Raw genomic sequence first — 72,089 nt, 5'->3', positions numbered from 1 at the left:
CTCGCTGCCCTTTATCTTTGCATTTTTACTAACGTTGCTGTAGCACCCATTTCGTTGATTGGACCCGACCTTTTTATCAAAGATGAAAAACTGTATGTATCACATCCACAGCATGGGGAGGGGATATATACCATGAGGGTGGGTATTACTGAGAGATACAAACGTAGTTACATATATTGTTTACAGGTAAAAGCAGAATTTTTGTGATGGGGTCAATTTTGGCATTGTTAGCTAGGGTGTTGAGATTCCTAAAACTAAATATTGTTAACAATTCAATCCGTGTCTGTGACTATATCTATCAGATAATCTTTTTTCATTTCTGTAGTTATACTTGTAGTTATACCTATCTTTTTTACATTATAGAATTGTAGCTTATTTCTACATGAATGTACTGGTTCATCAATATATAGGCGTGATTAAAAAAATCATGTGCAGGGCGGGACAAATAGCTATATATATATAGACAGTAGCAGGGCTTGTAGCAATGGATTGGCGGAATCAAGAGCATGTTTATATAAGGAATAACTGTCAGATTTTTCAATTTCATTTAGAAGATCAATCGATTGGCTTGCGTGATAATTTTGTGCATAAACACCTTCAAATTATCACGCAAGGCAATCGATTGATCACATCATGAAATCGAAAAATAAGACAGTTATTACTTAAATATATATATTGCTAACACATATTGTAATGCAGTGATGGTGCTCTCGGCCATGTGGTTTGGTACCCTGAAAATATGCAAAATGCATATCACATCAAACAATTAAATCAACATGAAAACAATTTACTTCCTGTTGAAGGTATCAGCCTGATAAACTCCAATTTTTCTAAATTCGATCGTCTCTGACTGGTTAATGTGGCCCAATTTAGCATGATTTAGAGATTACAAAGTTAATTTCAAATTTGCTAATATATTTATTTTTTAACCAGAAATCTTTGTTACTTTTAATATCCTGACATATATTACATAAAATTTAATAAAAAAAAATATTTAGAAAAAAACAAATATCTCAAGGTATATGGTATACCAGTAAATAAATATGGTAATTTTAAGTTATATTGTATTGAATTTTTTTTTTCATTTGTAAGCCTACTTCCACATTTAAAATATTAACCTGACAGTATTTTTTTTTAAAAATAATATTAACAAATTGTCTGTTTAATGTTATTGGTACACGAATTTTTTTGTTGTAGCACTAAACATGCTAAAACCAACATAACCTGATAACCCTTTCGCTAGGTTATCATAGAGCTGCTATGTTAAATTTCCTCTTTGTTATTCATGTTGTGCAAGCAGCATAATGGACTAGAATAATACATGGTATTACATGATTTTAACAAGGTTCTTTGTCCTTAAAATTTTTTTTTTTTTACAAAACCTTTTTGCCTTTTCATACATAAACAAAGAGGTAGCTTTGCAAGGTGTTTCTTTCTGATTTTACAAGGTCTCTTTGCATGTTTTGTACTGCTTACAATTTCAACGTACTTGTACATGTTGTACATTACTTGCTTTTCATTCCCTTCTCAATACTTTATCAATGCATAAAATAAGTGTGTCCTGATATACATGTACTAGAACTCCTATTGATGAGATGCTAAAAATACCCTGGAGCACATAAGTACACTAATGTAAAGTAATTAATTAAGTCTCGTAAAACAGGCCTTTATAGTTGTCAATGAGAGGCACATTAACTTGCTGGGAACCGCATGACACAGGCATTCCAAACCAATACACAAATCTGGCCGAGTACACTAGATGGAGTTCTGCAGGTCACTCACCATTAGATCAGGGGGACAAATTCTCCATAGAACTTGTTTTTATCTTGGACCCAGCTCATTCAATGACATGGGTCACTTGTAATTTCTCTGGAGTGTGAGTATATTAAGATAACATGCTCTTTGATGTACTTGAAGATATTTAATCTCACTGAAGGAAAAGGAAGGATGTTGCTTTATTTTTGGGCCTGCAGAATTCTGTGTTTAACAGAAGGCATTGGAAGGAGTTTGTGATTTGAAGTGACAGAAAGTTAACCAGACAGATAAAATTGTAAACTGTATATATTAGAATGAAGGGTGGTGTGGTAGTATAGATGTTCTTGGATGAGTCAGGAGTTGTGAATTTCTTATATTGGGGCGGATTGGTGGTAGGCACTTAATTAAAATGCACATCAGGGGATTAATTCAGTGATCTGTGTGACTCACCTGTATGTAAACATAGGGACAGGACAACACAGGTAATCACCATCTCAGGTGTAGTAATTAGCCCAGCGATTAAATGGTGCAAACTTTTATTTGAAAATGTAATAAAATGAGAGGGTTTTTACTTCCCTAATTCTTTTGACTTAAAACTCAGATATAAAATTGTTAAATGATTTGTCAAATGAATGGGGGAAACTTGTTAAGTTAAAAATTATAAATGCATCATAAATTGAAGTATTTGTTATGAATATAAGTTTGTGATGTGACAATTCTGATATGTCCAATTGACAAGATGGGTTTTTAATTTCGAATAATTTTAAATATGCAGATAGAAATTGAAGAATGTTTTTATCGTCCTTTGCAGTTTGTGACATTATAACACTTTTGATATGTCCTATTAGCAAGACGTATTTTTAAAGCTATACGATAAACCTTGAGAGAAAATTTTTTTGGCATTTGTTTTTATGATGTAAAGATTTGCTAAATCACGATTTCCTCACATTGTCTGCTATATATTATCAGGAATTATAATCACAACATGCAGATATTAGCCCAGGTCCTTTACTATGTTGTAGCTGAACACAGAGATTCATGGACATAACATTGGTATTTCCTTGTAAATATAGATTTCATCCAGGTATAAACAGTAAACTTGTTGACTACCTGGAATTTACCTGTTTATATACATGTATTGTGGATATTCATGGGTGTGTTCTTCGATAGACTGGTTTTATAGAATGTTTTCACCAAATGTATGTAAGACAGAGAATTTTAAGATATTGGATTGTGTGCATTAGTGTTTTGTAACTGAACCATGCAATTTTAAAATCTTTTGAATCTCAGTAATTCATATATATTTAGGATACAGTGTTAAAATGTGAATGACTCTCCGAGTTAGAGTCTTAGATGTGATGCAGTGATAACTGCTTTTATAGAAACCTAAATATGGCTTAAACACATTAAACAGCTGTTAGTTATGTTTTGTATTCTTGATTTAAAAACATTCAGTGACATATGTTTTTTTTTCAAATAGACCTGTTTTCAGATGTTTGGTTGACATTAGTATGTATAGTATGTAAGCCAATCATTTGTTAGGTGGGAGATATGTATTTAAAAAATACAAGAGCATATGGCAGGAAAGTTAGTGCAAAGAAAGGCATATTACAGTTGTATTAATGTAGTACCTCAAGTGGCCAAAAGTGTTTTAAGGAAATAGTTTGGGAAGCAATCGGTCTGATTGAATAGCCTTGTGATAATTCATATACTTTACATGTATAGTGGAATTTCACAAATTTCTAGCAACAAATTAAAAAAAAATTTCATCTGTGGTTAAGTTTCCTTGACCAATTTTATGAACATATGACTTTGTCCATCTTGACCTGTTGACAGCCCATTTCCTTTTAGATGTTTCAATCATTATTGCATACAACAGAGGATTCCTGTACGTTTGTTTTAATTTTGCAGTATATTAGCATGTTTTAAATTTGTGCTGAAAATAAAAAGCTAATGATTTAATTCTATGAAAAGGGAAATTAAATTCTTGTTTTGAATGCAGTATCATTCAGACTCAATGTGAGAACTAAGGGTTGTGTCTCATATTTCATGTTTTAATCTGTGTATAATCATTTCTAATACATGTATAATCTTGAAAAGGTTTAGATATGTGAAAAGTTATGCAATTTCCACAGTAGCACTTTATTAAAAAAAATATCAGCATTTATGAACTAGATAGTAGATATCACACATTTATCTATGATTAGGTATTACACATTCCACATTTTTCATCTTTAAGTCATCAATCTATTCGTTCACACTGACTCTGACCTACTTTTTCCATTCATTTCAGATATATGTAAGAAATATAACAAAACATGCTGAAAATATCCAGCAAATGACTGCGGGAGGATGAATTAAGTCATAATTTGAGATTTTAAAATTCCTCAAAAAGTGAACTCCTTCCATTTAAGTAAGGGATTTCTTTATGTTAAGTAAACACATGAATCAGGTTTCATTTACAGTCGGAAAGATTTGAAAAAAAGTAATTTAACAGATCACTCAACCATCAAAGTGTTTCTTCCTTATAATAATAAACTTGCACTTGCTTGTTGTATAAAAAGATGTCATGGATATTTATAAAAGAAGTTGCTGTATTAATACATGATATAAGGGATTTTTTAAATTAACATAAATGAGAAGTTTTAAATTTTACATAATATGATACTTGTAATATTGTTTAATTTAATGATGAATGTGATAATATTGTTTAATTTAATGATGAGTGCTTTTGTCATATGATATCAAAAGGCCAGTTTGAAAGGGACGATATTGTACATATGTTATATTTCCGTTAATCGTTTGAACTTCCTCTTTGTCTGTAGATGGCTGGAGACGTGAAGAGGAAGGACAATGCCTGAGGAGACCCCAGGACCACACTTCCTTCCTGCTCTAGCAGTCTCGGGGCTTGGGCTGCTTCTCTCTGTCTACTTTCTCATTCTGTGTGTGTGTGGTAAAAAGTAAGTAATGACTATTTGTTAGCAGTTTCTCTATTGAATAAACAAAAATGGAATTTACTGATTTTTAACATTTATTTAAAACTGTAAGTTAATTGGTATAGCACTGGTATGTAAGAAGTGCATATGTATGACTGTGCTAGCTGCATGCAATTGACAGACATTACTTGCAATATTAAGTTCATTATAAGTTGCATATTTTCATTCAGTAATCTGTTTTACCTAATTTGTGTTATAAGATTGATAGTACACATATGTATCATACATGTGATTACCATGTTATAACAATATGCATGAAATGTGTTATAAATGGACTTTGTACACATGTATTTATGACATATATGAAAATGTTGTGTTTGAAATAGGGGTTTTATTACATATAAAAATATTGTGTGTGTTATGTTAAAAATTATGATGCTAAGTACATTAGAGAAATATTTTATTGTGCAAAATTTTCATCAGAAAGGATTATAATATTTTGAAACTGAAATCATATTAATATGCACATTATTAATTGTAAAATACAGATATTAAAAATGAATTTTGGACCATCAAGATACATTATGCTATTAAGAAAGATGATTCAAATGCATAATTATGTCTTAGTAACTAAACTATTTACATATTAAATGACCAAATTTTTACAAAATTGTAAAACAAATTTAAATATTTATCATGCTTAAAATATGTATGTGGGTTTAAGTGTATGTAAAATCACCAGTTGATCATTTTGTAGAACATGACTGATCCAATATTATTAGTCATATTAAAATTCAGCATGCATGTATATTTCAGGTCATCATTGATCAAACTATATACGTCATTTGCCCTACTTTTAAAACATACAATCAGGTATAAAAGCATGTGCTTGAGTAATGTGTTCATGTATAGGTGTTCATGTATCAGGTATACATGCATGTACTTGAGTTAGGTGTTCATGTACATGTACATGTATTAGCATTTTACATGTACTAGCTAGTAGCTAGTACATATGTATATGAATTTATCATGCTCAAGAGTGTGATTATACATGTATCCCTTTTAATGAAATATATATATGATATTTCCTTTAATTGAAATTCATCCTCAAACTTACCAAATGCATTTTAATCTATTTTAGCAAAGAAAAGAAGGAAGAAAAGAAAGAAGAGACAGCACGGCTGAGGAATGGGACAGATTCACAGGTAGTGTCTATTTAGCTTTTAACACCCTTGTAAGTGGCAGACATATATGTTTTCTTCCTTCTTTTAATTGTGAATAAAAAAGCTTATTTTTATAAACTGATATGTCTGATAAAAGCTGAGGACATCAGTCTGATATATATATATATATATATATATATATATATATATATATATATATATATATATATATATATATATATATATATTTAATTAGAATGTTCATCCACTTCCTTTGTTTTTCCTTGTATGATACTCATTGTTTTGCCACAATTAAAAAAATGAGAAAGGTTTTTATCAGAATGCCTAGGATATGTAAACTTTTAAAGCATACTATATAGTTTGTATATTTTGCAGGTGAATAGCATTGCAATAAATGTTGATGACAGTGTTACAGTCTTACAAAGTCCAACAGCTAATGGACACAACAGGTAATCTATTGGTACATGTACTATTTCGAAGAAACTGTAAAATCACACACATTTTCTTGAGGTCAAAGTTTTGTGGTTTGAGGAAAAATATGAATTTTTGAGGATTTAATTTTGAGGATGAAAAATTGTTGAGTAGTTTTGTATGTTAGGCCAAAAAAAATTAATCAATAGTTTCTCAAGCACCGCTGCATCAGTTCAAAAACGGCCAAAAAAGGGAAATAACTCAATTTTTTATTTTTCCAAGTTGAAAATTCCCCTTTTCATAAATGCTAAGATAGACGTTTTTGTTAGACAAACAATACATTTCTTCTAAATTTTCAATATTCTATGAATTAACTTTTAAATAAATGTTTGGAATAACATTATTTAAAGTTAAATACATATTATAACTAATTCCAGAGAACAAAAATTAAGAATTAGAGGTATATTGATTTTATTGAACAAATGACTAAAAAAAGAAGTAAAACCTGCTACAAAAAAAAAGCCTGCCTGCTGCATTGGATTTTGAATTTTTTGGCCTAGCTGAGAAACAATTGATTAATTTTTTTTGGCCTTACATTTTACATTTTGTGGTGGACTTAAATGCATGGGTCTCTTCATACCTTGAAAACCATGAAAATTAAACCCCCCATGATAATTAGTGATTTCACAGTACTTGAGGGTTTGTCCAAGGGTATCCAGTGTTTAATCATGAGAAATTTCTTAAAATTATATTAAGTCTCAGACTGTTAGTTTGATGAATTTGGAATCATAGAATGTCGAATTCTATTACTAGTACAGGAATTATTATCCAATCCACTGGTGTAGAAATCTAAGTGCATGTCATTCAGTTGGAAATCCCATGCATCTCTGATTGTACATGGATAACATATATTCTTGGCCCTAAATAGATTAACAAATATTCTTGGCTCTATTAAAATAGACTTAACTTCCTCATCCAAATTGTTTGACAATTTAGCAACACCATCCAGTAGCCATCTTACCAATGTCAATTGTTTCCTCATAGGATTTTTTAAAAGAAAGTAATGAATGTCACAGGTTCAATAGATTTAATATCAGATCTTTTATGTGGTATGATGTAAAAGAAATGGGATTCTGTTTTACAAAAAAAAATCATATTAGTGCAAATTGACAATGAGCAGCATGCCTGCTATTTAAGATGTGTACTAAGTTTTATGGCAGAAATATACCAAGTATAACTGTATTTGTAAAATATGAGCATCATGTGAGGGGAAGGTTGGGGAGGGGGTTTAGAGGAATATACAAAAAAGTCTTAATTAATACATGTAAATCTTTCATAACAGTATATTTCCTTTATATATATGTGCTATATCTAAGAGAACTTTAAACCATTGCTTTAAAATATATTTATAGATATAGTGGAGGAAGTCCTAAAGGTGGCTCCTCCCCTCACCCACCAGGGACCAATCACAGAGAGCTGCCTCAACCTCCGACCTCCAGCAGGAACACCATTGGAGGAAGGGCCAATCCATTCCAAGGTGATATCAGAAACAAGAGAAACACAATAGGGGAGGCGGGGCTGACAGAGGACCAGGACGATTATGACCACCTGATGCGACAAGGATTCCAGAAAAACAACTTGAGGAGGTCTAATTATGATCATATACAGCTTGGAGAGGATGGTCAGTTCCATGTTCAGGCGAGGAAGACTGATGCTCCTGCAACAGAGGAAATGCCCGAAAATGACTACGCTGAAGTAGAGAGGGAGAATATTTATGAAGGTGTAAAAGACAAGCAGCCAGAAACAGAACCTAAGGTGCAGGCGCCAGCTTCTTCAATGGTAAAGAAACCGTATGATCCATATTCCAGTGTGAATGATGATGAGGATGATTCAGGTGATATAGAACCTGAGAAGAAACCATATGATCCATATTCAAAGTTGAAAGGTGACTCTAATTCTGGATCTTTTAAAAAGAAAAATGAGACTGAGGAAAATGTCAGTGCTAATTCACAAGTTAAAAAGAAAGAGTATGATCCATACTCTAGTGTGAAGGACGGGGACTCCAATTCAGGATCTTTTACTACAAAACCTTATGATCCATATGCCCGTGTGAAAGATGATAAGGATGAATCTAGTGGAGGGACTTTCAAGGACATTGATCCTTATTCTACTGTCAAAGAAGAAAGGACACCAAGGGGAAAGGGCAAAGACGACCCCTATACTAAGGTCAAGGACATGGCAAGAAATGACTTACCTGTGGATGAAATTGAAGACCCCTATAATAAGGTTGTGGATGACCCTTATAATAAAGTGAAAGGTGATGACCCTTACAATAAGGTGAAAGGTGATGACCCCTACAATAAGGTGAAAGGTGATGACCCTTATAACAAGATGAAGGAGGATGATCCTTACAACACTGTCAAAGGTGATGATCCGTACAACAAAGTGAAGGATGAAGAGCCAGAGGATCCGTATAACAGTGTTGATGAAGATGAAGGATCCCCTGAAGGGGCAGAAGGTCAGACTCACGACCGACCTACATCTTATCAGTATTCCACCGTCAACAAAGTGAACCAAGAACTGAAGGGAGGGGGCTTTAGTGTGGTGGGGGAGTACGCACAGGTTATAAAGAACAAGGACTCTGAAGTGAATGCTAACCGGCCCCTCCCCACCCCGGCAGCTAATGTTATCCAGAGGGAGACGGACCCTTATCAGTTGCCACCAGAACCACCCAGGCGGTACCAGGAGGATTACAGTGAAGAAGGGAGTCAGTCGGGGGTGTCTCATTCTACAAATGGTCACACTACTGTAACGTCAGGTGGGGCCATGGGGGGCAATGGAGCAACTGCTGGTACGGGGGCTCCAGCAGCAGCAACAAGCAACACAGGCAGCACAGCAACAGGTCAGTAAACTGCAAAATGAAGTAGGATTAATGTAGGGAAATTGAATGGAGTTTTGAAATAATTGAATTTTACACAGTTTGTCAATAATTTTTCCTATCTTTGAGATAAGTGTCAGTAAGACTCTATATGAAATGCAGAGGAACCACACTGTCTGTCTGTCCCATCTATCTGTCTGTCTGTCAGTGCTCAGACAATAGTGCTAAAATATTTATAAGTGATTATTCCAAGTGACTTACCTTATGTGTTTTTTTTTGTTCTAAACATGAATGTTTTAACCTTCCTATACAGACTTAAGTGAGGTCCTCTCTGACTATGTCAGTTTTCTAGATAGACATTTTAAGTCTCTGGTTTATAATCCTGTTACAGAACCTACAAAGCATAAGGAGCCCCCCTACCACAAACTGACTGCCCGGGAGTCCATGGCCAGCATCAATGCCAGGCGGGCCCTCAACACGTATGAAGAGGTTCCTGATAAGGAGAATATGTATGCTACGGTATGTGGGGGAAGAAATATGACATTATTTATTAATTTGAATATTAAAAGATGGTCTCTTTGAAAGAACAAGGATCATATATGGACCATTAGATTCAATAGTTTTTTCAGTATAAATGTTATTTAGATTTTGAATTTCTTGAGTTAGAGATCACTTGAAATGTATATATCAAGTTTTTCGTATGTCACATCTTTATATTTTGCTTCAGGGTTCTCCACAAGGGGTTTTACCATGGCGGCCCGCCATGGTTAAATTTATGTGCGCCATGGTTAAACGAGCTGCGCCATGGTTAAAATCGTTTAAATTTTATTGCATTTCAGTCCTGACACCTACTTTTTTAATGACTTAGTAGTTAATTGTGTTTAAATGACTTCCATGCACCTCGAGCCTAAGAAAGCGGACTGTGCTAAACAAATACAGTCGTTAATCAGTGACTATATGCTGTGATATATATAGATGATCAATATTTTGAGAGCTTATTATCCTGTACACATGTAAATAATTTTGGTGAACTTCAACATGTTCACTATATCTTTATTAGATATATAGGCCTAACGGGTTTATAAAAGATGACTATTTCGAGCATGATAATCGTCATGCATGCTGTGTCAGAAAAAAATACTCTGTAAAAATTAAATATTCCTCTGTAGATAATCAATTTCCCATACTCTGTTTTTTAAAGCTTTAACTTTATATCATTTTGATAAAATGTCCATAGGGCCTAACGTCTCAGTCGCCATCCTTGCATGCTTAGTTTTAATCGCGGTAGAGTCGTAGTTTTAGAGTTACTTCCCGTTGTTATGAAACTCGCGTGGCGCTATTTTTAGCACTGAGCACGTGGAGAAGTAAACAAAACTTGGTGAAAAATAGTAAAACGTTTAGAAAAAAGGAATACTGGTCCAAATGTTCCTTTGTGTGTTACCTTAAGAAAATACTACCCATTCATCAGTTTTATAATTATATTGAAACAAAACATTTCTGTTCATAAACAAATTCTTATAATTATTAATTTCTGAAAAATATTGCCTGGATGCCATAGTTACTGACAACTGTATCAACATTTTTTCTTTAAATTCCTTTAGATGGTTCCTACAGTTTGGGGCAAATTTTAGTACATTAGTGAGGTAAGATAATGGATAAATCCTTTTAAATTTAATTATTATTTTTTAACTTTAAAAAGTGTTAGTTATTCCACTGTTTTGTGTTGCAGTGGTTAAGCTTAAAAATTGTAAAACCAATCATTGTCTAATGAAGATTAGGAAGTCTAACAGGCAGTTGTGTTATTTTGCCTTCGCGCTTCCTCCATGTTTTTCAAAAATAATTAAAATCCCTGACTGTATTCTCAGGGTGGGATTGTTTCTTTAAAAAACAAGGTCTCTTTATCTTAGTGTAAACAATTACATACTGGGGTAAATTAAATGTTGATTGTTTTGAATTGACAGACTTTTTGCACAAAGTAAACCTTGCTCTTCAAAATACACATTTGTAGGAAATATTTATGATCTTTAATCAATTCATGTATTAACTGTTTAAAAATAATTAAAAGTTCCAGATCTCAAGGTCAAAAGACTTGGTACTCAAAGAAAGGTCTTGGAACAAGAAATTTTCATGCGAAATTTTGAAAGCCGTAACACTAACCATTCAAATGTTACAGTCAAATTAAAGTTTTTTTGGACAAATAGGCAGAAAGCTCAGACTAAAATTATATGTACCGAAATATTTCATTTGTGTGTGGGGGTATAAAAACAATAAAAGCATGCATGCCTCTTGGAGTTAGAGCAATGCAAAATATAATGTCTTGGCTGCATGTAAATAAGTAAACATCAAAATGTCGAAGAATAAAAATTGTGGAAAAGAATGTAGATGTACAATCCTTACATTAGTAAAATTTTTTTGCATGCAGTGTGTCATTAACAACGTGTGGTGAAGTGTGCATCCTTGCACATTCAATTTAGACTGTGATCTCACAATGCTTAACTTAATAATTTAAAAGATGTTTGCAGCATAAATATTTAATCTCCACTAGAGCTTTTTTTTTTTTTTAACTTGATGGTACTGGCAATAATCACAGAAAGAAAGATAACTCTAATTGTTGGCTCCGTTTCAGGTGGAGGGAGGATCTGGTGATGGCGTAGTGACTTCCAGGGGTGCAGCACAGAACAGCCTACGACCAATCAGACAGGAGCTGTATGAGGAAATTCCAAGTAAGAAGTCTGAATACAAATAACAATCGGTATTCTTAGCATAATTTCATATTCTACAATGTTCAGTCCCTGAAAAAAAATCACATATATCTTAGCTAATGATAAATAAAAATTAAACCCATGGACCTTTGCCTGTATATAATCTGCACGTCAAGCATTTAGTACAAGATGATTGATAATTTATTCACGAGGCATAGCCACTGGAGATATAAAAATCTTTAGTAATTTAAAATGCTCAAAAGTGATTTCAACTGATTCAAAATATTAAGTAAAGAAAAAGAAATATAAACTAGTAAGTTATTTGCACTTCATGTTTTATTTATGTTAACTGTAGATGGGGATCAGCTTCCAGCTCCCGCCCCTCCCTCCCTGGACACACTTCACCTGATGACGGAGGGGAAATCTAGACTGTCCGGTGACCCAGAAGGCAGTAACCGGTCATCTTATTCTGAGAGCCAGAAATCCCCAGGGGGTACCACCAGCCCTCGGTATTCCACAGGATCAACAGAGGCCGCGGCCGTGGGAATGATAAATCCAGCATTTGATGGTGACCCAGATTCCATGGGGATTTCACTGGACCCCAATTACACAACAGTGAGGGACTGCATTCCTGACAGACAAGTGGAGGGGGACCCTAATTACGAGAGCGTGGAGGAGGTCAAATCTAAAGTACAGGAAGTGGAGGAGGAGAAACAACGGCAGGCCATGAGGGAACGTAAGAAACGTCTACACGTGTACGAGGAGGTCGGGGAAGGGGAGACAAACCCTGTCAAGGAGCGAGTGCTGAGGGGACACATGTACGAGGACTTAGACGGGGTCAAGACACAGAAACAAGAGCTCAATAAGAATGAGGAGGATAGAAAAGATTCCGACGTGTGGAAGAGAAGATCTGACGTTTTCAGTGAAAAATTATAACTGCCATGCTCTGAATCTTAACTGCCTTCTTAATGTCAATGAAAATGTATTTTGTAAAAGTTTTGTTCAGTTGTGATATCTTTCGTAATGTCTTTTTACTGTTTTACAATTTTTATATTTTAGTTTTATAGTTAAATGTACAGTATATATTATTTCTGCATCATAATATATAACAGCTGGTATCCAACTCCATTAAATCACCAAGAATATTGTTTGATTGAATATCACTTGATATGTTCTTGATTTTTTTAAGCTTTCTGGAACTTATACCTTTTCTTGTTTTAATCTTGAAAATAATTGATTTTTTTCGTTTATACATGCAATATAGCATCATGCATTGCTAACAAAACCAGAAAAAAGCAATATCTTTAGAGTCAATTAAACTAATGTTAATTATGTATTAAAATTACAATACTTCGGAAATATGAAATGTTGCGCCTATGACTGTATGAAATTAAAAGTGCTGCACAAAGTCATGCACAGTCGAATTAGACTTGGTCATGTTCAAAGAAAAATTAAAAGTTCAATTGTAACATCTCAACAAATTGCAAAATTAGTTATATCATGATTTTACCACAAAATACCATTTTAATTTTTTTGATTTATGTCTTTGACTATGATTTTTCAAAAATAATTTATAAATTGAGCTCATGTTCATATGATTTTTTATTTTATATGTTAGAGACATACATTTTGTTATGCATAAAATACAAATAGACCAAAGATTTTTGTGTAACTCATTTTGAAAACACTTGCACACACATATACATGTATATCATTTTTATGTTTTCATTAATTTGTTAAAAGTTCTTGTTATTTTCATGTTTTGAGACAGAAATGAAAGTGAATGAGAGAAAAATCACGATTTTAGAAAAAAGCTTGTCAAATGTAAGATATCATATGATGGATAAATGTTCTTTATCTTGCTGAAATCCAAGTGCAAATGAACTGATTGAATTATTTTTAGACAGAAAGACTGTATTTATTCAATGCTACAAATAACTGACTGATTGAATAAGTATAGAGTCATACCTATGTATTCCAGTATTTGCACTTTCAAATTTGTTATTTCTTGACCAGTGATTTAGTTGCTAAGAAAAATCATACAAATAAGTAAGTAAGTATTATACGTAAATATAATTAGTAAATCTTAAGAAAATATGTTTCACATATCAGAAATTATATTTTATCCTGTTAATTATTTATTATTCAGACAGGTTTTAATTAAAGAAGTACATCATCTTACTGTTGGCATATATTATATACAATGTATATAATGTATTATCCAAATTCATGCATTTTGACTGATAAACTTGTATGCTTTGAACATCCTCTTCAATTATTTACCTTGTAATTTCCACGTAGACTGCAGGGGTCTACATGGAGTGATTAAGTTGTTTTTTTTTTTTTTTTTTTAAGATCAAACAATGTATTTTAGGTTTGGTAAAATTTTTATAAGTCCAGGGTATGTAAATTTGAAAGTATGTAATTTTTTCTCAAATTTACAACATGTAGTAAAAAATTAGCACCAGAAATGCCCTTCTGAAACATCAGCTTTTTAAATTTAATTAAAAGACTTATTTATTCAGAACTATTACCACATGATAGACTTATGTGTTGTGAAGTACAGTGTAAAAAACATTGAAATAAAATTCAAAATGAAATGTGTGTGTATATTTCCTTACTTAACTTCTTTATTTAGAGAAAATGCATAAATTATTTGAAAATCCTCCATTTAGAACGATCATTCTGCAAATTTATGATAGACAAGAGTGTCTATATGTGTAACTTTTTTTTAAATCCATGACTCATAATTTGTCAGATGGGTCTTGAGTAAGGGTGGCTCTGTTAATCTTTTAGTAAAATTGCAGTAATTTGAACGACTTCTGTTCACCTCTATCCTGGAGCATAGAAAAAATTTTAAAAATCATAGAGGTGTATAGAAGAAGCATTAACAGAGCCACCCTTACTCAAGACCCATCTGACAATCTAAGTGCATACTGACAATGAGCAAGATCTAGAGTGAGGCACTCTAGATCTTGCTCATTGTCAGTATGCACAAAATTGAGAAATGCATAACTTTTAAGACAGGAGTTGTGGAGTTATGGCAAGGCTCTAATGACCATATATTGTAAACAATCCTTTGAAAATCTTCTCTCCACCTGGGAATCTAGAAAACAAACAAAGTTCATGGTTATGATAAAATAAGGTATCTATGCAGAATTGTTAAAAACAAGGCCCTTGTGAGCTCTATTGAAATACTGGTGTAATTTATTTTAGTGGACAAAGGATTTTAACTCTTTGCAGATGAACAATAAGAGGAGTACTGAATATTTTAGCGTTTAAAATTTTAGTGGCTACTATCAAAACGCTAAAATAAGCCAAAATTAGCACCCCATTAATAGAAGCCGTTATAGGGTACATTAATTCTTGGAAAATTTTCTTTTATGCTTTTGAGTATTGAGCAGATAAACTTATATGATAAGTGCATATGGTTATGATGAGGAAGAGTGCATCTCTGAAACTATGACATTCATGGAACCTAAAACTGAGTTTCTGGAGAAAGGGGCGGGTTTAATTATGATCCAGAATTTACTCTGCTTTAAGGGAACTTATTCTCCTTTTTCTATTCTTTATGATGATGATAATGACTGATTGAAAACTAAAGGTACTGTGAAAATGATACTAAGTACTCCCCGCCTCCCATATGATTATATACTGTATATTGACAAAGTAATTGTTTTGCTCTGGGAGACTCGAAATGAGTGTCAAATCAAACAGTAAAAAATAGGATATGTGTACAATGGCAATTATGTTATAAAAAAAACTGTTTAGGTATGATTAAATTTCATTCAGTGCTATTAGAGGATTTGCAGACAGACAGGCAATCTGAATTTCTGATCACTATATACCCTGCCACTTTTCAAGCGAGGGGTATAAATACATTATATATACATTAAATATTATTTAAAGACAACGAAGGGACATTGTGGATGTTGAGTTTGCTTGTGTACTCTGCGAATATTGTGTTTTATACTATACTTCTATTGTTATGATGTCTTTGATGACAGTGATGGAGTGTAGATACATGCATGTAGCAATGACAAATACGGGAAAGTTTGTCAAGATTTCCTGATACCAGCACAATGTATATTTTGGTGATCACTTCCCTTGATTTGGGTTTCATTTTTTAAACAGATTTTATATCATTCTAAGGATCCTGTTCGTGGCTTTACATGTGTTATACTAAGTGATCTTTAAGATCATTGGATTTTTTTTTAGACAGAATAACTATTTACTTCTTAGATAACAAAACAATAAACAAATAAATTCCTGTTATTTAAAAATACGCCATTTAAATATTTGTTAAATTATTCCTTCTTGATCAAACTTAACGAGGTTCTTTCCTCAGCTTTTCAGCAGATTTTTGTCTTAATTGACCTCCATCTAAAAAAAATCTACATGTTTTGGTTCTCACAATAAATTTGGATTCTATAATGCTAATTAAGCTATTATAATATTCAATTAAAACTCCACAATAGCCTCCAAATCGGGCTGTTACTGGGCTGTTATATGTTAATTCATGAAAGGTAACTTTCATGAATTGTTTCATCATATTTGGCAAATATATCAAATATATCTTGAAAGTCCTTGAAGAAAAGATAACAATTTAAGCTTAGAATTAGCACTTTTATTTGGTCTCCAAAACCACAAAGATATTGTCAATCAGAAACTCAGGCATCTTTCTGGTGTCAACTTCAGAGTACTTGTGTATACAATCAGAATGTTTTTAACAAAATAATTTTGCAAATGACCAATGACAAGGTAAGTAAATTTACGAGTTCCATTTTAATTTAAAAAGCAGCTGTCAATGATATCAAAAAGGCCTGGACTTTAATTTATCAAGGGAAATGGTCGTGTATAAAGTTGAAAAGTCGTAAGTTTTTAAGCTGTTGATTTTGGTGAAATCTTGTGATTTCAAATTGTCCAAAAGTTCCTTGGAATTTTTAAGTATCCACATCTGATTTACACCACTTCTTGAATGTATTGTTGCACAGTACTCTTGAAGTTTCTCTTTCACTACTGTTAATATCTTAGTGAGGAGTAAAGAAAGAGGCTTGGTTGAATATTTACTAGAACCTGCTATGTATCTTTGTTTGTAAGGATTTTTATGAAGTTTTGGGTCCAAATATATATATATATATATATATGGTAGTTCAAATTCATTGGTTCTTTGAAATATTAAATATATTCAAAACTGACATATGATTTTGAAGAATTTCCTCCTTGGAAAGGGAAGTATGAGTATAAGTTGGATTACCACTTGCAGAATGAAAGCCAAGTTCTTCTAAAATACAATTTATATAATGAGCCTTACAAACAAAGACAATGTTGTTACCTGCATTGTTAGCAGGGACCAGTACGTACTGATCATGTAATCTGTCTAATTCTTTTTTCACTTCTGCTTTATTGAATACAGAAGGATAGATGGTTTTCATATTGCCCTTCAATCTTTTAATACGTGATTGTAACATGGATCTGATGCTGTAACATTTAACATTCTGACAAAGTGTCAACGTCTTCTTTTTCATATCTGGCTCACGTCTGGCGTAATCTTCAATAGAATCCATAATTATGGCACGCCAAATTCACAAAAATGAGCTAAACATAGTTTCACAGTTGATTAACTATTTTTATCGACTGTAAACTATAGTTTACAAACCGTGAAATATAGTTAACAATTCGTTAACTATAGTTTCAATCTGTAAAACTATATTTAACGGTTATAAACTATAGTTTACGAATGCTAATCTAAGTTTATCTGTCTGTAATAAAGCATTAACAACAGATTTTGCTGATAAACATATATTCACGTTTGTAAAATAAATTTAAAATCGTAAATATAGTTAAGAGTTGTTTATCATAGTTTCACAAATCGTGAAACTATATTTATCAGATCGTTAACTATAGTTAAGAGTTGTAAACCATAGTTTACAAATCGTGAACCTGTATTTATCAGATATTAAGTATAGTTTACGGTTGTGAAACATAGATTATCGCGTTAACTATGGTTTACAGATGTAAAATATAGATTAACTATAGTTTACAGTCCGTAAACTATAGTTTACAACCGATAAACCTAGTTTATCGACTGTGAAACTATGTTTAGCTCATTTTTGTGAATTTGACGTGCCATACATAATATTTATGAAATTCCGACGCCAGTTGAAGGATTGGGGTTCCCTAAATGATTTTATTGCTTTTTAAATTTTTAACAGCAGCAACATTTCTGATTGGAGAAAGGTCAAATAATTGACTATGCGAAGTTATTTGAAACTTTTTTGATGTCACAAATTTTAATGGCCCCGTGGGGATCCGGGTTAGAATAGGTACTCAGTACCCCTTGCTTGTCGTAAAAGGCGACTAAATGGGGCGGTCCTTCGGATGAGACCGTAAAAACCGAGGCCCTGTGTCACAGCAGGTGTGGCACGATAAAGATCCCTCCCTGCTCAATGGCCCTGAGTGCCGAGCATAGGCCTAAATTTGCAGCCCTTCACCGGCAATGGTGACGTCTCCATATCAGTGAAATATTCTGTAGAGGGACGTTAAACAGTATACGATCAATCAATCAAATTTTAATGTGACTATTTAAGATGAAAAAGACCGTGTTTAATCCAATACTGCATTTGGATAAAACATATTAAAGGAAAAAACTTTGAAAATTGATTTATATGTTAGAGTAATTAAACTGCAAAAAGGTCAACTTAATTGCTCCCTAGTGCTGAAAGAAGCGCACTGATCCCATATTTTAATTTGATTTTTTTAAATTAAACTATGTGTGTAGATTCTAAAAATATGCTTGACAACAAACTCTCAATACTTTTGATAACAGGAACCAACCTCCTTCACATTTTCTCCTGAAAATGCGCAAAAAATGCTATGTAAATTTAACCCACTTTCCCAAAAAGTAGATGTGAACATGTAATTTCACATTAGGCATTCTGAGCTTATACTAGTAGATTGCAATAATTTAATGAGATACATTTTTGTACACATCGCAGGACCGTAGCATCGATTTTTATTTTTAACCTTTTATTTTTTTAGCAGGGAATTCTGAACTTTTATAGAATGCAGTGGTTTAATTGATACTTGCTGGGCAATAGAAACAACGGATTACTTTGGGAATCAGATAATTGTGCTGCACAGATGACCAAATATAGCTCTAATTCCCCCGTACTGACGAGCATTCATTATTAATATTACAAATGTACGACAGTATTCTTAAAATATTTAATATATATAGCATTTATAATATAAAATGCTTTCATTATTTGTTACGGGTGATTTTTTTAAGGTGTGGCAGCTGAAAATTAATATATCTACCTATGGAATAATTAAAAGAATGTGAAAATTCTCCAGACATGAAGACAAAATATTTAACTTATAAAAGCATTTGTTAATTTTACGTAGATGCACTACGTCGTAATATTTAAAAAGAAGTTGTGCACAATCTGTGCAAAAAGCTACATTTAACAGAAGAAAGAACATATATTACTAGTATCTGTTGTATTTATCATCCACCCAAGAAATTGTCCCGACCTGGCACCTGACTTCAAACAGACCCTCACTAAGGGCCTTGGGTCACAAGAAGTCATCGATTTGAATAATTTTAAGTCTCGTGTTTCTCATTTCATAAAAATTATAATCAAATATTCAGAAAACTGACATGATGATTTCTGAATTACCCAAGGCTGTGTAATTTTTTTGTCCACAATGTTTCCCGAAAAAGATGATAACATGTTTAGAGATTGATAGAAAAAATATGAAAAAGTGTATCCTGGAGCGAGATGGAATAGATTAGATTCTGACGTGGACGGGGAGGTACAAAATTTGTTTTTTAAAAATATTAATTGAAGAAATGCTGTTGATAACAAGAAGTTTGGGCTGAAAAGTAGTATCTTACCACTACATCAATATGACGTCTTTTATAATAGGAAGACGTCAACAAAATTTGATAGATATTGTTGATGACTTCTTCTAGGGACCTGAACACATTGTTTACAATTTAAATTTCTAAGTTTATTCTCAAAATAATTTTCTTCTAAACTTACACTTGTAAATGTTCTTAGAACCCAATGAGATCAACAATTTTCTTATAACAATACGTGTTTGTAAACAGAATATGGTGTCTTTTATTCATATATTTGTTAACTGTTCACGTTTTACCGGGTGTGTTCAAAATGTTTACTCTGCACACATCACGAGATTGACAATACTGGAGAGTTGGTGTTGCGGTTTGGGAAACTCAAAATAAGTGTCAAATAAAAAAATAAAATAAGAGATGCACAATGGCATTATGTAAAAAAAATCTGTGAAAGTCTCATTAAATGTCATTCAGTGTTATAAGAGGAGTTGCGGATAAAAGATGGATATCCCAAAGTGTATCATACTGACAAACGGACGTACAGACGGACGGACATCCCGATCCTTGTATTACATCCCACTTTTCAAGTTGGAGTTATAAGAATCACAGAACCTTTGTTACATTTGTTACACAGTGCCATTGTGACCTCCTTTTTTTATATACCACCCCCCCGCCTTGAAAAGCGGGAGGGTATACATATATATTAATCGGGAAGTCCGTCCGTCTGTTTGTACGTCCGTCCATCTGTTCGTCTAGCTGTTACACTTTGGGGTACCCATCTCATTTGCAACTCCTCTTTTACCACTGAATGAAATTTAATGAGACTTTCACAAAATCTTTGCTATATATTGTCATTGTGCACCTCCTATTTTCTTTTTTGATCGGACACATATATTTTTGGTTTTCCAGAGCAAAACATTGACACTGCCATTTTTTCTATAATATTGAAGAGTACCCTTCTCTTATCCGCAACACCTCCTTTATCACTAAATAAAATTTAATGATATTTTCACAGGTTCTTTATTACGTAATGCCACTGTGCATCTTCCTTTTTTACCTTTTGATCCGACACTTATTTATTATCTCCAAGAGCAAAACAGGGACTTTGTCATTATAATCATTTGGGGAGCTGGGTTATCCTCTAGTGAGACTGTTCCTCACTGTACCTCTAGTTTTTTCATTGTCTTGATGAAATAATTCATTTTAAATAAAACTAGATGTACCGTGAGCAAAGAGCTCACTAATTGATACCCCCCCCCCCGGCTCCCATATGATTATAATGACCAAGTCCCTGTTTTTGCTCTTGGAGACCCAAAATAAGTGTCAGATCGAAAAGTAAAATAGATGGTCACAATGACATTATGTAATAAAGAATCTGTGAAAGAATCATTAAAGTAATCGGGTGTCTGTCCGTCTAGCTGTTTGTACGTCCGTCCGTCCGTCTGTTATACGCTTTGGGGTACCTACAGTATCTCTTATCCGCAACTCCTCTTTTGCCACTGAATGAAATTTAATGAGACTTTCACAGAATCTTTGTTATATATTGCCATTATGCACCTCCTATTTTACTTTTTGATCGGACACATATATTTTGGGTTTTCCAGAGCAAAACATTAACGCTGCCATTTTTTCTATTATATTGAAGGGTACCCATCTCTTATCCGCAACTCTTCCTATATTACTAATTAAAATTTAATGATTTTTTTTACAACCTCTTTATTACATAATGCACTTGTGCACTCCGTATTTTTTCTTTTAGATTCGACACTTATTTGGGGTCTCCAAGAGCAAAACCGGGACTTTGTCATTAAAATCATATGACAGCCGGGGGTATAATTTAATAAGCTCTTTACACACAATACCTCTAATTTGTTCTGGGAGGCCTAAAAAACTGTTAGAACAAAAAAAAGTACAAAATAAGAGGTTCACAATGGCATTATGCAATATAGAATCGGTGAAAGTATCTTTAAAATTTATTCAGTGGTCTAGGAGGAGTTGCGGTCAATTAAGAGATGAGTTCCCTTCAATATTATATAGTTATTGACAGAGTTAGAGGGTAACATGCGCTTTGGGGATAACGGCATTACCAAATGCCTTTGTAGATGAAAAAAACGCAGTTTATTATTATTGTTCATAAAATATAATAAAATGTAATTCAAATTAAATGTAAAATATATGTTTTCAGATTGAACAAAAATGTACCAAGGCACAGCCAGTTCATGAAAGATAAATTAATGGAGATACACAAAAATAGTTTTCATCTATGGACTGGACATTTAAAATAAAAAAAATCTCATAAAAATTATTTAAATTTATCCATTTAAACTATTGTTTACCAAAACCGTTCAAATGCCTATGTGTGTGAAAATTGTTTTTAAAAATATGTACGCAGTTTGATGATTATTTGCCTGCTCTTAGTGCGAGGAGGTGATATCGTATAATAGCTCTGGTCACAATACAACGTTCAAACTACGTTTCATATTAGAATGTAATTGCATGCTTAAAAAAGATATGCTTTGCTAGCTTAATCCTAATCGTTGTGATAGTAACATTTAAAATCTGTTTTTATAATCCTTACTTAAGTGATATTGCATTCTCAATTATTCCATATGTATATTTTTTACTCCGAGGGAAACATAATCTGTGGTAATCTGTTATTAAAAAGTTTTCTCTTCTCCTGGATCATTCAACGCAGTATCCAGTACAGTTATGTAGCGTACATCTCAAAACCATGGCATCTGCTTCCTATATTTAACGAAAGAAAATTGCGAAAACTTGAGGTTGTACGTATATAAAATAAAAAAAGAATTTCACGAAAAATTATTTACCAGTACATTTACATGCATACAACAGGTTATCATCATATGAAGTTTCAAACGGGATGTAGCTCCCAGAACACTAGTGTGGACTTAATTCCAGACCTTCTAATTCTTCTTTTTTGTTTTGTATCAATTCACTTTTTTGATATTTACAAGGGTCCCTCAATCAGGATTCAGGCACACAATTTATCATAAAAAAATTAAAAAGCTGTTATTATAACATCTTTTTTAGAGAAGAAAAAATTCTAATTAAGATATCCCTATCATGGAAAAAACTCATTTGTTTAACTACATGTATTGTCTTAGCAAAGAAACCACTTAAAACTAGAGGTCCTGTGAGCGTTGGACTCGCTAAATGATACCCACTTACCGCTCCCATATAATTATAATGGCACAGTCAATGTTTTTTGCTCTGGGAGACCCGAAATAGGTGTCAGATCAAAAAGCAAAATAGGAGGCTAACAATAGCATTTCGTAATAAAGAATCTGTAAAAGTGTCATGAAATTTTATTCAGTGGTATAGGAGGAGTTGCGGATAAAAGACGGGTACCCTTCATTATCATAGAAAAAATAGCAGTGTCCATGTTTTGCAATAACTATGGGAAACCCGAAATATGTGTTGGATCAAAAAGTGAAAAAGTAGTTTACAGTGGCACTATGTAACACAAATTTTGTGAAGTCTCATAAAATTTCATTCAGTGATATATGACTAGTTGTGGATAAGAGATGTGTACCGCTAAGATTATAACAGACGGACGCACAGACGGACGGACATCCCCAACACTATACAGTGTATACCCTCCCATTTTTCAAGCGGAGGAGGGTTATAATAAGCATGGTCATTTCTCTAAGCTTTCGGAAAAAAAACGGATCTGCTCAGTTTCAAAGGGTTTGTCGCTATTCATGATGATGTTATTCATTCAATAAAATTTTCCAGTCATACGTACATGACTGTTACATGAGTAATGATTTTTTTACAGTTGTAAAGTATTTTACATACATATATATACATATAAAAACTTAATTAGATTTACATTAGATACTTAAAAATTGATGTAGTCTGATTTACAAATTCAGAGTTTTTACGCAAATAAATACAGACGTAATATATTTTTTAGTATCTAAACCACCATTGGCCATGAATATTGCAATATGATAAAAGATGAGTAATATCAGGTTCCCAGACCTATGTCCGGGTTATGCGTTAAAATTAATAAAAACGATTTATAGTAGTGCAACACATTGCCTGTTTCATGATTATTAGTGAAAATCTAATTAGTTTTATACAATGTAATGCAATATGTTTTATATTTGACCAGCTAAACACCATCCTGGAGGTAGAATTCTGAGGGCTATGATAATGTTATTTCACGTTTGTAATAAACTCCCTCTTAAATTATGCCAAAAATTTGATTGAGAATGAGATTTAAGAGATATGAATGTTAGAGAATTGAGCTTTCATTTTTTTGGTTTGGTCTAATGTCTCCGGTATCTATGAAGCGGACACAATGAAATTCATAATTCATCTTTATACCCATATATACATTTTAAACGTGGTTGAATTTTGTTCAGCCGATCCAGGAAAAAATGAGTAAACAAGGTGTAAACATCGTTTGTAAAACTTTCACATTCGCTGTGGGCCCCGTGTACTAATATTCCAATCAAATTTAGTATAAAAACAAAGGTTTCAATTGGTTTGAAACAGCTGGTCATCTAAAATACGACCCAACGATAAGGCTATATGAATAACAAAATAATCTTAATGATCATAAAATCTGCTACATGCTGTCTTTAATCGAGGTTATTGACATCTCTTCAACATCAGCTTACCTATCAGTAGCCTGACAGTGAAAAAAATCGATTGTACGTATTAATAGCATGATCTTGAGTATCGAACACGTTGGGAGATGTTAACTACGCGTGCAGGTGTTAGCCGATATTGCTAAGTAATTAAAGGAAAGTTGACAATGGAAAAGCTGAACTCGCATTTGTTATAAAATTTAGTTGTAATCAGACTCTTATTGTCTATAGTCAGTAAAACATCCAATACGTGTAACAGATAATATATTGAAGCCTCTGTATTCTTTTCACTGGGAAATATTAAATCAACATATGAATGGAATTTACCACTGTTAATTGATAAAACGCTAAAGCAAGTGCTTTCTTTCACCCATGTAGAAATTTAGAATAAATAAAATATAAAAACAGATTGGCTAAAAAAGAAGTCTAAGCAGTACAAATCGCAATTTCGATATTTCGTTGGAAAATCTTGTCTCCAAAGACTAAATAATGCCAAATAAGACAATAAATATTGCCAAGGAGGCTCTCCAGAATCCTTTTAATATGATCTACAGAGTAATAGTGTGTAGAATGAAAATGAGTTTTATCAAATTAATTTAAATAATCCAATCATGAGATACCGAATATTTCCGATTTATTTTAAAGAAGACGTACATGTAGTTGTCAATGCTATCAAAATGCATAGTTTTTAATCTATATATTATGAGGAATGAGTGTATAAAGTGAAAAAATAGTATTTTTTGATGTAATTTACCTTTAAAAATATTTAAAAATATTGATTTTGACTTTTAAAAAGAATTTTAAAGAAAGTTTGTTTCTTTAAGATTTTTTTAAAAATCTTAATCTAAATGCTCTTAAATATTAATGTGCTTGTCCAAGTACGTGTAAAGTTCCTCTTTTACATAAGGTTAAAATTTATATAAGGAATGAAGATAAAGTCTTGGTAGTGCAATGTACCTTTGTAAAGATTATGTGAAGTTTAGGAATCTGTGGTTTAGGTAGAGTAGATCTAGATCGTGCAACCTTGCTAGACTGCAATAACTTAATGTTTTTAATGACATAGTCATTGTATCTACCATAAAATCTGTGAAATGTGACTTTAAACGAGACTAAAAATATCTTTTTTCATAACTTTTCTCTTTTTAGTAAGTGTTTGTAGGTAGAGCATGTAATTGCGTAATCAAATGAATTGGGACCGAGACGTAAAACTTCATATGCACGTGATATAGGTTTATTGCTATATAAAATCAAATCCTAGTTCCTCTAAAAAAAAATTAAAGCAAGAAATAATGACTTTTCTTCATCCCATAACTACGAAAGCCCAGAAGGCTCATTCGAGATTCGAGTTTCAAAGTACGAGATTCGAAATTCGAGATTCGAAATTCGAGTTTCGAGATTCAAGATCCAAACTAACCAATCAGAAGCGAGTTTCAAAGTACGAGATTCGAAATTCGAGATTCGAAATTCAAGATCCAAACTAGCCAATCAAAAGTGGGTTCAACATTTGATTACTCTCCTTTATTATGTTTTTACTATGAAGAAATCGTTTAAAATAATTATAACAAATGGGTCATTTAATTATATTACAATGCAAGAAAGTGTGTAATATATTTTAGAAGGAAATTTTAATAATTTTTGGATTTTTGATCAGAAGGATATACTTCAATCTATATTATAGCTTCTTAAATATTAAAAAGATTACTTATATCATGAGTATATATATATATATATATATATTTGTATTGTCTTCTAAACTTAATTTTTATGTATTTCCCCGCATAAGAAAACCAAATGTACTTGTGGACAGGGCACCCCCCCCCCCCACCTCGATATTCAACCCCAGGGCTTATTGGACTTTTTTTCACAACATATATCTAATACACTTATTCATCGTGTGTTCAAAAAAATCGTAAAAACCCAGAATAATCGCTCAACACAAAAAATACCCCACTATAAATTATAAGAGAGAAAATATGCCACAAGCACTCCAGTTTGTTTACGTTGTACGCCCGCTGCTATTTCTAGGTATAAAACCATGCATTTATTTTAACTTAAAATGTTGATTAAAATTAACTATCTCTACATATATTTCTGTCTTAGTCCATGCTATCGGATTGACTCTGCATCTCGTAATAATCCCACATTTTCTCCTTAAATGACACCTCTCTTGTATAGTGGGGTGGGGTAATGTATAGTGGGTTTTTTTTGGTTAAACGATTGGGTTTTACGCTCGTGATGTTTTCGTATTGTACACATTAATTAGTGTAATAAATATAATTTGTTAAAAAAAAATGTCCAGTAAGCCCTGGTATTGAATATCGAGGGGGGGGGGGGGGGGGGGGGGAGGGGGGTGGGGGTCCTGTCCACAAGTACCTGTGGTTTTTCTTATGCGCGGAAATACAAAAAAAAATAAGTGTAGAAGATAATACAAAAGTATATATACTCCTGATACATGTAATCTATTTAATATTTAAGAAGCTATAATATAAATTGAAGTATATCTTGCTGCAAAAATCCAATAATTATTAAATTTCCTTCTAATATATATAAAACACTCTTTTTTGCATTGTAATTTAATCAAATGACCCATTGGTTATAATTATTTTAAACGATTTCTTGATAGTAAAAACATAATAAAGGGGAGTAATCAAATGTTGAATCCGCTTTTGATTGGTCAGTTTGGATATTGAATCTCGAAACTCGTATTTCGAATCTCGTATGTTGAATCTCGAATCTCGAATGAGCCTTCTGGGCTTTCGTACATAACCCAACGCCATCGATTGCTGATTAAAAAAAAATTAAAATTAACAAATATGAAAAATAGGACTTTTAATGATTTGTAATAAATTAGGATAAAAAGAATGAATTACACGTAACTCTAATTTACTTAGTTTTATACATTTTTGAGGATTTGAAAAAAACTAAAAGCTCCCATGTTTAAATTTTGTCCAACATATGAAAACGTTTGTGACTGGCTTGATCTTTGTGAATTATGACTGAATAAACATTGTTCAGCATACTGTAATTAAGAGCGATTGTATAAAGTTCATCACTCCAAATCTGTTAAGAGGAAAAAGTAAAATATTATTCTTGATCATTCACATCTATGAGAGTCTTCTATCGAATCTTAAGAAAAAATAACAACAAATGATCGATCAAAAAAGTATCCATTAACAATACCATCTGAACTAAAAAGTGATCAATAAGTTAAATAGGAGGTGCACAATGACATGATGTAACTAGAGGTACTGTAAGCACTGATGTTAATAAATGATACCCCGCCTTCCATTTGATTAAAATGGCAAAGTCCATGTTTGGCCCTGGGAGACCCAAAAATAATTGTAGATCAAAAAGTATAATAGGAGGTGAACTATGGTATTATGTAGTAAAGAATTTGTGAAAGTATCATTAATTATTCAGCAGTATAGTAGGATTGCATATAAGAAATGGGCAAGATTCAATATTATAGAAAGAACGGCAATGTCCATGTTTTGTTACGTTAAAACCCCAAGATATGTGTCGAATCAAAAAGTAAAATGGTTGGTCACAATGGCACTATGTAACAAAGATTCTACGAAAGGACGTACAGACGGACGGATATCCCTAAAACTATATACCCTCCCAATTTCCATAATTAGCCTTAAATGTCACTTGCTTAAATACATCTGGAAAATAAGATGGATTTCTAGAGGAAGAATTATAACCATCTTCTTAATTTCGTTTATGATAATGACTAATGAGCCTTACATAGAAAGACGAGGACTATGGCATACCGGTATTGTTCAAGTAGTATAAAGAATTCTGTTATCATCTCTGATTTAGTGAGACGAAAGGGTAGATTAAAAATTTTGATAGCATATTATAATAAAATACAAATTTAAACACTTGAAAGGCATGGATCTATATCTTATCTTAATCAATTTTCGCGATATTATTTAAATGGCGTTAAGATAAACATTTACCGGACAATTACGATATCGCAGAGAAGACCCTTTCAAAGGAGTGTAGCATCGCTCATTCCTGTTAATGTCCTGCCAGAGGCATGGTTGGGAAAATAAACTTGCTTTGTCCTACGCGTCCTACTGACATTGAAATCACCATGGTTAAAATTATTTTTCCGTTTTATTAAGTCTATATTCAGAATGTGTCTTGGTCATGTTATTAAATGGCATGTACAAAAATTTTCTGATTCACACAAACAATATTTATTTGCATTTCTACGTTGAACGATATATACCCCTTTGATCCCCCTCCCGATTCAGACATGATTAGATATTTCATTAGAAATGCACTGTATTGGTAACATCAAAACTTTATGATAAACCCGATGACACCAACTTTTATCTCTACAACTTCTCCATTTAATAGCAAAATGCCCTTAACAATCATACATGCAGTTACATGTAATGTCTCTCAGTTGATTATATACACAAGAACATCCTCTACATACGGACAATTTATAACAATTTGTAAAACGATGCATGTTATTAACAAATAAGTTGATGAAACCAAGATATCAACTGTCTCATTTGACAATACAAATTGAAAATGCAATGGTCAATACAAAGAGCTTGTCAACTAATTTATTCCAACATTTAGTTGAATGTTGATTGCCCTTTTCATACAAATAATTATGTCATTCTTTTTACTCTTGGAATGTCTAAGGATTTTATCTGATTGACTGATCGTGACGAAGGATCACGCGGCGGGTTTGACCGGTTTACAGGGGATGCTGACTCCTATCTGGCACCTGAATCCACCCCTGCTGTTTTTAGAGGTCCGTGCTTACTCTATTCCCAGATTATTTCATTAATTCAATGGATGTCTGAGCTGGATAACTGTTCTCTTTGCATTTTATTGCGTATTTTTTTAAAAAAAAAAAAAGGGGAAAAAGACAAAGTTTTTCCATCTGGTTTGCCAGATCATTCTGATTTTTCATTTTTCGATATAACTATTTCTGACCCGTGGGGCATAGGGTTGGCTCACATTGATAAGTTGCACCTAGGCGTGTATATGTAGTAGATCTGCATTAGACATTCATTTTCAGGATAATGTTTCTTTGAAGATCATAGCAATTCCACATAAGTCAATTTATTCGTAAAAAAAATGCTAAAACGTCTTTTTTATTTCTCTATGTGAAATGCATTCGCGTTAGTGTCAGTTAAATATACATAAAAATGTATCAGTAAAAGAGTAAAAAATAGTATTTAAAAAAATAGTAAAAAAGAAAACCAATCAAAAACAAACACATAAAAAAAATATTGGCAAAGAATGATAATAAACAAGATTTTAGAATAAAAATAGCATATCGAAAGTTTAAGAAGAAAATACAGCACTGAAGCGTGAAATACGTCCGACTCCGAGGAAATATAAATACCATCTGAAAAGCTACCCGTCAGATTCAGTGAGTTCCGTCAATCAGCATGAAGAGATTGATAATCTTGTTCTCTGTCGTCTGCGCTGTGCAGATGGTAACAGCAATGTACATTGATAAGAAGGTATGCTTTTTGTTTTTTTTGTTTTTAAATTCTTAATATTTTTTTGAACAAATTATCAGTATGCAGCTTACAAAAAAATAAAATGAATTTTTTACAAAAGTAAGGGATATACTTAAATTAATTCTTTTTAATGTTTGTAACATATGAAAATAACGAATGGAGGATAACCTGTTACTATTCAATTAATACTTTTATAAGTTAATACATGTTTGGTATGTATTAAATGAATGACAGTATTCTTTGAAACAAAGTATTTTGCAGGAAGTTTAAGAATATTTGGTTTATTCGGTCGAAAAAAGATTAGTGCTTTGTTAATTCTTTTTATTCATATTTCAAGCAATCGTAAAAAGTTATCAAATATCTTTAGTTTTGCATGCATGCACATTTTCTTCACAAAGAAAATTGTTCATATCTGAAATTTAATGAGTATACCTAGATTCTGAAATGCGAAAATTTTAAAGTTTACATCAATATAACCCCTTTTTTCTTATGATGACGCAGTTTAATCAAATTCACAGAATTTAAATATTTTTCTTAATTAAATATAAATAGGTTCAGCATGTTCCCCTTGAAAGACCATTATAACGTGTACGTACACTATTATCATAAGTAATTATGAGCATTTTGGATCGTTCAGAGACAGTTCTCAAAGGTTCTCAAAGATGGGAAACCGAAGAGGCGTCCGTTCATTGAACTAGACTTGTACTCGTATTGTTCAATCTAAATATATATACAAGATTTTGGACAGGGAAAATAATAAGTATCCTAAGGCCTAAGACTATCTGCTTTATCAAGTTCACAAAGGTTAAGACAATTCAAGAGAGATACGATCACGGGTAGGATAAAAATTACCTTTTTAAAAATTCCTTCGTGGCTTGCCAGGTGTAACATTAAAAGAAATTAATATACCCCGTGTCTTTTCTAAAATTAATATACCCCATGTCTTTTCTAATGGTTGTGTGTAACTCATTAGCAAAAGGCGTTTACATTAACATGTAAAAGAAGATGCTGAGATGATTGAAAACCTAAATGAAAGCTGTAAAAGCCTACAGATGCATAAAAGTTCAGAAAAAGAAAAGTTTTCTTCGAGTCAGTTTGAACATTATTCTTTGATCTCTCTAAGGTGACAAAGATAAAATAAGGTGAGGCGTTCAACCTCTTTATAACACACAAACACCGATTAAAAATACATGACTAGTTGTCTCTATGATTTTTTTTTACTTTGGTAAACATTGCAAGATAAAAGAATATTACATGTAAAATTGCATTTTTTTAAAAAGTTGATAAAAAATTTTCTTCATTAGTGAAGTAGCTTTATTAACAAGTTTTTTTTTATATTTCTTTTTAATTTAAAAAAATCAATTAGTCCCGTCTTTGCTTACTATTTGTCTTTTCAGAAATAAATTTTCACAAAAAAGAGAGAAAACATTTATAATAGAATTTTTCTTGTTCAAATTGTCTTGTTTCAATAAACAACCTTTAACCATACCAGCTCGATTATTTTTCTGACATCGCAGCTGGCAGTTTGATAATCATCTGAAAAATTTAATGATTTCATGGTCATTTGAGCAACAAGGATGTATGTATACTTATTATAAAACAGAGAGAGAGAGAGAGAGAGAGAGAGAGAGAGAGAGAGAGAGAGAGGTTTCAAGTGTTCCTAACAGTTTTCTAAATATATCCCCTGAACTATTGATACCTATACCTGTTCATTAGAGCATGAAATTGGTAAATATTAATATGCTCCATTGATTTGATGATAATGGTTTTTCACTCAATCCATTCAACATACTTTTATAAACAACCATTCACAATTATCATATTAATAATGAAGCCAGAAATTTTCTGGGGGAAAGATAAGCATTTCAAATATACATTGTAATGAATAACGTATAAAAGCAACTTACATAAGTGGGCCTTAACCCATGATCCAAAGTACAAAAAAAAGTATTTTGGAAACAGTTTCACTTCTTATTTGTCCAGTTATACCGCTAATCGTTTGACTGCTAGATGCACATGAGCAGGGGTATCCAATAAATGTGCAAGAAGGTTTTAGAATTTTCAGTTTCTCTGTGTGGCCAAAATGAGGGTCGAATAACATCCTGATACCCAAATCTTCTAAAGAATGTTTTGATATTATTAAATCATCATAGATCTGTTACAGTGTCTTCTTCCTTTCAAAATTTCAAATTCATCCTGCAGATGTGCAATTAGGGTTCGGAATTTGATTTTCACTTCGATGCCAAAAATCCTTAGTAAAATAAATATGTATTTTTTACTTTTATATATATATATATATATATATATATATATATATATATATATATATATATATATATATATATATATATATATATATATATATATATATATATATATATATATATATATATATATATATATATATATATATATATATATATATTAGTAAAATAAATATATATTTTTTATTTTACGATTTAGTATTTTATATATATATATATATATATATATATATATATATATATATATATATATATATATATATATATATATATATATATATATACTCCTATAGATAAAGTGTATTGTTCTATTGTAATACCCGTATCGGTGAACCGTATGTCCAATGTATGACTTAACGTAAAGATATATATAAAGCTTCAAGGTAACTAGTGACCATTCGGAGGCAAGCACTTTTGTACAGATATATTACAGATTCTAGTGTACGTCTTTTCAATGTTTCAATGATCTGTAACAAGGTCATTATTTCTTTTACAGAATGCAGAGGAAAAGTCAATGAATAAAAGAGAGAAAATTTTGGAGCTGGTATTTTAGAGATATATTTATAACATATTTCATTTTTTTTTATTTTTACCTACCGTATTCTTGTCTAACAGTTTAAAAACTACATGTACATAAACAGTGGGGTATTTATTGATAAAATTGTTTTTTTGTTTTGTTTCAAAAGACATTCTAGAGTAAAAAAAGATGGATCTGAGTAAGAGTACAAAACGATTATTTTGTTCCCAGGGTCTCATGTTGTATTATTTCAAAAATTAAGAATATAATCATCAAATTTAAAATAGAAAAGTTAAAGAATGTTCGTATATATTACTAAAGCTATCTTTATATTGTAGCTAAGGCTTCTTAAGAGGAACTTTCCTTCAGACGACAGCAAGAAAGCCACAGAAGAAGGAATTTCATTCAAACTAGCAACACAAGAGGTGAAAATTATATTTTAAGACATCTATTATCGTTTTAGCCATGATAATTATTACAATATATTTCTTCATACAAAAAGGTGATTTAGAAGAAAGCAGGTACCAAGAAATAAAAAAAAAACAACCTGGAACGCACGAAATGTTCAACATGATATGAACATGTCTTTATTTCATACATTATTTAACTTAAGTCGAAAGCAACATGCATTTTCTCATACCAAAAGATCAAACTGGTTGTCCAAGGATGTTAGGCCGAAGGCAAATAGTTAGGGTAGAGCTAGATCGAGGGATCAGAGTAACGCATTCTTCCAGAGAACACAGTCAAGTATTGTTTTTGTCATACCTTTAAAAATGTGTCTATGTATATTCTTACATTTCCAATGCTTTACTTAGCATTCATAAAAAAATCAATGTTTGACCGCGGAGTGAGAGATTGAACCTGAGATTTTGGACCGCTTACGTCATACAATGGGCGGGATCAGTTTCATGTCAACTGCAATCATTTGGGGTCGACAGACGTAATAAATTGAGCTTAACCTCAGTACTGGCAAAGGGAATTTACATCACGGTAACATAACACAAGATACAGGACGTAATAAAAATAAGAGGGATAACAAAACATTTATTGACTGTTTTTGGGGGCAAAATGCATTTTGTCGACCCTCGAACCAAGCTGTTTTCCTTAGGACTAACGGATTTTGGAAGCAGTTAAGTCCTTGGGTCTAAAAAGCGCATGTTGGCCTAAAACCCAGTCAAATAAATAAATGTATCTTCTGATACTTTGTATACAACTCCCCCACTTGAAAAACAGGAGGGTATATAGTGATCTGGATATTCGCTCGTCCGTCTGTCACGCTTTGGGGTACTTATTAGCAACTCCCTTATACCTCTGCATGGAATTTATAATGAGACTTTCAAAGAATCACTGCTATAGAGTGCTATTGTGCACCCCCTTTTTAAATTTTTAATTGGACACATATTTCTGATTTTCCATAGCAAAACATTGACACTGCCATTCTTTCTAAAATATTGAAGGGTACCTATCTCTTATCCGAATTTCTTCTATAACACACTAAATAAAATTTAAAGAAACTTTCATTTTGATCTGACACTTCTTTCGGGTCTCCCAGAGCAAAACATTGACTTTGCCGTATAATCATATGGGAGGCGGGGCCTATCATTTAGTGACCCCTGTGTTCACTGTACCTCTAGTTTCTTTTCTTTTTTTTTGACATATTTTATGCTGGTTTCCCTGTTTTTGATCGATGTAAATTTCGTACACCTGCATGGATTTAACTCGGTCAATTCCGTCGAATACAGGAATGCAAACAAGAATGAAACCACCTTTACAGTTTAAAATGTGAATCGTAACATAGCAGTCCTATATCTCATCCAACAGTCCAACATCAATTCTTTAAAGCTCAGTAAAATATTGGAAATGTTAGAATTTTTAAAGTATTGATAATATGGAAAATAATTGTTTATCATGGTGCAACAATTATATTTATACATAGCTAGGTATATTTTTGTCTCATCCTATTTCAATAATATTTAATAGAAGACGTTTTATGATCGTGCTTACAGGAAGCGAAAACAGAATTGAACAGACGAGGAAACTCCGCAAGATTAATGGATGGCAGGGAAATTAAACCTGCTGATATGGCACCGGCGGTAAGAAAAAGACATGCTACCTTTATGAATGGAAATCTCCAACTTGAATATTAAAGTATATCATAATTAGATAAATGAATATAATATAAATAATGAAAAAAAATCTCTTCATTGATTATTTACTTATTTAAAGCTAAAAACCAATAAATATCAAAAGCAAACATTGCCTTCATTTGCTTTGAATATGCAGATCTCATTTGGGTCATGAAATTTTATTTTACAAAAGTGTGTCAATAGAACTTGAAAAAGATTTTTTTGTTTTAACATCCGTGTAGCATTCCGTGGAGAAGAAGGCGCTGTCTACAGAGGCACAGGAGTTCTTAGACTCTCACAACGCCAAGCGGCGGATCGTCAGTCCCACAGCAACAAACATGAAAGAAATGGTGAGAGAAAAGACCTGCAATACGTCATTGTCTTTAAACTACTGTATTTGATTTGATTTTAACATATCTACCGATCCGGGCGCAAAAAACATCCTTTAACCGTTATCATGCTAGACAATATTAGTGGTACATGATAGAATAATTTTGTAATTCAAATAAAGTAACGGAATACTGGCATCGGCTTTATATTTGACGATGACTCCAAGTTAGTTCAAATGCAACATGAAAACAATAAAGTAAAACACTGCTATATTTAGGGAAATCATAAAATTATTACCTATAATTCTATATCACTGAGCATGAATACAGATATTTGTTTGAAAATGACCATTTTGATTTTGAGTTGACATTGAGATGCTGACCACGCCTACAACGTACAATTCTCTCTCATTTTGACCGGTAGAAGAAAGTGGAGGTGTCCCGATAATTCTTAACGATAATCTCTGACTTTACCCTGAAAATGTTATTTTATGTATGAATGTATATGATGATGAAACCTCGAAATGAACAACTTTTATGTCTAAAAATATTAAAGCGATGTACAAGTGTAGTGAATAATACTTTGACAGCTTTGGAGCACAGACCTTGAAAACCTTGCCAGAAGTTACGCCCAAAAATGCATCTTTGCTCACAACCAACAAAGATCCGATGGAATGCCATATTATGTTGGCGAAAATCTGTATGTTAACTCAGGTACATATAATGAATGTAGACAAGTAAAGGGACTGTTAGAATGAGCGAGTACTGTCTCAGAAAGGTCTTCAACTGTAAGCCCCAAAAGAACAAAACCTGTGAGTTGATGCAAATTCCTGATTCATAAGAAAGAGTTACATTTTATGATCTTGTAGTAGCATTAAATGTACTGTCACATTCTCCAAAATTGTTGACATCGAAAAGAAAAATAAAGTGTTTAGATATATACATATAAAATTTTCCAAATCTGTGACACATGTTACGGCTTAAAGATGCCTATAACTTTTGAAACAAATAAACGCAAGTAAAAGTACTTTAATTACCAAGAGAATTTGATAGACATTTCCACAAAAGGATACATTTCTGTAAATTTTCAGGGAATATATCACCCGATACTGCAGTGACAAGCTGGGACAACGAGAAGAACGACTACTCATTCGCCAACAACTACTGTGATCCCAACAGCGATTGGGGGTGTGGCCACTATACCCAGGTATAAAAAACAAACACCACTTTTTGTCGATGTTGACACTAAACAAAAAAATTTAAGGTGTTATTTCTTGAGAATTTTTCCTCTCTCTATAAGAAGCGATATAAAGTACGTTAAATATATATTACTGATGAATGTTTCACTCATGAACAACAACTCCAGGGATAAAATAAGTGGATTATTAAGCAGCGTTTAAGTACCGGTATTGATAAACGAACATGGGCTTTACAAGAATATGAGGCGATAGTAAATGTATATTTTCTTTTATCATCACAAAACTTTAACTTTTTAATTCTTGGATTTTAGGTTGTCTGGGCAAATTCTGAATACGTTGGATGTGCTAAACAATATTGCAACTCTGTTACGAATTTTGGAAGAGGATATTTGGTTGTATGCAACTATGGCCCTGGGTATGAATTAAATCTTTCAAATCCTATTTACGGATAAATGATGTTGTGTTTTATGATTTGCAATGAATTCAATAAATTGATAATTGAAACATAAGGGCATTTAAAGATAAAACTATTTTTGTTCGATCCTTACAGAGGCAATGTAAATGGAGGGAGACCCTATTCCAGTGGAACAACGTGTAGTAGTTGTCCGTCTGGATACAAATGTTCCAACAAACTGTGCAGCAAATCTGGTAGGAAAACAAATAGATAAGGACCCGTATTTTGAATACATTAATTAATACATATTGACCACGTGCGGTTTGTCTATAATCAAGTAGTACTTGGGTATACACATTTTTATTATTTTTATATGCATGAATAAATTAATTACTGAATGAATATTCCAGTTCAAATTTATACAGTACACACGCTTTTTAAAAGACTTTAACAAGCTGCTATTTTTAGGTGGATCAGGTGGCACAGGGACCAACCCCTGTTCAACAAATCCATGCAAAAATGGCGGCACTTGCAGTTCCAGTTCCGGGACCGCAGTTTGTCAATGTACGAGTGGATGGACCGGAAGCACGTGTGAGACACAAGGTAATAGTCAGCTTTCATTGCATTACAGATACTATTTATAAAGTACTTTTTAATATTCTATCAAGCAATTTTTTTTAATTTATCACATGTACTACTTTCCCCCCTCTTAAATATAAAATTTAATTAATCTGTATACTCTTCATTTTATTTTTTTTTTTTAAAGTTCTTTACTTTCTTGAAATATTTTGATACACTTCATTTGTTATGATGGATAATTGAATTAAAGAAGAAATTCCGCCAAAAATAAATCAATAAATCGAAATATAGTGCATTTTTGCCATATGATTCCTTTTGCAATAAGATTTTAATGGAGATGAAGCGCACTTTAATAATTCTCTTTATATATTAAATTCTTTCCAGTCGTACTGTAGATAAATAAAACCAAACCATAGGAGTATACTAGTAATTAGAAGATGAAGATTGATGGAATAATGAATATATCTATAAATTTCAATTTAGTTCTACAAAACAGTTTACAAAGACATAGTCTCCATACAGAAAAAACGAACACTTTGGTGAATGACCTTGATCTTCATTGACTGTATTATGCTAAACATATTTAATATTTTATCTTTATCCTCCCTAAAACTTATGCACTATACAACCATTTTTTTAGTATATTAGTCTGCTCAAATGATTTTTTTTCAATCTTTAATAGAGATCAAGTTAAAGATACAACGTGCTTATTAAATTAATTTTGATTTAATGAGAGGGTGGCTGATAAATTGATCTTGTATCATTACAGAGTCCTCTAACTGTTCCCCTAACCCGTGTCAGAATGGTGGTACCTGCTCAGACATTGGTTCTACGTATAGTTGTCAGTGTACATCGTCTTGGTCGGGTTCTACATGCCAGACACCGGCTACACAAAGTAAAAAAGGAGTACTAGTAAAAATTGTATCTACTAACTGTAAACATTATAATAAAAAATAATATACATGTACAATTTTGTAATGAAGTTAGTTTCGCAAAATCGTTTTCCCTTTTTTCCTTTGAGTTGAACAGTGAATTTAAAATGATGTAATACCATATTTATATCATTCTATTTTCAGCTAACAGCGATATGTGTGGTTTTGAAACCTCAATGTGTCTCACTAACTACAACGATAACGATGTCGATTTTAAAAGGGTGTGTTTTCAATATTTCATATTTTCGATTCATTCAAGAATAACTAAGAAATCATGTTTGAAATGAAGTATGACAAATTATTCTTAAAAGGTTTTGTGCGTTTTGTAGTATAACTCTTTTAATATGAATGGCGTGATGGTACGAGCACCAGAAGGGAATGTATTTGCTGCAGCTTTTGCCGGGTACACAGCTAACACACAGTATGCTTACCTGTTTTCAAATTACCTTCCAGGTGAGTGTTCAATATGCTAATGAGCGTTTCCTGTTGTAGTTGTTAAAGACAACAAAACAATAGAAAAAGCAACATAACATGCAAACAGATGATACACACTAACAGTTGTGTAAATACTGTAAATCACTTTAATCGCCATAACTTTATTTTAGCTTAAATACACAAGTCTGCCAGCTCGTGAAAAAAAATATTCTAGTGAATATTTTTGATGCTAAGAATTATGTATAATAATTACAACCGCTCGCGAAAATTCCGTCTCATTCATTCATAGCAGACAGCTGTCTCTAAAAACGAACGTGTTGCGATAACATAGTGAGGAACAGTATTATGTGATGTTATAGCATTTTCCTCCAGTATAGACCCTTTTCTTCTGCCATATTTTGCCTAGGAGTTATTACCCATAGCCGTCATATGTTTTGTTTTGACATATTTTATTGGGTCAAATGGATTGGAAATAAGATTATTTCATGTGTTATGCAAAAAATACATTAAAATATAATAATTATAATATTTTCAAGTTCAATTTGTTACAAATCATTTAAAATCTACATGTTTCAGTAATAAATCTATGGACAGCAGCAAAAATATTAATATTTTTACAGGCAAATCTCTGTCAATATACGTAAATTAGTTCAGTTGTAACCAATTCTTCAAGCATTAAAAAGATTGTTTCTAGCATAATTTTACAAGCAAAAAAATAATGATAAACATATTTTCCACAGGAACAATATATATTGCGTTTATATAGATCATAATAAAGTAAAATTGTGTCTTAGTTTAGTATGAAGTATGTTTGTGTAGGTAAATTCAAGCTAATTAGAGATGGCTTCTGAAATTTACAAATTCATTGTTTCACTCTGGCACAAATGACTTTTTGAAATATACATCTTGGAATAATGAACTGTTCTTTATTGCATTGTATTTTGATACATTTTCATGCTTGTTTGGTACAATATTATTTAAATATTCAACAGGTGTATTTTGAACATAATTTTTGCATAGCCAATTTTAAAGTTCTCTTTCTAAATAAAGTGTTTCAGTAGATGCAAAGATAGGAAGTCCGGTGACAATTCTAGCCGCAGCTAGTTGTACTTTTTCCAGCTTTTCAGAATCTTGTTCAGAGCACCCATCCCATACAACAGAAGCGTATTCGAGCATTGGTCTAATAAATGTAGTGTACAATTTTGAAAGCCGTCATATTGTGCAAACAACAATTTAAAGTTCAATTTGTTATATTATTAATTTTTGACTTAACCACAACCGTAGACCTGAATCTACAAGCATTCGCTATAACATAAAGCGAACTTAGCAAGGTCTTAGCTAAGTCAAACTTGTGTTCAAAATATTTCTTATGAATCACGCTATATATATGTTTTTCCAATATATTGCTACAAAATGGTGTTTTAATTAAATATATATGCCTAAGTTAACGATTAGATTTTGTTTTGAATAATTTAATTTGTTATAAAATACACCGCATATTTGATTAAGTAAAAATACTGAGTGGTCACAAAACGGTGATCTGTGGTTCATTGTAAATGTAACTTTGTTTATCCCCCGACAGTTTTCAGTTACCGTTTATTGTTCTTTTGTTTTGACAAATGTTCACTTGCTTTGTTATTCTCGTAGACAGGACAAGAAACGGTAGATTAAAAAAACTCTAAAAAAGTTTGAAATATAAAATGTCAGCAAGCAAAGACTGCAGTAATTATAATTATTCACAATTTCATCAAGAGTGGATTTGTTTCAGGGGATCTCTCTCTCTCTCTCTCTCTCTCTCTCTCTCTCTCTCTCTCTCTCTCTCTCTCTCTCTCTCACCCACCTTAAGAATTTTAAATGTTCTCAAAATAGTATTTCATAGGAATAATTATTTTCTTTAATGCATAATATGAATAGAGGAATGCATTAACACCGAAAATCAGCATAAAATAGTTTTGAATAGATGTATAAGAAAGTTAAGATATACTTAAGCCACCTCTTCCGACCGCCTAAGTTTTGCTAAGATTGTCAAATCTTAGCACGCTTCTAGTTACGGTCTTAAGTTTTAAACTTAAGTCCTAAAGCACGGTATAAACTGATTTATGTTACGTATGAAGTAAACGTAACACTAAAATATACGTTTGTTATAGCCTATATTAATTCATAATTTTAAGACTGTAAATATTTCCCCTATATATTTCTTGCATGCGTAATTAAAATTGGTTGCTCAAAGAGGTAAATTCACTAATTAGCTTCTGAAATTTCCACAGCTTTCCTTGACTGTTGAAATATACATAGGACAGAAATTCGGCCGAATGTCAACTGGTGTAGTAACTAGCCAATTAAAAGTTCTCTCACGGAACAGAGGTGGGGCATAAGTCGTCTCATCGTTGTCAACAACAATCTAAAGTTCCTGATATTATTAATTTCTTAACCAATGAGAATCTACAAGTATTCGCTATTACGTAGCGCCGAGAATGCCACGCCCTACTGAAAGTCCAAACTAAGGTGAAAATCGTCCTAAAACGTTTTGAAAATTGAAATTTAGAAGTTTGAAGTGAATTTTGAAATATCAAAAGTCGTAAAACTGTACTGAACTTCAGATTGTTAAGCGTAAACTTTCTAAACAAACGGTAGATTAAAAACTCAAAAGTTTGAAATATAAAATTGGTTTTTGGAAATTTGAATTTTAAATGTTTAAGGGTCCCTGAAACACTTAACAATTCAAGTTTTTAAAAATGATTTAGAGTTTTAGAATGTTAACATATAAGTTCAAATATCTAACTTTTAAAAACTCAAACTGATTTGGTATATTGAAAATTAATATTTTAGTTCAAAAATCTAAATTTTCAAATTTTCAAACAGGTTTTAAAATTTTTTTCAGTGGATATTTTAGATTTAACTTAATAAATGTTCAAAATCCAAATTTCCAAGAACGATTTTTGTATACACGGACCCTTTGCCCTACAAGATGGCGGCTAAAGGGAATAACTACTAGTCAAAATATGTCATAGGCAAAGGGTATATTTTTGTTTCGTTGATGAAACGTAAATTTGCCGTTTCAATTTGATGAAATTGAAGTAGATATGTCACCCCCCCCTCTTTTCAGATAAAGCCATCAAAGTGACATTCCAGTATAGGACAGTGGGAGCTGCCAGGATTTCCTTTGTGTACAAACAGGACGGGAAGGATTATACAAGGCCTTTTTCATATTATAACAGCAATGGTTCCTGGCAAACCTGGAGCGTGAGCATACCCGCCGGGAAAAACACATACGTAAGGATAATTTCGAAATGCATTGAAATCAATATCTGCACTTTATTTGGGTTGGTAGGTTTTTGTCAACCGTTTGTCGGTGTGTCTGGTGGAGATACACCCACAAGATTGTCACACGGTTGTGACCGTTGAACTTGGCAACAGGGGATGCTTATTCCTCCTAGGAACCTGATCCTACCTCTGAAAGTTCCAGGGGTCGGTGTTTTGTGCTCTCTTTATATTTTCTTTATGTTCAAAGATTTTTATTAAATCGATCATTGTTCGTTATATTTACCTTCACATCAAAAACACGTAACAGCATTGCTATCACCAGAATATTATTTCACTTCACTTTGTCAAGTGTACGGAACAATTCATTGATGAAGGAACAATGTAGTTCGACTTCAAAATTATTGATTTCCTTCAGTTATGAACCCATTTCTTTTTCAGTTTTACTTCCAAGCTGATCTGAGCTCATACTCCTTGGTTGGCATTGACGATGTCAAGATAGAATACTGAAGGTGAGAAGGATTTCGAATATGATATCCATCAGGTTTATCCTTCATTCTTTTTTAAATCTATGTTTAAATCCCTGTTTTAATATTTGCAAAAAGACAAATTCAATGCTTTGGATTCTTGAAATTAACATTTTTTCTCAAATAATTTTTAATAATACTTTTTTTCTGGTGAATTCCTCATTTGCGCAAGTGATGAACAATGCATAAAGACAGTCGGTGCTATAATTGCAATTTTTGTGATCACATCATAAATGAGAAAAAAAAAATTATGTTAATTTTTTCGTAAGTATATTGACTAGATTATATATATTGGATATATCAAGCATTAAGTCTAAGAAAACTCATATATTCTAATATTATACCAATTTTTTACTTCTACAGGCGACATTGTGACAAGAGATCCTTTACATAGAAGACGGATATAAAGAAATTCAATAACTTCATTCATATGTATATGACTTTCTTTAGAAATTGAAATTGTCTGTAAAATAATATTCATCCAGATTTTTAATGTTAATAAAATATGCTTGCTCATTGCTCTGTATTTGTACTATTGTTATTTCATCGTCTAATTTTTTTATCTATAAAGGAGGGGACATTTACATATTTTAAAAATGTTCGGGAAAAACAGAAAAATCCATAAACAATTCAGTGTGGAAATCATGGCCTAAACATTCATCATCATTTTACTTAATAATGGGTTATATTTGCTGACGATGTCATTGTATCAAAATTCCCTTATTATCTGCATTAGCGTTATGTCTCTCAGTTGATTTTATACTAAAGAGCATGTTCTAATATGAACAAATTTCTAAAACGAGAAAAGCTTTTAAATAATTGGTGAAAAAGAATATCTTCAATCTCGTTTAAAGTCATCATTTTGCAATTTCTATGGTCGATAAAAAGAGCTTTCAGGAAATACCCCGGTACAATCTATCATTAGGGTAAATACAGACTGACCATTTTCAGGACACGGCAAGCGAAGCCGATTGGCAGGGGATGTTAACTACCCCATAGCACCTAATCCCAAGTCTAATGTAAGAGTGGTCCCTGTTTGCTCGGTTCCTGATTTGTTTTGTTTGAATGAACTTTTGAGCTTGAATACTGAATATTCTGATACTGACTTGTAAGAATTTAGTTTTAATTTTGATTTTCATTTAGAGGATTATTAATCAGAAATAATATATAAACAAAAAAAAATATGTAAATGTAACTCGTTGTCTGTTTAATGGTACTTAACACACAAAAAATGGATGCATGGATTGATATAATTATATTTCTTGAATGACTTTGATTTGAAATGACATAAATAATAAATCCCTAAAATATAAAGATATCGCAGGTTTTCCTTGGTGCTTAGATATGAGACTTTTTTGCCTTCTGTATAATTCAATATAAATTTAGTATAATTTTTTAACCTAATGACAAAATCTTACACAATTTTCCCATTATACTTGGTAAACATTATTCAGGTTACCAATTTAAATGTAAATCTATGAGAAATATTGCTGATTTCTGAAAAAAGTTTGTGTTATTTATTCTTAAGAAAAAGCCTATGCTCAATGTCCTTTACAACAGCCTGCAAAAAGATAAGCTAATATTGTATTTGTTTCTTTTCTATTATTCATGTAAATGTTGAAGTAGCTGGTATAGAAACAAAAGACACAGATCAATCAAAAAGAATCCTTAGAAATCCTGATCACATGTTGCTTTGCCGAGTTTCTCTTTTATCCTACAAAACGAGTGTTTTTGTACGTTTAAAGCATTTAACTGGTGAGTAAAGATCTTTTATCCTAATTTGTAGACGCAAATTAGTAATTTATCACAGTCCTACTTGATTATGAAAAGAAAACAGTTATTTCATTCTTGTTAAAGACAGATGGGGATTTTCTATGTGGATATTGTGAGAGAAAAATGAGCAAAAATTTCATTATGTTACTTAATATGTCTCTTTTTGAAATGAAAAAAAAAATAATAACAATAAGGCATTTTACGAATATATCTCGCTAAATAATAGAGTAAATTGTACCACAATCTGTATCAGATTGCTAAAATCGAATTGCAGAAATATTTTTTAAATCCTTATAATTTTGTTTTTCTGCTCTTTATACCGGATCTATATTTTACGACGTCAAGCGTGACGTCGCAATATTTTATGACGCCGTTCTTAAAATTGTTACATATTCAATATAAAAGCAATTATCTACAATTAAATTACCAGAAAACGAACCCGAAGACATATTAACTTTTTCACGTAGATTTATTTTAAAATAACAAAGGAGAAACAAATTCCTGTGCATCATTTATAAGTTATTATTTTTTTTCTAATCTATACCTTGCTTAAAAACAAGCCAAAAATGACGTTTTTCCTACACAATGCAGTAAGATAACGTCGATGTTCCTACAATAGAAGGGTTGGAATTAAATGAGACAAAAACAGTGCAGAGGAATTTCATAAAATTTTCAGAAAATGGAAATCAAAGGTAAAGGAATCATATAACCAATTTTCATGGTATGTTTTCGGACACTTTTAAAAGGCCTGCAAACCCGCGATCTACGTTACGTGAATAAATAGTTCATATATGTTAGGTTCGGCTTGTTATTGAAAAGCTATGTAAAAAAAATGTTTCTTGTTTAATTGTTTAAGTTGATTTGTCTGAAATTATGTAATCCATAAAAGATTAAGATTCTTAATTGTTTTGAACAAAGATTGAAAAGGCAAACATATCGTTTTGTAGTGGAAAGCTCATATTATTATTGTATTTGTCAATGTAAGATGACATATATAGCTAAATATATACATGTTTTCCCCAAGGTTTTTTTTTTTTACTAAATTAATACATGTACTAGTACATGTACTTCTTCAAGAAGTTTCCTTACAAATCATCAAGGGTATATCTAGCATCGATAACTGTGACAAATTTCAACGGATGGTACGTCTTCTTCATAATTCACTGGAAATCACTTATTTTGCTGGTAAAAATTTATTTGGATTATAAATTTTACAAAGAAAGCGAAAAAAGTAGTGATAAATATTTTTTTAATCATAAAAGAACAAAAAGACCCTAGATACTGAGTAATGTACCACCAAATCCATATTTTTGTTCTGTCAGCATTTGAATTGAATCTTTTCCTGTGTGACATGTGCCTTTCACAGGATGATTTGTAACTTCCACCATTACAGATGGTGTCCGCCTGTATAATCAATGTCTTGTTGGGGGTGACCAGTGAGGCATTGCTCGATATAGATTTCATTTTTGCTTCTCAATAAAAAAAAGGAAAGGTTTCCTGTACTTGATTGTTTATATTGCAATGAAGATTAACATTACAAATATTTATAATTGGTAATAAACATGCTGAAATAATGTGATTTTTCCTTGTAGATGTTTATTCATAGGAAAAATTCAATAATCTTTAGCTCTACTGGTCAGAGACCAGAAGAGCTTATGCGATAGTAATGCGTCCGTCGTCCGTCCGTCTGTCTGTCTGTCTGTAAACATTCTTTCAAAATGCTACTCCTCCTACAGTTTTGGTCCGATTTCAATATAGCTTGGCACACAAGTAGACTATACTAAGATACTTAATTATGTGCATCGATTTTTATTTTGATGAGCGGCAATGATAATTTTATCTATATTTGATATTTATTTCTGTTTTAAAGTTTTAAGTCCCAACTGCTACTTTTCTCTTCCTTTGTTATATTAAGTATAAACCAGTAGAGCTACAGTCTCGACAGAGACTTCTGGTTTTCTATGAATCAGATATTCAATATCAGATATAGAGTTTCAAATATACAGTCAAAGTAGCAAAAATGAACAAAAATAATCCTTAATTTATGCGATGTATGAAAGGACAGTCAACCCCCCACCCCCCCCCTAACCCTGGAATCGATTACAAAAGTTTCATTACTATCAGATTTTCCCGTTAATACTAATTTAGAATGAATTTTTGTCCATCAGAAATTGTCAAAAAGTGAGCAAGTGCTCTTCTTTAAATTACACATATGAAGTCATATCTTTGATTGTGTTTGTAAACAACATTCAAAGTGGTTTAAAAAAAAAACATCATAAAAATTAAATTTTTGAAATGAAGGATATGGAGATAACGAACAGTATTCAATATCGAAGTCCTTAAAACAATGCAAAATAGGAGCAGAGCAAACACAGACCTCCGAAACATCAGAGGTGGGATCAGGTGGAGGAGTGAGCATCCCCTGCCGAATATAATTGATGCGAAAAGATGTTGAAATTGCTTGAATGTAAATTTTTCTGTTTTGATTAGGAATAGCCGTGTGTGAATGAAATATTTTCTGTGTAAAAAAACAATGCTGTTAGTCTCCGTAGGATTGCTGATATGCTTTGTTGGAGCTTGGTCCAAGGAAGGACCCAAGGTAAGTTATTCTTTCAATCATCATATAATATTATAACTTCCAGTACTAGTAACTTTTATATTAATTTTTGGAACTTCCATGCACAATATAAAAAAGATATTTTTCGTAAAATATCAATGTTACAAGTTTTACCTTCGCATAACTTCTACTACAATACCATGTATATTATTCATGGAAAAAAGTGGTTAAACTGTATATAGTCAAAGTATACTTTGCATTCCGTAAACTCTGTGCACAAAATTATCTGCTTACCGCAAAATCTGTACATAAAATCATCTTCTTGGGATTTGCTTTTTTACAATGAAGCCAAAAAAAAAAAACATCCATAGCAATATACAAACATAAAGGAAAACAAAACGTAAATGAGAATTTTATACTTATTTTGTTATATTTAAAACACCAACATTCCATATGACTCTCACTTTTATTTCTCCAGCAATTCATTATTTCTGTAAAATTCTAACTATAACTATAGGGTCCTGTTAGAAGAATACTGAGAAAGAGAGAAGTCAACGAAAATGAAGAATTTCTAAACGCTCATAATGAAATGAGAAGGATCGTAAGTCCCTCGGCTACTAACATGAGAGAAATGGTAAGACGTTCATAGAAACTATGTAATCATTAAAAATAAATGAGACGGTACAAAAATAATTAAATTTCATTCGACTAATGTAAGTCAGCTAAAGCATTTATGAAGATATTCAATTTTCCATTAATTTAGAGTGAAACTACGCGTTCATCCAAATGCTAGAATACCGATAATCATTGTTTCTGATTGCTTTAACAGGTTTGCATAGTACATAAAAAGTTTTAGGTCTATTTTATTTTCCCCGAATACATATATATTATGAGCTGAAATATAAAGTTTCTCGTATTTTAACTTTTTAAAACAGAAATGGAGTGAAGAACTTGCCACCGTTGCCTATAACTATGCCAGCCAGTGTGTCTTTAGACATAACTCGGAAAGATCAAGACAATCGGCAACGTTTAATTATGTCGGAGAAAATATATACATTGGCACATATGGTTGTATTATTTAAATTATTTTGAATATTAATAAAAGTTAGAAGTTTGTAGAATTATAGTTGAAAAAAAATTGAAAGGCAAAATTTGAGTATATTCAGTTTCCCTTGTCATTAAACGTTACGTATATGAGTGTCAACCGACCACACAGTGACTAATATGTTCTGTCAACTTTTCGTTTTAATACTTCAATTAAGAAATAAGGTATCATTTTTAAACATCTATCGGGATATAAATACGGGTCGGTCACGAGATTAAATTCCATAAAGCCCGAAGGGCTTTTATGATGAATTTAATCTCGTACCGACCCGTATTTATAGCCCGATAGATGTTTTAAAATGATACCTTATTACATATATTTACATTTGTGACTAATTCATACTTTATATTTGCATAATTGTGACTTTTAACATGTGAAATGCATTATTTTTCAAACCCAACGGCATGTATGTAATTCACTGAACGCGCGTCAACCCTTTATGACGTCACTGAGAAATTACGTCAAACGGTTATCCAAACGCACATCTATGACCTCTCGACCCCATACCTGTATTTATACAGTTATAGATACGCATTCCTTTCAGTAGTGTTATATAAAGGAAAACATTTGCAAATGTAAATATAAGGGTATAGACACTAATGTAAACATTAATTAACCGTATAATATTCTCAACAATTCAATTGTGCTTTTTTCTTTTGTTCATCATAATAGTCTACCAGCACCTTACATGAGATGTGATACATCTTATATTGTAGATTCAGCATCATTCTCTGTTACCCTATGGGATAACGAAAAACATGTTTACAATTTTTCATCAAACACTTGTACAGGGGTTTGTGGGCATTATACGCAGGTAGATTCAGTTTAAGTCTTTAATTCCCTCTTTTTTCCCCTCCTTCCTATCACTTTTATGCTCTAGACGTAAATTTACCTCACTAGATTTGGTTCTAAGAATATGGAAATTGTAAGCTATAGTGATGGATTAGACCTGCTTCTTAAAACTACATGTATGCTTGTTAAATACATTTCCTTCTGATATCAATTTATATGCAACCTTTCAAATAAGATCTTTGTATATAATATAAGTTTTCATAATATTTCTTCGTTAAGGTAGGCCCATACTTTTACGGATCCGGTTTTAATTTTACACATCAATATAAAATTCTGATTATCACTTGTCTTTTGAAATAAGATCTTTTGGGGTGATTGAAAATAATTTAGCAAGTATATATTTGTTTATTATAGTGTTATTGTGCATTCAAAGCATTTAATATACATTATTTATGGAAATTAACGCTTTGCACTCTGTCCATAAGATCTATATGTCACTTGGTACATACACAGACACAAAATTCTTAATTGCTTTTATGGACCCAGACCTTTTTAATTTTCTTCTTAGCAAACTAACCTGAGATCTATTTTTTATTGATTTTAAGCCTATATCATCCATTTAATTTTTATTTTTAAAAAATTTTGCAATGAATGATTGAAAAAATTGATTTTCCAAAAATGTCTTTAAAAGACTATTTTGTCAAAATTCTCTGGTCAACCATAATAAAGTATGTGTTTCTGTTAATTTTAGATATAATTCTTAATAGTTTTAAAGAAAAAATGGCATCTAAACAATTTGGATTTTGAGAATTATAAAAAATAAAGATATTTTGAGATTTTTTCTGAAAGACATGGATAGATTCAACATATGTTTGTTAAGTGTTTTGCAGTAAAAATTTCAAATATTCTCTTGGCAAATGAATATTTTTGATCTTCATAAGTTTTAACATAAATTTGATGTGATTTGGTGCATAACTAAATATAATATGATATCACAAATCTTTATGTCCAATTTTGGCTGTTGAGTTTTTAGAGGCATGTGCTCTGAGACATGTTGTATGAAAATTAACCTGCAAAGATGTATCTTTTATTGGTGTTTTAGTTACTTTAAGACTTATTTAAGGTATTTAAATGAAAAAATTATCAGTTTGACAGAAAATTCTAAAAGTACGGGCCAACCTTAAGGTGTTGAAACGTATATGAAGTATAAAGCAAGATCAAATTGACAAATGGAGAGTTATCAGGGGAAGCAATTTGAATTTTTATGCGAATATAATAGATATTTCACAGGTAGTGTGGTCTGAATCCGAATATGTAGGCTGTGCAAAAGTACTCTGTGGAAATTATTACCTCATAGTTTGTAACTACGGACCAGGGTAAGATGTACATACATACCGTATAAGCAGAATTTTTAGCAAGGATTAAAGAAGTCGGTTCACTTTATGCATAAAATGGCCCTGTAGATATACCAATAAATTGATCAACACTTGCTTTTCTATTTTAAGCATTAAAATAAAATAGAGACTTGGTGCTTTCATATCCTATTAAAAATTTTCTTCTAAAAGTCCAGGTATAGGAAAACGGGCTTTATGAAATTGCAATGTTCTTGAATTTTTAGGTAAACAGGTATAATTGAGTACTTTCAGTGAAGAAAAATAATATGAGCGCACTCTCCGATCTAAAAATTTAAACATGTCCATTAATCCTCAGAAACAGTTCTATCATTTACTAGTTGCATATTTTAGATCAGAGGTTGCGCTCCATATCAAATATCAAAAAATAGCTTTAAAAATTGGCCATTTTTGTAGACTTTTTCAGAATATGAGAAAATTGACGCATTTCGTGACGCCATATCGCATTGACTAGCCAAAAAATGACGTCATTTTTGATAGATACGCAGTCACCAAAGATCTAAGTGATATTTAATGCATTGTTCACAAAAACTATGCAGTTTCAGTTTTTCAGAAATTCACAGGGCCAAATAAGGCAAAAGTGAACCTTGTTCTTTTGGCATTTTAAGCGAGGGTGCTGAGATCGCTAAAATTAGAAATCGCTAAAAATTAACTGCGTTTTATTTGTAATAATTTCTTTAGCTAAAAATAAAATACCAGTTTTTTTTAATACAAATCGCTAAATTTGCGTCTCGCTAAATTTTTTTTACTTATACGGTTTTACATTACACAAATATGTATTACTTATCTTCTTAATAGGTAAAGGTAAGAAACCTTTTCTCTTTTGTTAACAGTGGGAATGTTAACAGTTTGCGTCCCTTCACAGACGGGGCAACCTGTTCCCAGTGTCCTCCTAAATATACTTGCAACAAAGGACTATGCAGCATTTCAAGTAGGTACTGGTATATGAAAAAGATAACAGGCATTTTTTTCTAATTTCAAAAAATAAGAAGGTACTGTAGATTCCTAAATATACGCCCCGAGGAATCAATTAGCGTCATTTCACGAAATAAAATTTCTCATTTTATCCCTTTTATTTCCTCCATACAAAGTCTTTTGATCAACCATTTCATCACGAATTGATGTTCCTACCATGTGATTCTCTTAAGATAAGAAATCTACAATTTGAACAAAATGTTGTTTGTTTCTTTCCTTTGTTTTGTATTTGTTTTGTATACTCAAAAGTCGTCATAATGACTTTGTTAGTAAATTCAACCTATCATTGGGTTATTTTGTTAACATTCTATTGTGCTATTAAAATGGAGACAAGAGTCGCAATGGTTTTTCAAATCCGCTTAAAAGAGGTCCTCAAAATGTGCACTTTGAAATATTTTAACTCCAAAACACTTCTTTCTAAAGGTTTTTCCGACGAAAGTTATGAAATATCCAATAGCTCAGATACCTCTATAAAAATAAATTTATCAACTTCATAAATCAATCTTTCAAAGAATTTCTTTCTAGCCTTTCCTTCCTCTGCACTATAATGAAACCAAGCGATACATAACCACTTTTTTGGTTCTATAGACAGTTAGACAATGCACTAAAATTATTATACCCCCGCTTGAAAAGCGGAAGGGTATATAGTAATTGGGATGTCCGTGCGTTTCTCTGTCTGTTACGCGTTTGGGTACCCATCTCCTAACTGTAACTCCTCTTTTACCACATGATGAAATTTGATGAGACTTTTAGAGAATCTTTATTACATCATCCCATTGTGCACCTCCTATTTTACTTTTTACTTCTATTTATGGAAAACCCAAAATATGTGTCGGATTAAATGTAAAGTGGAAGATTCTGTGAAAGTCTTTTTTATTTTATTCAGTGGTATGAGATAAGTTGCGGATAAGAGATTGATACCCCAAAGCATAACAGACAAGCTGACGGACGGACAGACATCCCGATTACAATATACCCTCTCGCTTTTCAGGCTGGAGTATAAAGCATTGCGTTCATTCCTATGTTTCTCTGCAAATACTTGCTACCCTGTGTATAAACGGATATTCTGAAATTTTTAATAAAGCACAAACACTCCTCCACTGCAACTTTGAAGCTACTCTTTGCTTGGATAACTATGATTATAACGGCGTGAATTTCTTCCGAACTACAGTAAGTAATCTTCTTTAAAAAAAAGTAACAGCGTTTAGATTTTTATTTGCATTTTATAGATGATAATTCTTGTTATTGAATACATATTTACTATATGAAATGCTTTTGATTAACATAAAAGTTGCCAATTAAGTAGAAACGTGCGCTATATTACTTATCAGGCTTGTTATAAAGAATAAATAACTAAATGCATTAACGTTGAATTTATTTCAGGCCTTTCCTGGAATTCGAAGTACTCCAGAGGGAAATTACTTTTCCATGTTAGCAAGTTTTTCTAAAACACAGCACACTGCATGGTTCTTATCAGAGGAACTGCCAGGTTTGTTATTTCTGAAGTGCAGATAGCTAGGGGATTAAATGCTTGAAAATTATTTTATATGACACCTACATATAAGAAAACATTTCTGGTATATAAAATTAGAAAATTAAAAAAATTGAATAAGAGATAAAGCAAGCAAAGCCAAGATTTATGAAGATTATTACTTGTTTCATTATATATCAAAGTATCTTGGCTTTTAAATTATGCTTTTCAATCAATAAATCTTCTCAACTTTTCTGCTTTAAGAAATCTCGTACATTCAACATGTCAATTGACAAGGTCATCTGGAATATAACATTTCCAAAACCGACCATTACTTTGAAAAATGATCCTTCATTTTTCTTACATCTTATATTTCTTATATATCTAAACTAATCTTATTTTAAGACAACTTGCTGTATTAAAGTGCTTGGAAATGCTTATGTGAAATATAATACCTGTATAATGTTTTGTTAATTTTGCACATGTAAAAGATCCACCCAACCTCAGACGTCGTTCAAAATGCAGTACTAGGTCATCTCAAAATAAATTTTGATCTCTGTACAATATAAAAGAAAAATCGATGTCTTAAAACCAATAAAGCATCAAAACGTATGTGAGATATATATTCGTATCAAATTCAATCAATGTAGCTGTTTATTCCAGATGTTTCAGTGCGAGTTGAATTCAATTACACATCCACCGGAGACGGGGAACTATTTTTTTCGTATGGTCAGGGAGAACCAGTTAAATGGTTCACCCGATTTTATACCAGGGGTGATAATGGAATATGGAAAGCCTCAAGTGTCGAAATACCAGCAGGTCTTAAAACATTTGTAAGTTTGGACAATTAATTTAATATTACCAAATATAATTAAAAATTAAGATATTGTTTTGAACAAATACCGGTTTATAACTTATCAAAGCCCTTATAGCCAAAAATCGTTGATAGAATCACATATAAATCTATTAATATAAAAATAAGACAGGATATCTTATTGCATTAATTTTAGCTCATATATTCATGTAAATGTAACTTAAATGTAAATCAATTCCGATGGACACTTGATGTTCTTTTATTAGCATTTTTTATACTTTAAAAGCTGAGTATGAGTATATTTCAAAACTTGTACAAAAGAAGGAGAAAACTTTTGCTGTAGTCTTTAACTTACTTTTGATCAAAGATATTTTACCCATCTATTTCTATTTCTGTCTTGATTCAATATAACCTTGTTAATTTGAAATAAAAGACACTTGTCACATCCATTTCATATTTTGATGTTTTACTGAGCATAGATGAAAATGATTAACTGTCTGCTAAGTAGTTTGTCAAACGAGATAACTTGAAACTTTACATCGTCAACTTTCCTCACCTTTGTAGTAATAATTAAAATTCACAATTTGGTTATAAAATTTTTGCCTCTCAATGTATTTGATGCTTAAGAGCATATTCTATAAAACAATCTATTTTTAAACCAAGGGAGGCTTCTGTCAGTTAAGTTGATATTTCAGGAATTTGAACAACTTTTACACGTGTGACCCATCAAGAAGATAGGGAAACAGATCACAACTTTTATTTTTTTAAGAAATCCATGATTTATGCATATTGTTGACAAAATTATTTTTTTTAAATTTTTCATATACGGATCAATTTTTATTTGCATTTAAATTGTTGACGTTCTCGCAAATTTTAAAGATTTACTAGTAGCATTAGTGTTACAAAAATAAGTTCATTAACATGCAATACTTATTTAGAGTTTTTTGCGAGAGAAATTTTTCGAAACATTGCATATAGTGCTTAATCGTTTTCGATGTGACTACAAGTTTCTTTAACTGTACAGATTTATTTTACTGGGCGTGTCGGTGGAACTAGTGGTTTTGGAGCAGTAGCAGTCGACAACATTCGAGTTAAACAAATCTGAGAGGGAAACTGAGTTAAAATGAGTACAGAAGTCAATTTTGCTTTCTTGATTTAGTATATTTTCACTGGTTTCTAGTTATAAAGTGAATTTCTTAATTATATTTATTTGTATTTGTTAAGAAATCGAAATTCAAAACCATTTGCAATCTGTCTCTAATAAACTGAGTAATCAGTGTTTCTTATTTATTTCAATGAATGAATAAAAATATATCATTTAGAATTTAATCATCCGTTTAAGACTTATTTAAAACAAGATGCACAGGGGCCACATCGCTTACCTGAGTCACTAGGTATGTAAAAGCAAATCAAAGCAAAAATCAGTTCAGTATTGAATATAAAAGTGGGTTCAAGGGGGTGGGGGTATTTAAAGAAACTCAAATCTATTCTTTTTATGCTTTTATATTGATGATCAATCATGGCTTTGTTCTTGTGAAGAATTTCAATGATTTTTCCTGTGTATTCCTAGTACATAAAACCTTGATCCCCCATTGTGGCCCCACTCTACACTCGGGGGTCATGATCTGAACATACTTGAATCTCCGATACCAGAGGATGCTTCCATATAAATACGAACAATCACATCTTTGCTTTTGTCAAGAAGAAGAATTTTAAATATTTTTTTTCTATGTTTTCCTTCTTTAAACTTTGATCATCTATTTTGGCCTTACCCTTACCTTAAGGGTCATGATTTGAACAACTTAAATCTACATTACCCTAGAATGATTTTATATCTATGGTTTTGCTGTTCTTGAGAATAAGATTTTCAAAGATTTTTCTATGTATTGCTATGTTAAACTTTAATACCTTATTGTGACCCAGGCCACCAAACGCCCTTGGGTCGCGATTTGAACAAACTTGAATCTACACTTCCAGAGAATGCTTCCATATAAATGACCAATTATGGCTTTGCTGTTCTTGAGAAGATCTTTAACAATTTGTCTTATTTTTCCTATGTTAAACTTTGATACCTCATTGTAGTCCCACCCTACCCCCGGGGGTCTTGATTTGAAGCTGCATTGAAAGTTAGAATTCTCGAAAAGATTTATCACCACACAAATAGTTCGTCGCTGAGTACACCTTTCCGTAGACAAAGAGAAGAATTTTGGATTAGAAAATTAGGGACAGCCTTTCCCTATGGATGTAATGACAATCTATAGTGTTGGAAATCTTTCCAGTCCACGGTGTAGCAATGTAAATTTGATGGGACTTTTTAACCATACACAGAGACGTAAGTGTAGTCATGGACATCGGTCGTACAATAAACCTGTAATACACAACGTCTCTTTTGATTCATTGCTACCTTATGTAAATCAACAGTTCGGTCTACATCATATTCGCACCAAACTTTACTCCGTCCCTTTGAAACTTTTATATAGTCTTCTTGAAAAGGCTAAGGCACCAGAATATAGGCTCGGATGTGATTATGGATACTGCAATCATAGGCTTTTTAAACCCGCACGTTTTACGGAAGAACATGCAGCGAAAACAATCCGTATTTTCCTTAAACTTCAATACACCAATAAAGGAATTGACGCGGTTAATATAAGTGATATTCTTTGTCACAAAAGGGTCCAGTCTTGTATTCCACCATATTTCAAGTTAAAGACTACGCCTTGTATTTCCTACAAATATTCATCGACCATTGCTTCCAAACTTTTCAATTACAAAAAAAAACTTTACATGACCTGAATACCGAGTACTAGTATCTGAAACATAATCCTCCATCATGTTCATGTTCTTCTTCGCCCAATAATTTTAGTCCTGCTGAACACGTTATCAAAGGTAACGTAAATATAGTTAAAAATGAGGACCTTAGATCACTTATTTTAAAAGGTCCTAAATATAGGGAACCCCGATCCTTCAAGTGGCGTCGGAATTTCATAAATATTTTGGATTCTGTTGAAAATTACGCCAGACGATGGGCCAGATATGAAAAGGAAGACGTTGATACCTTGTCAGAATGGATTAAATGTATCAGATCCATGTTAAAGTCGCGTATTAAAAGATGAGGGGCAAGATGAAAACCATCTATCCTTCTGTATTCAATAATCCAGAAGTGAAAAGGAATTAGATAGATTACATGATCAGTACGTACTGGTCCCTGCCGACAAAGCAGGTAACAACATTGTTTTCGTTTGTAAGGCTCATTATATAAATTGTATTTTAGAAGAGCTTGGTTTTAATGGTGGTAATCCTACTTATACTCATACTTCCCTTTCTAAGAAAGAAATTCTTAAAAATCATATGTCATTTTAAAATATTTTAAGTATTTCACAGAGTCAAAATGTATTTTAACTTCCCTATATCTACTGGATTCCGAAACTTCATAAAAATCCTTACAAACAAAGATACATTGCGGGTTCCAGTAAATGTTCCACCAAGCTTCTTTCGTTACTCCTCACTAAGATATTAACCGTAGTGAAGGAAAAACTTCAAGAGTACTGTGCAACAGTATATGCAAGAAGTGGTGTAAATCAAATGTGGATACTAAAAATTTCCAAAGAACTTTTGGACAATTTGAAATCACAAGAATTTACCAAAATCAACAGCTTAAAAACTTACAACTTTTCAACTTTATACACAACCATTCCCCCAAGATAAATTAAAGTCCAGACTTTTTGATATCATTGACAGCTGTTTTTTCAATAAAAATGGAACTCGTAAATTTACTTACCTGGTCATTGGTCATTTGCAAAATTATTTTGTTAAAACACATTTCGATTGCACACACAAGTACTCTGAAGTTGACATCAAAGAGATGCTTGAGTTTCTGATGGACAATATCTATGTGGTTTTTGGAGACCTGGTATTCCAACAATCTATTGGAATTCCCATGGGTACAAATTGCGCTCCGTTATTAGCAGACCTCTTTCTATATTCATATGAAGCAGATTTTGTGCAAAATCTTATGCTTGAAAAGAAGAAAACACTTGCTGTGGCCTTCAACTCGACATATAGATATATCGACGACGTATTGTCAATTAACAATGATCATTTCCATTCCTACGTCGATACGATATATCCTGGTGAGCTTAAGATAAAGAATACCACAGAGTCTGACACATCTGTTTCATACCCGGATATTGTACTTGAAAAAGACGTTAATGGTAATATAACAACCAAGCTATATGATAAACGTGATGACTTTAGTGTATTTATGTATATAAAGGAATTTATGGGATCTAAATGCTCAAAGTTTTTGTATTTTGATTTACTAATAATGTGTATGAATGTTTGGGTCTTGAGGGGTTTTTCCGGGTTATAGTTTCCAAGCGCCCTCTATTTACGGCTATTAGCCTAACCCATATTCATAATTCCGCTTGGCTCCAAAAAACGTGGTTTGAAAATTTTACCCTCCTCCACCCCCCTTCAAACCTCCATGCACATTTTTATTATTGTTCAGATTACTGATTTTCTTGTGTTGAAGGTGTGGGATATTTTTTGCACCCCACCTTCTGCTGCATTCTGAAATTGTAAAATTTTTCATTTTATTTGGCATTTGTAATGTAATAAATGCTCTATTCACAAACACTCGCTTTATCATTTTAATGGCTGCAGAACAGAGCTGCAAATGTGCTTCAGGTACATGTACATACGAACTGAGTTGTTCATTATTGCCCGCATTTAAGAGCACATAAAATTTTCTATCGTCAACTTCCCTTACTTATGCAGCAATATACCTTCATCACCTGCAAAAGGTGTGTATATATCTCAATTGATTCGATACGCAAGAGCATGCTCTACGTATGAACAATTTCTAAAACGAGGTAAATTACTGACAAGCAAGTTGTTGAAACAAGAATATCAACAGTCTCGTTTAAAGTCATCATTTCGTAAAATCTATGGTCGATACAATGGCCTTGTCAGCAAATACAATTCATCATTGAGACAAATGCTGACTGACGTTTTTCACACTTATTTTTAGTCCATTATTTATGCACTGAATTGACAAAGGATTTTTCCATAATTTCCCGATCATAACAAGGAGCACACGGCGGGTGTGACCGGTCAGCAGGGGATGCTCATTCCTCCATGGCACCTGATCCCACCTCTGATGGTTTGCTCTGCACCTATTTTGTATTGTATTGTTTTATGGACTTTGAAATTGAATACTGTTCGTTATCTCCATATCCTTCTTGAACAAAATTGAATCTATACTACCAGATGATGCTTCAGCTTGAGTTTCATCTTTCTTGGCCCAGTTGTTCTTGAGAAAACATCTTGATAAGACTAGTGTTTATTTAATGAATTGACACTTACAGTCAATTATTGACTGAATGGATTCATAAAATTCCACTAAGGCCTTACAACAAAGCAAAATCCTCCATTACTGCTCTTCGTTATAATGGTGTTTAAAAGATTGTTCCTATGAATTCCTATGTTTAACTTTGATCCCCTATTGTGGCCCCAACATACCCGTGTGTGTCATGGTTTGAACAAAACTGAATCTACCTGAGGATGCTTCCACATGAGTTTCATCTTTCCTGGCCCTCTGGTTCCCGAGAAGAAGATTTTTAAAAAATGCCATTGATTTTTTACTTTTTCATAATTATCTCCTCTTGGAAGAGGGAGTGACCCTTCATTTGAACAAACTTGAATTCCCTTTACCCCAGGATACTTTGTGCCAAGGTTTGTTGAAATAGGCTCTGTGATTCTTGAGAAGAAGATGAAAATGTGAAAAGTTCACAACAACGACGACGGCGACGACGACAACGACAGACAACGGACAAATTTTGATCAGAAAAGCTCACTTGAGCCCTTGGCTTAACAGAGCTAATAAATTAATCGAGATTTTTTTGTGCAAAACATTATATTTCGATAAGGAGGCGAAGAGATATGCTTATTAATTCAATTCAATGAAAAGGAAAAAAACAAACTTAAATAAAAAAGAATTTAATTATTTACCTTAGCAAGTTACACAGTATATAAGCAAAAATCGAAATACCAATACTTTCTTTCAATTTCTTTGTCAGTCAGTGTAGATTTAAATAGAGTTTAACTGTGAGCACAGAGCTGACAAAATGTTACAATACTACAAGTCCGTATTATGCTTAGACAGACTCGAAATGAGTGTTCATTTAAAAAAATAAAGATTAGGAGGTGCACAATGGCATTATGTAATAGATTAAAGAATCTCTGATAGTGTCACTAAAATTTATTCAGTAGTATAGGATGAGTTGCATGGATACTACTCAATATTAAAGAAAGAATGACAGTATTCCCAATCAAAAAATGTTAAAAAGTGCTCAATGGCACAATGTAACAAAGATTCCGTGAAAGTACAAAATTTCATTCAGTGGTATACGAGGAGATGCCTATAAAGGTTCAATACCCCATACATTTCCCTTTCACTTGCCTTGCTCAATGTGTTTAAATATGGCAGGTATTGGTAACTTATTCATTCCGTATAGTTTAAATAAATCTAGGAGAGATTGTAAAATTTGATATGGAAAAAATCACGTGTTACATGCTGTCTCACATTGTTGGGATGAGAAAAATTCATGAACAGGAGTCTTACAATCTGACGGAAATTGACCGCTTATTCATCGATAGGAATAAATAAATAAATAAATCACCTTTTACCAGGCATAAGTCAGTCAATGTTTATAAATATACTATTAAAAAACTTACATAAGTTTACGAATAATTTTCTCCCATAATGGAAACATCCTTACCTCAAAACGTTTCAGCACAGACTGATGACGAATATGTGCCGTGACGTCAGAGTTCCTTAGCTAGGTGCTTCTAGTATCCCCAACTAGGAATGGAACTGATAAATGCGGTAAAAATCGCCAGCTGAACCCAATGCCTTATCGACCAGGCCAGATCACAAATAATTATTTCACTCTGAACCATTAGTTGTTAAATCCCAAGAAATATTTGAGAGATTAAAAAGTTTATGGGAGAGGACTATCTAAGTTTTTGGAACTTGTGTCCAATCCCTTTGACATATTGTCAATAAAATATGTTCAAAACAAACAAAAAGTTTATCTCAATTTGCTTATTTTGACCTACATTTTTAAGTCAAAACTATAAAAACTTAAAATTTGAAATTTATATTTCCTCAATTTCTTCTATCAATTTTGGAGATTTTTATTTCAATCTAAACATAAAATGCTACAAATATTAAAAAAAAAACAACTATACACTGTATATAACTGAAGGCGCCTCTATGTGAGTGCAAAATTCTCGAGAGGGACGTTAAACAAACAAACATTGCTGTGAAACAGATTTATCAGTGCACGAGTTTGACCCAAAACTGTACATCAGTGAGAGAATTACGTTAATACTGATAAATGCAAGCCTTTGGTAGGGAAATAGAGAAAATGCAAATATTTATCATAAATTTTATCATTTACGAATACAATTCTATTTACTCAAATGAAACACGTTATCAGTAATAGACATTGTATCAATGGTTGAAACATATGTACTTGTAAATCATGTTTACAAACCTTATTTAAAGTTCAAATCGCGAAGCAATTGTAATTATTTTTTTTCTAAAGCTCATTATTAATGTACCTTACATTCTGTGACACCGCTTGTAATGCAGAAGAATTGAAAGATGTAGATATGTTCTTTTTATCAGATATAAAAAATGAATTAAGAAAAAAGTATGTCACTGCCTAAAGGTTTAGAGATAGAAGATTCACGATGGTGTATATTTTGACTGATTTCTGTAAAAGTAATATAAATTTGCCGCTTAATTCGACATTGATTTGTTAAAAATGAAAAGATAAATCGTCATTAACGTAAAAAATAATCAAAAACCAATAAATAAGTTTAATTACATGTTTAGGTGAATTTGAGGATTTTTTAAAATACACTTCTTAAACAAAATTTCAGCTATAAATTTAGATATGTTTTAATATGCTGAAAATGTTTAAATCAAATCTTCCTGGTATAACAATTTTAATTTGAAAAAATATACTTAATTCATTTTTCAACGACATTTACTAAATCTCAGAGGGGTTAGGAGATAAATCTTGATATATTCTCTGTGATTAATTTTATCAAAATAGAATGAAAACATGGAAATAAAAGAAAATACAATACAGGTTACACGTCCTTTTAACAGGTTTATGTTTTCATTTAAAGGTATATATAAAAATATTAGGATAAAAGTGCTTCATATTTTCATAAACAGACAATTTGCAAGTGTTCACGCAGATGTCAAAAAGCATGTTGATATACATAAGATTTTTTTTAATTCTAACAATTGTACTTAGTTTTATCTATTGTCAATAAAAGATAATTTTTTGATACATATTGTATATTGTCTTGTAAAGATCTTGAACAAACTAAAAACTAATGAATTGACCTATAGTATTGAAGTTTTAATATCAATTATGTTAAAAAATGACTTTTCTTTCAATTCAGAAATCTCATTTAAACTATATAGTCACAAGTGAGAAGTAGGCAATTTTAATGATGATAGTACAATTCCTAAATAATAATTTTGTGAATTAGGTTGAGATTTGTAAACAGGATCTCATATGCACTTTAAATTCAAATAAACACGAATTATCACACAAAAACAATATCTACAGCCATCTGTTTTTACTTAAATGAGTTTTATGACGAATATCAGGATTAACTACTGACGGATGTACTTATACATGTACCTTTGATCATCGATACGTGTCCATGTCTTCTATAAAGGTACAGAACAAGTCAAACTTGTAATAACTGTACAACAATGACCATGTCAAAGCCAATCTTGTTGATTTCCATTGGGTTCCTGATTTGTCTTGTTAGAGCTTGGGGCCAAAAGGGACCTCTTGTAAGTTATTTCTAGAAATATTCTATATGCTTTTCATGTTTAATACACTGCAAATTTTTTTTAATTCCATATTTATCAGTGGATTCTTCTTGTATTTTATTGAACTTGAATATCAATCAACTTTGCACAGATTCTGTACAACCATTTCATAAGTGCTGTTATTAGCTGGGTCAAATTTGACCATCTTATTTCAGTAGCGAGGTTAACGTCTAATTTTCTTTTTCCTTCTCTCTATGATGATAATATACTGTTCTAATCACGTGATAACTCAGAGCCTTACATAGAAGAGCGTATGCTTTTCTTTTTGTGTGAAAGATCCTCCATGTAGCACATGTAGTCTAATTAATTGTATACAAAAGTTTGCAAAATGCATATGCTTACCCAAATTTAAAAAAAATATAATTAGGTTTATTGCTAGGGTTAGAACCCCATGAATACCACGTTATTTTTAATAAAATAATAATTGTTATTTTCCTTTTTTTTAATAACGTTTTTTTCTCATAAATTTTAGTAATTATAACTTTACTTTATATTACAAGATCGTTCACAAACAGAAGTTATTATTTTTTTAAAATCTACAGCTATAGGCATTCTGCACGCATTGATGCCAATCTTCTTTAAATATAACAATTCAAAATTCATAGTATAAAATACTTTGGATTACGGCAATTATTCTAAAAACGTTTTTTCACTAATAGTCAAATCTTTTATACTTTATATGACTATTGTAAATTATGGTGAATTATTGTACATTTTGTTAAGGTATACACGTTAGATGTCTTCTGAGTATAAAAACTTTAATATAGAGGAGATCGACAAGATGAATTAATGCATTTTCAAGATATGATCAATGGAGCTGCATAATAACTATAGAACCCATGACCAAAGGGTCATGTATAGTACTTAATGCTTATTTATGTTCCTTAGTTCTCCTGCCAGACAACTGAGCTTGTTTTTTGGTTAAAGCAGGCAAAAACAAACAACATTATTGAAGTGAAAAAATGTCATTCATTGAAGTAAATGACGTAAAATTAGTAAAAACATATTTACAATACAAGAAAGGGGGTCAGAAAAGGGGACTTAAATATAAAATATTACATATCTTTATCACAATATTACACAATCTGACCCCAAGCACCATAATGTCATTGTAAATTTTATACATAGAAAAAGGGGGATCACCCAGTGGACTAATTAAGAAAACAAAACATGGAAAAAACATTGGCATGTATAGTATACATGTACATGTATCTTAGTTGACCCCCTACTAAAAATAAAAAATTCTAAATATACATGAAAATAAATGTGATACATTGCTGCCTGCTATCAATAAAGGTGGGTATTATTTTATCCATCCCAATTCTAAATTGTTTGTTGTCAAGAAGTAAACAAATAATACAAATTCCTCAATTTTTATGGATTTACCCCTACTCCAGACAAGAACCATAAAATTTACAAAAATGATTATAATTTACTCTTTGACATTAAAGTAAATAAGTTAAAATTACTCCATCGGTTCCAAAGAATGGTAACATATTAGAATATGAACGGACGATACACGACGATGGACGACAACAGATAGGTCATACAGGCCTGATTTAATCAGACTGTACGTGATGATTATTTATCATTTGAACAGAAGTGTATGCTAATACGCAAACAGGCTATTACAGATAATTGGACATATCCTTTTTTTTCAAACAGGCCCCAGCTGGAAGAATTTTGAAAAAAAGACAAACAAACGAAAATCAAGAATTTTTGAATGCACACAACGAAAGAAGGCGTAACGTCAACCCCTCCGCTTCTAATATGAAAGAGATGGTAAGCCGTTCACACAGAGAGCATTGCTCACTGATAGATAATCAGATCTTGTATGGAAAAAAAGCATGCAAACTTATAATAAACAATGTTTTTAATGTGTTGTTAATCTTGGTTAATTTGTTAGTTATTTTCAATTCGATAAATTTGAATTTTTATATATTGTCAGATTAATTCATCCTAATTTTTATATGATGCAATATATCCGAGTTAGTTCACAAACTATAGAAATGTTTTGATTAGTTTAAAAACCAGCAATACATAAACATGATCATCCTCAAAATGACATAATGACATAGTAAGCAAGCATAAACCACCACCATGTACATGTACATACCACATACAAATTTTCTAATCTCCTACAAAGAAGAGTTACAATGGTATTTTTTTTTAAATATTTCTTTCAGTGGAAGTGTAATTTAAAAATTTTAATTGTGTTATATGTTTAAATACACTCTTGAAAATGTCCCCAGAAACTTTGCAGTAAGAAAACTTTATACATTTCTAAAACTTTTTGAAAAATGCATTAACTGATTAAGCTATAACGTTACATTTTCGCACTTTTCACCAAATTATGTGGCTTGGCCAATCATTATGCTGTTAAACTAAACAAATATCACTTATAAAGTGAGACACACATTTAAGTATAGTTATTTGAATTTTCGAATTAAAAATGTTGTGTTATCTATTCTTAAGCTGCTGAGTTTAATATCATTTGTTATGCCTTGTGTTTATATTATATATTATACACCTATTTACTGGTTATGAGGACAATAGCAAGTTTATCGTTCCCCAAGACAGCAAACTATTTCCCGAGGCGCAGCCGAGGGAAATAGCTTGCTGTCGAGGGGGACGATAAACTTGCTATTGTCCGAATAGTCAGTAAATAGGTGTTTTATTATACCGATGCTGACTTAACTTTTGTTAACTTTTGGGAGTCCAAGGTACACACAATTATGATATTCCATATTATACCGATGCTGACTTAACTTTTATTACGTCATAATACATACGCGTCACAATCCGTATAAAACCAGAAGTTTTCCGAGATGAAAAGCGAGGGAAGCAGAATGCTGCCGGTGAATAGTTTGATGACTATTTCACCATGGGCAGATAGCACAAAAACTATTTCACAGTAGGGGCTGTTTGGAAAAGATAGCATGTTTATTCGTCATGTTTTTATATTGAACAAATTCACAGAGGTATATATGATTAAGGCATAGGGCTTATTACGGGTGTAATGAATCATTGGAGGATACTTACTCCTCCTAGGTCCCTGATTCCACCTCTCGAGGTCAGTGTTTACGCCTCCTAGATTCGAATGGTTTGATTTGTATATACATGTATATATGAGATCGATCGCAGGGCGCTAGCTTAACCTTTTTTGGTACTTACAAAATAAAATATTTAAGGTACATTGATACTCTGATAAGACAGATAACTCTTAATGACACAAATGTCTATTATTCCCTTATAAATTGGTCAAGTTGAAGTGCCTTTTTTATCAAATTTTGCCCCGCAAACCATGCCATAAATGTTTGTATTTTATTCAGCATATACATTTCCTTTGTAAAATCATAAAAGCTCAAGAAAAATTTTATATGTGTGAGCAGAGGGTTTATGAACCTTAATTTCCGCTAGCGAACTAACATAGTTATGAATATTTTCAAGAAGTCGTTCATGTAATTTACTTTTTAAAACAGATTTGGAGTGATGAACTGTACACCATCGCTCGTAATTATGCTCAACAATGTTCATTCAGTCATAATTCACAACGTTCAAGCCAGTCACAAACGTTTTCTTATGTTGGAGAAAATATATACATGGGGACCTTTGGTTTGTATATGTAAATTACAAATAAAATAAAATATTTTTAGATACTTCTTTATCCTATTCTATTTCATATTATAAAGTATGTTTTTTGATAATTATCAATTCTAAATTTTATACCTTAGGTACCGCAACGGATGCCGTTAGGTCATGGGATGAAGAAAAGTCTTATTACGATTTATCGTCGAACACCTGTACACGTACATGTGGACATTACACACAGGTACGATACATAGAAAAATCCGATCCAGCTAATTTTTATACCCCCCGCTTGAAAAGCGGGAGGGTATATAGTGATCGGGATTTCCGTCCGTCCGTCCGTCTGTCCGTCCGTCCGTCTGTACGTCCGTCCGTCCGTCTGTTACGCTTTTTCTCTTATCCGCAACTCCTCTTATACTACTGAGTGAAATTGAATGAAACTTTCACAGAATCTTCATTACATATTGCCATTGTGCACCTCCTATTTTACTTTTTTATTCGACACGTATTTTAGGTTTTCCAGAGCAAAACATGGACATTGCCATTTTTTGTTTACCTATGACGTCACATAATAGAAGCTTCTGGATAACATTTGACGGGACGAGTTATTCCTCTTTACACATTACCGTAAAACAATATAAAGCAACACATCGACATTATGGGAGGCGGGGGGTATCATTTAGTGAGCTCATTGCTCACAGTACCTCTAGTTTGTTTTGTGTAATATCCTAATAATGCGACCTTGTCATCACAAACTATTATTAGACCCCTACCTGTGAACTTGAATGGACTATATGTTTCCATCTCGTCTATCTGTGCGTCTAGCTTTCTTTCTGTCTGTCAGTCAGTCTGTATAACTTGGTTTTTCTCACTTTTTTCTAAATCCATGCAGATATTGAGTTGATAACGCCCTCTTTAAAGCAATATGAGCTGCATTTTTGAGAATTTTATTTTGCTGGTAAAATGTGTTATTATGATTAATCTGTATGTAATCTAAACCCTTATGATCAATAAGACCAAAATAAAGTTTTAAAATGTTTCAGAAGAAATATTTCTGTACAACCGAATATACAGTATTATATAAGAAATCATTATTGTACAGGACGACAATAATTCAATTTTGCTTCAATCAAAGCTTATAAAAAGTTCCAAAGCAATATGACCAACAGAAGTTAATAAACGTTCTATTTTCCTGTCATTGAAATGGTTAATTACAAATTTGAAATATTTTTTTCCGATGTCAAACATGCAGCTCATGAATATTGCTTTAATTATACCCCCCGCTTGAAAAGCGGGAGGGTATATAGTAATCGGTATTTCCGTCCGTCTGTACGTCCGTCCGTCCGTCTGTCCGTCCGTCCTTCCGTCTGTCCGTCCGTCCGTCTGTTACGCTTTGGGGTACCCATCTCTTATCCGCAACTCCTCTCATACCACTGAAGGAAATTTAATGAAACTTTCACAGAATCTTTATTACATATTGCCATTGTGCACCTCCTATTTTACTTTTTGATCTGACATATATTTTGGATTTTCCAGAGCAAAACATGGATACTGCCAATATATTCATATGGGAGGCGGGGGGTATCATTTAGTGAGCTCATTGCTCACAGTACCTCTAGTTTTCATGGGCTTTCTGTATTTTTGTAGGATATTGAGCTGATTTTTGTTATGTTAGTTTACTTGGATAAATCACAGATGAAATTTGCATTGTGTTATGCTTCAATAATTATTTTAAAAGATGTTTTTGCATTTTCAATTCGAAGTGGGAACAACATTACACTTGCTGCTAGGGTACTAGTTATATTTTTAAGCATTAATTCATTCAAATGTGGTCTCAGGAAGATAGTCCAGAAAGATGAAGAATATGATAGTTTTTTTTCTGGTCTCAAGTTTAATGTTTTTAACGTATGCTTTTTAATAGGTTGTATGGACCGACTCTGAATACCTAGGCTGTGCACGACAGCAATGTGGAAATTCTTACTTGATTGTTTGTAACTATGGACCTGGGTGAGATATATATTTAAGATGCTTTGGGGTTTAAATAAAATTATTTTTAAAAATGTTTCAAACAAATATTGAATAACTTGAAAATTGCATTTTTTAATTTTTTTTCATTCCAATTGTTATTTCATTAACAATGTTTACACACTGAGTTGATTACGGATTTTTCCGTTATTTCCCGATCATGACAAAAAGCACACGGTGAGTGTGACCGGTCGGCGTGGGATGCTTACTCCTCCATGGCACCTGATCCCACCTCTGATGGTTTAGAGATCCGTGTTTGTTTTGCTCCTATTTTATATTGTTTTATGGTTTTTTTAAGCATAAATTCTGTTCGTTATCTCCATGTATTTCATTATGAATATTTTAACCTGCTACTCTCGCTGGAAAAAAAAGGATTATCATAAATATTGCCAGTACAAAAATAGAAAATTGTGGCAAAGAAAAGACATGGTCACATGTATGTGCATTATGTAAATCAAACAGTAAGTACAAAAAAACTAAAATAAACAGCAGACTAAACTATAGATTTCTCATTTGATTCTAGTGGGAACTTTAACAACCAAAGACCTTACACGTCCGGTGCTACTTGTTCCCAGTGTCCTTCAGGATATACATGTAACAACCAGCTTTGTAGTAAATCATGTAAGTATGAATCTAGTCTAAGAGATAAGATAAATATGTATCTATCATATTTTATTTTAAATGTAAATTATGAAAAAAATATACAGGCTCTATTTCAAACAAAAGAATGTGTATATTTTTTAAGCGATTAATCCATATTTCTGATATCATGGATATGTATATGGTCCGAAAATATAAATCTAGAACTTAATGCACTTGAATGAGGCAAGCGGAGAATGTGAAATAAAGAAATATTTAATTTGAAGTGTGTAAAAGTACTTACAAGATATCTTTATTTTTGACAAGCCACTAGTAACCCTTGTAACCCAAATCCATGCCAAAATGGAGGAACATGTTCTCAAAATTCTGGAAATGCTCAATGTAGTTGTGCTTCAGGTTGGACGGGGTCTTTCTGTGAAACACAAGGTAATATAATATACGATTGATTTATTGTATGTTGTTTTACGTATCATTATGTCAATCAAAATAAAATATGGTTTTCTCCTTTGAAAATCCTTCAGCAGGTAGAACTTACCAAAATATAAAAAAAAAAATATTGTTATTTCTTTTTTGAAGCGAATTATGTTTATCACTTGGAAAGCCTATTAGTTGCTACAAAATAGTATTTTCTCTCTCTGATCATTTTTAAGACAAAACCATAAATAAATTTGTTTTGTTTTTTTGAACTCTAAAATAAATACCTAAAAATGAAAATCCAAAAACATAATATACTTGTAAAATGCAAGCGAAAAATTATATTTAGCTTGTGTAATATTGCATTTTAAAAGTTAAAAAGGACTTTAAAGATTTCTTTATTTTCTGACTAGTTACTAGTAACCCTTGTAGCCCAAATCCTTGCCAAAATGGAGGAACATGTTCCCAAACTTCCGGAAATGCTCAATGTAGTTGTGCTTCAGGTTGGACAGGGTCGTTCTGTGAAACACAGGGTAATAAAATAAAATGTCAGCATGGTTCTCTCCTTCGAACCTGTCAACAGATAATTACAAAAAGCTTTTAAATGATAGTAATGTCTTCTTATGGTGGATTATGTTTTCCTTGGAAAGACAATTATTACTAGTAATTGCTACAAAATACTTTTTTTCTGATCATTTTCAAGATAATATCATGATATCATAAACAGATACAAGTATAAAAAATTTGAAATTTTCGTTACGTTTCCTGTTTGTGTGAAGACGGTTGCAAAGGATTTTAAATGACAATGAACAAACTTAGTGGAAAATTTTTAATGAGCCTTTTCTGACATAAAAGAAAAGTCTTCCAATAAACAGAAATAGAATGATTCACATATATAAATATTTTCGATTAATATACATTTTAAAATACCAATAAATTGATTGCTTTTTACTTTTTTCCAAGTAAATTCTAATCCATGCGCCCCAAATCCATGCTTAAATGGCGGAACCTGTTCCTCTAATTCTGGATCAGCAGTTTGCACGTGCACCTCTGGCTGGACTGGATCTCTTTGTCAAACACCGGGTAATTCTTTATCAATTTGTGTAAAATTACTGGTAGCATGAAATTCATGCAATTCATGCAGGTTATAACCCGATTCCACGGGTATTATTTTACTTAGAAGTTATTAATTACTTTCAAATATTCCTGATCTTTTCTAGATACAGGAAATGGGATTTTCCAATGTGGCTTTGAAACAGGAATGTGTCTACAAAATCATCAATTTAATACTATTAATTTCTATAGGACTCAAGTGAGTAGATTTTGTATATCATAAATAAAAACAAACCTTTGATAGGGTTTTCAAGTCTTAAAATTTAACTTTTTCCCTGTTTTTCATCTTCCCTGTCTTACTGATTAGCACTTTTCTGAGAATGTGTTAATATATAAATATTGCATGTAGTTGAGTGTAACATTGAAAATTTTCAATGCTACACTAAACTACATGCAATATTTAATATATTATACTGAATGTTTTATGCGCGCATAAATTCTGCACAGTCGCTATTTTTTGGAATATCACCCGTCGTCAAGCAATGTTGACTGTTGCTACGCAGGAGGGCGTGGCTTCATTATTCAGCGGGTAATAGTGTTTTTTAACAAATGTTTCTCGACGAATCAGATTCAAGTAATTTACATGAAAGTATAATATTATATACTGGTACCTTCTAAATCAAAATTGTCAAGTAATCATAACTATAGGATATACAATGTACAACCAGAAATCAGGAAAAAGAAAATAGTATGAAAATTGACACCAAAGAGGCCATTCAAGTATATCTATTTAATTAATAGGGGTCTATAAACTGGTATTTTGATACCTTAAGTGGGAAGAAGTGAAGTTTCTTTTGCAGAAAAATTTCAAAAATATATTTTTAAAAAATATTTCCTAACCCCGTATTTTGTTGCCTTCTCTGCCTTCCATTCAAACTTTGAAAAGGTTTGTCAAAAAGCAAAGGTGTTTTAACGCTGATGTGAATTTTAATTTAAAGATGTGCGAGAAGAATCATGTTTTGGAATTAGTTGTACATGGTCACGTTTACATTTTTTTTTATTTTAGGCATTCCCTGGAATCAGCAGCGCCCCGGAAGGAAATTATTATACACTGGCAACAAGTAACTTTCAATCGCAGGATACTGCTTGGTTATTACCAGAACATTACTTACCAGGTGGGTTATGTATAATTTACTTTATTGCGTCACAAACTAGTCCATCTACTATGCAACAACATTCAAACACTCTGCATAGCAGGGTATTATGGAACATTTATGTATTGGAAGACATTGCTTCTCTCTGTTTGCGTCAATGACTGAGAAATCCTTATTCTATAGATTTCTTTCAAGCCAAAAATTGAACAAAATTCGCCACAACTTTATAACAAATAAATCTTATTTCATTCGTTCATAAAGATCAAACTATATTTTTATTCGACAACTTGATAAATCATTGCACAATTTCTTTGTATATTTTCAGTGGCTTCAGTGCGTGTTGAATTTGATTACACGTCTACTGGAAATGGAGAGTTATATTTTTCTTATGCACAGGGAGTAAATCCACAATATTATACACTCTTCTCAACCTCCGGGGATAATGGAATATGGAAGTCTGCCAGCGTCACGATTCCAGCTGGGGAAAGTACATTCGTAAGTGTTGACAAGAAATAGTCCTTCTGAATTTAAATGTGCACGTTATTGAAAACAATAGCGGAGACATTCCGAACCTCTAACTCACAATCCTCCTACCGTATAGCGGGTTTTCTTGGCGGGTGTAAAATTTGGCGATTTCCCTGCTCAAAGGTATGCCAATAATTTTGGCGTAATTTATTATAGCGGACACAGATTTTCTGCTCTTTGCAAATAAACACTAAAAGGAGTACTGACTATTTTAGTGATTAAAATTTTAGCCGGCTACCATCAAAACGCCAAAATTAGCACCCTGCAAAAAAAAAAAAAAAACACCCCGCTATATGGTATTGTAATCATTCAAAGACGTTTACTAACGCTTATTGTATACGTCTTGAAAATGAATTATTGAAATTATTTAAAGATAAGGTTATGTTAATCTTTCATTTTTAAGCCTTATCCAAAATTCACTATTAAATAATTCACATAATTGCTTGGTTTCCTGTATGTCTCATTTAAAAATCAAAATTAAAAGGCATTAAGTCTTAA

At 32.1% G+C, this 72,089-nt stretch overlaps 5 protein-coding genes across 5 annotated transcripts in view; all 5 read left to right on the top strand.

The window, feature by feature from the left end:
- Positions 1-4,111: 4,111 nt before the first annotated feature.
- LOC134257109 (uncharacterized) lies at positions 4,112-14,466 on the top strand. The gene is made up of 8 exons (XM_062739751.1): positions 4,112-4,168; positions 4,581-4,715; positions 5,833-5,896; positions 6,251-6,324; positions 7,699-9,188; positions 9,556-9,683; positions 11,791-11,887; positions 12,222-14,466. The coding sequence occupies exons 2-8, from the start codon at positions 4,609-4,611 to the stop codon at positions 12,800-12,802; spliced, it is 2,541 nt and encodes an 846-aa protein (XP_062595735.1). The 5' UTR covers positions 4,112-4,168; positions 4,581-4,608; the 3' UTR covers positions 12,803-14,466.
- A 15,265-nt stretch (positions 14,467-29,731) lies between these two features.
- Positions 29,732-42,933, top strand: LOC134257111 (uncharacterized). Its single transcript, XM_062739752.1, has 16 exons — positions 29,732-29,844; positions 32,605-32,652; positions 32,964-33,050; positions 34,632-34,718; positions 34,994-35,101; positions 35,671-35,794; positions 36,172-36,287; positions 36,591-36,694; positions 36,830-36,927; positions 37,142-37,276; positions 38,022-38,147; positions 38,329-38,405; positions 38,514-38,637; positions 41,726-41,892; positions 42,322-42,392; positions 42,771-42,933. The coding sequence occupies exons 1-15, from the start codon at positions 29,770-29,772 to the stop codon at positions 42,388-42,390; spliced, it is 1,545 nt and encodes a 514-aa protein (XP_062595736.1). The 5' UTR covers positions 29,732-29,769; the 3' UTR covers positions 42,391-42,392; positions 42,771-42,933.
- Positions 42,934-46,713: 3,780 nt separating this feature from the next.
- Positions 46,714-48,671, top strand: LOC134257095 (GLIPR1-like protein 1). The gene is made up of 4 exons (XM_062739738.1): positions 46,714-46,779; positions 47,255-47,371; positions 47,673-47,808; positions 48,559-48,671. The coding sequence occupies exons 1-4, from the start codon at positions 46,714-46,716 to the stop codon at positions 48,669-48,671; spliced, it is 432 nt and encodes a 143-aa protein (XP_062595722.1).
- Positions 48,672-62,109: 13,438 nt separating this feature from the next.
- Positions 62,110-67,856, top strand: LOC134257094 (GLIPR1-like protein 1). Its single transcript, XM_062739737.1, has 5 exons — positions 62,110-62,193; positions 63,898-64,014; positions 65,715-65,847; positions 65,967-66,064; positions 67,742-67,856. The coding sequence occupies exons 1-5, from the start codon at positions 62,110-62,112 to the stop codon at positions 67,829-67,831; spliced, it is 522 nt and encodes a 173-aa protein (XP_062595721.1). The 3' UTR covers positions 67,832-67,856.
- A 931-nt stretch (positions 67,857-68,787) lies between these two features.
- LOC134257093 (protocadherin Fat 4-like) overlaps positions 68,788-72,089 on the top strand; it is a 3,678-nt gene continuing 376 nt past the window's right edge. The window contains exons 1-6 of the mRNA XM_062739736.1: positions 68,788-68,871; positions 69,273-69,372; positions 69,823-69,942; positions 70,080-70,171; positions 70,979-71,087; positions 71,392-71,561. Coding sequence (XP_062595720.1) covers positions 68,788-68,871; positions 69,273-69,372; positions 69,823-69,942; positions 70,080-70,171; positions 70,979-71,087; positions 71,392-71,561 — 675 coding nt within the window. The remainder of the gene's footprint in view (positions 68,872-69,272; positions 69,373-69,822; positions 69,943-70,079; positions 70,172-70,978; positions 71,088-71,391; positions 71,562-72,089) is intronic.

Source organism: Saccostrea cucullata, unplaced genomic scaffold (assembly GCF_032062105.1).
Source record: "Saccostrea cucullata isolate Sc308-1 unplaced genomic scaffold, CSIRO_AGI_Scuc_v1 ctg14, whole genome shotgun sequence".
Lineage (NCBI taxonomy): Eukaryota > Metazoa > Mollusca > Bivalvia > Ostreida > Ostreidae > Saccostrea > Saccostrea cuccullata.
This window is presented reverse-complemented; position numbering and strand designations above follow the sequence as displayed.

What these genes read in the sequence shown, in the direction of transcription:
- LOC134257109 (XM_062739751.1), top strand. Translation starts at nt 4,609, where the DNA reads ATGCCTGAGGAGACCCCAGGACCACACTTCCTTCCTGCTCTAGCAGTC. An exon ending in CTGTGTGTGTGTGGTAAAAA is followed by an intron (nt 4,716 to 5,832) that starts GTAAGTAATGAC and finishes AATCTATTTTAG; the next exon opens with CAAAGAAAAGAAGGAAGAAA. An exon ending in GGAATGGGACAGATTCACAG is followed by an intron (nt 5,897 to 6,250) that starts GTAGTGTCTATT and finishes TATATTTTGCAG; the next exon opens with GTGAATAGCATTGCAATAAA.
- LOC134257111 (XM_062739752.1), top strand. Translation starts at nt 29,770, where the DNA reads ATGAAGAGATTGATAATCTTGTTCTCTGTCGTCTGCGCTGTGCAGATG. An exon ending in GGTGTGGCCACTATACCCAG is followed by an intron (nt 36,288 to 36,590) that starts GTATAAAAAACA and finishes CTTGGATTTTAG; the next exon opens with GTTGTCTGGGCAAATTCTGA. An exon ending in ACGATGTCGATTTTAAAAGG is followed by an intron (nt 38,406 to 38,513) that starts GTGTGTTTTCAA and finishes TGCGTTTTGTAG; the next exon opens with TATAACTCTTTTAATATGAA.
- LOC134257095 (XM_062739738.1), top strand. Translation starts at nt 46,714, where the DNA reads ATGCTGTTAGTCTCCGTAGGATTGCTGATATGCTTTGTTGGAGCTTGG. An exon ending in CTACTAACATGAGAGAAATG is followed by an intron (nt 47,372 to 47,672) that starts GTAAGACGTTCA and finishes TTTTTAAAACAG; the next exon opens with AAATGGAGTGAAGAACTTGC. An exon ending in ATACATTGGCACATATGGTT is followed by an intron (nt 47,809 to 48,558) that starts GTATTATTTAAA and finishes CTTATATTGTAG; the next exon opens with ATTCAGCATCATTCTCTGTT.
- LOC134257094 (XM_062739737.1), top strand. Translation starts at nt 62,110, where the DNA reads ATGACCATGTCAAAGCCAATCTTGTTGATTTCCATTGGGTTCCTGATT. An exon ending in CTTCTAATATGAAAGAGATG is followed by an intron (nt 64,015 to 65,714) that starts GTAAGCCGTTCA and finishes TTTTTAAAACAG; the next exon opens with ATTTGGAGTGATGAACTGTA. An exon ending in TATATACATGGGGACCTTTG is followed by an intron (nt 65,848 to 65,966) that starts GTTTGTATATGT and finishes TTTATACCTTAG; the next exon opens with GTACCGCAACGGATGCCGTT.